General features: G+C 61.0%; 2 protein-coding genes across 5 annotated transcripts; one reads left to right on the forward strand and one right to left on the reverse strand.

The window, feature by feature from the left end:
• Positions 1-24290: 24290 nt before the first annotated feature.
• On the forward strand, positions 24291-55599 carry CSNK1D (casein kinase 1 delta). 3 transcript variants are annotated; one of them, XM_044247168.1, is made up of 10 exons: positions 24294-24590; positions 30950-31060; positions 41805-41953; positions 42445-42673; positions 43107-43277; positions 43636-43784; positions 45598-45769; positions 46336-46475; positions 49455-49517; positions 50657-52745. In XM_044247168.1, the coding sequence occupies exons 1-9, from the start codon at positions 24515-24517 to the stop codon at positions 49485-49487; spliced, it is 1230 nt and encodes a 409-aa protein (XP_044103103.1). In that variant the 5' UTR covers positions 24294-24514; the 3' UTR covers positions 49488-49517; positions 50657-52745. The 3 variants fall into 3 exon arrangements, with proteins under 3 accessions (XP_044103104.1, XP_044103102.1, XP_044103103.1); XM_044247169.1 differs by lacking the exons at positions 49455-49517; positions 50657-52745 and adding an exon at positions 55303-55599 and having other exon boundaries at positions 24291-24590; XM_044247167.1 differs by lacking the exon at positions 49455-49517 and having other exon boundaries at positions 24293-24590.
• Positions 55600-56201: 602 nt separating this feature from the next.
• Positions 56202-60139, reverse strand: SLC16A3 (solute carrier family 16 member 3). Of its 2 annotated transcripts, none has more exons than XM_044247166.1 (5): positions 60052-60139; positions 58841-59088; positions 58278-58421; positions 57234-57992; positions 56202-56598 (listed from the first exon to the last, which is right to left on the reverse strand). In XM_044247166.1, exons 2-5 carry the CDS (start codon positions 59061-59063, stop codon positions 56342-56344), a joined length of 1383 nt encoding a protein of 460 aa, XP_044103101.1. In that variant the 5' UTR covers positions 59064-59088; positions 60052-60139; the 3' UTR covers positions 56202-56341. The 2 variants fall into 2 exon arrangements, with proteins under 2 accessions (XP_044103101.1, XP_044103100.1); XM_044247165.1 differs by lacking the exon at positions 60052-60139 and adding an exon at positions 59180-59221.
• Positions 60140-67484: the final 7345 nt, after the last annotated feature.

Raw genomic sequence — 67484 nt, forward strand, 5'->3', positions numbered from 1 at the left:
TGGGTTAAGTCTCTGTCTTCGGCTCAGGTCATGGTCACAGGGTCCTGGGATCAAGCCCCACATGGGGCTCTCTGCTCAATGGGGAGCCTGCTTCCCTTCCTCTCTCTCTGCCTGCCTCTCTGCCTACTTGTGATCTCTCTCAAATAAATAAATAAAATCTTTAAAAAAAAAAAGATCCAACAATATATGATTGGTGAGAGATAACACTTTATTGTTTTCAAAGATTTTTATTTATTTATGTGACAGAGATCACAAGTAGGCAGAGAGGCAGGCAGAGAGAAGGGAGGAAGCAGGCTCCATGCTGAACAGAGAGCCCGATGCGGGGCTTGATCCCAGGACCCTGAGATCATGACCCAAGCTGAAGGCAGCGGCCTAACCCACTGAGCCACCGGGCGCCCCAAGAGATAACACTTTAAAAAAAAGGACACTAATAGGTTGGAAGTAAAAGGGTAGGACACATAAAAAGCAAGTATGAACCAAAAGAAATCTGGAATTATCAATCCCACTTCCCAACAACATAGAAATATTGGTAAAAACAATAGAACAGAAATATAGAACGAATGTAGGTACCTATGAACCTAAAAATAAATGGGAAAAATATGTAAACCCAGGAATGACAGAGGCACTGGGAAGAGTCAATAAATCGACCATTTCAACCTGAGGTTTTAGCACGACCCTTCGAATCTGGAGCCATTCATCCATACGGAATCCACACTCATCAAGCAGAAACCACAGGAGAACCTTTTTTTTTAATGATCATTTACCGTCATCAGCTTCTGAGCTAAAACAGAAACAGAGTGAGGTCTACAGGCCCAACGCAGTCTCCGTGAATTACAAACACGCACCCCAAAGTAGGAGTGCACAAGTTACTTTCACTGGAGGCGTGGGATGGCATAGACGATACTCGAGAGGCCACCAGTGGGACAGCCGGGAAGGGACGGGTGCGTGACGGGAGAGCGGGCCCCTTCACGTTGAGGAGGGGCAGAGAGGGTTGTGAGTCCCCTGGACGGTCCACAGGGGCCCCTACCAGGGCCCACCTGGGGGCCACGTGGCCCCGAGGCTGCACCACACCCGGGTCCTCACCCTGTCCCCTGCACCCGGGTGCGACTGGCGAGGCGGCCTCCAGATGGTCCTGCGTGGATGCGGAAAACACGGGGCAGTGCGGGTGCTCCCCGGGAAAGGCAGCAAGTCCAGCCTTGTCAAGTCTGAGCCGGTGCAGACCGAGAGGGTCCCCTCCAGAAACAAACACAAGATCACAGGTGGAAATCAGGAACAGAACTGCAAATTCGGGACGGGAAAAGAAATCACAAATTTCTAAAAGCATCCAAACTGTCCAGAAAATGATATTTTTTAAAAATAATGGACGCCACCCACCATTCTGCTTCTTGCTACATAATTTCGCTGCCTGCTCTTTGGCCTCCCCTCCAGACGACCAGGACTTTGTGATGCCGTTTTCTAGAGAGAGCACAGAGTTTAAATATCATTCCTTCTACGGCCCAGCCCCGGCCCAGCCGAGTGAACACAGGACGTGTGCCTTGTCTTCCTGCAAACACGAGGATTCTGGGAAATTCTACTTTTTAAGACTCTCATCCAAAAAGAATAAAAGGGGGATGGCACCGTTATCACTGGGCCGGGTCCTCACGGTGCGTCGTCCTGGAGATGAAATGTGTGTTCACCGGCCGGATGAGCACCCAGCTTTGGCCAGCCGTGTCTGCTCCACAGGCCGCACACCTCGCTCTGGCCAGCAGGGCGGCGCTCTGGAGACTCGGGCCCCTCTCAGCCCGGCCTCACCCACACCCTCCCGAGACCAGCCCGGAGGAGACCCACGTGCTTCCCTGCAGCCGCGGTAACACGTTACTACAGACATGGTGGCTTCAAATAATGGAAATTTGTTTTCTCACAGTTCTGGAGGCCAGAAATTCAAAAGATCGTCCTGGGGGATCTGAGGGAGGCTCGCCTCCCGGCTTCTCCCGCGGCTGGGCAGCTGCCTGTGATCCGCACGCCTTGGCCTGTGGCCCCTGTCCTCACGGGGACTTCTCTGTGGTGCCACCTGCGTCCACATTTCTCCCTTCTTGCAAGGATGCCGTCCTCCGGGCTTTGGCACCGTCTAAGACGGCCTCCTCCTAACTTGACGATGTCCACAGAGACCCTCATCTCCACCTAAGGTTCCCTTCTCGGGTTCTGTGTGGGCGTGACTTTCGGTGGGGACAGGGCAACGTTCACCCCATATACCATCCCCCCCACACAGACAGCAAGAACTTCTTCGCTCTAGGAGAGACCACACGCCCCTAAGTGGACCCCAGATCACGTATGCCCGGACTCTGAGGGATCCAGGCCAAGCCACGGCCGCCGGACGGCGCACAGGGAAGGAGACGGGGCTCGGTGCCGCTGTGGTGAGGATGCGCATTGGGCCCGTCGGCCCGGGCCGGGACGGAGGCCTGAACAGCGGGAGGTGCCCGCACCCCTGCCTGGGGCCCAGCAGCCGGCCGGCCTCCCTCCAGAGGCTGCCCCCCCACCCCCGAGGCATCGGAAAGCGGGGTGATCATTTCTGTTACAGGAGGCGAGGTGGGGTCCAGGGGGCTGAGGGGCCGCCCTGCTCCCGGGTCGCAAAGGTCCTCAGGCTTCCCTGAGGTGTACCGTGGGGTTACGGTTGACCCCCGCCACGGGGATTGGCAGCCCCGCCGCACAGCAGACTTGCTGGGGGTTCGCCTGGGCCCCGCAGGGCCAGGAACCCCCCGGGGAAGGGGCAGTGGGCGCCCAGCAGGACGAGCAGGCGGGGCCGTGCCTGACGGATGTCCGCGTGGCTGAGACCAGTGTGGGGGCGACGCGTGGAACCAGGAGCAGTTTGCTGTCCCTCCACATGTGTGAGGGACTTTTATGTCCATCCAACAGTCCTGACTGAGCAGCCACTGTACACAGGGCACAGGGGCAAACAAACACCGGCTCCCGGCGCCGAGGAGCCAGCATTCCCGGGGAGACAGGAGGGAGCTGCGGAAGGAACTGCCCCAGGGGCCAGAAAGCCAGGGTGCGGGAGGAGCCTCGTGGTGCGGGGAGAAGAGGGGCCCGCGGTGCCGAAAGGGTTGCTGTGGGGACACGTGGGGACAATGTCCAGGCAAGAGAGAGGGCAGAGGGGCTGGACGGGAGCTCCTGGTGTGTCGGGGAACCTGGTTGAGGTGAGAGGCAGGGATGCAGAAACCACGGACGGTGGGCCAGGTGTCGTGGGCGAGGGGAGTCAGGCCACATGTTCAGTCTGGCAGGGAAGGGAGTGTGTGACCTGACCGCGAGGGTAACAGGGTCTCTCTGGCTGGGGACAGGGGCGGCAGGGCCTGGAGCAGATGGAGGCTGAGGACCATGACCACGGTCTGGTCTGGACACTGCAGTGGACCAGCCAACGTTAAGCCAAGGCTGGGCTGGCTCAAGCTGAGAAGAGAAGGGGGCGAGGGTTATGGCTCTCGGGTGTGAGAGCCTAAGCAGACGTCCTGCAGAGGAGAAGGACCTTGGCAGGACACTGGGGTGGCCCTCAGCACCGGCCAAGAGCTCAAGGGCTCCGAGCAGCAGCAGAGTGGTCCGCCCCGTCCCCGCTGGCCCTGCAGGCACGGAGCCGAGCTCCACCCCCACCCAGGCTGAGGCTCTGGTGGGGGGTGGGGGCGCCACTGGGGGAGGCAGGAAGGAGCTGTGGGCCTGCAGGGCCTCCACCAGCCTCGCCCCTGCCCCCAGTGCTGGTGAGGCCTGCAGCCCCATCCTCTGAGTCCCCCGCAGCCCCCCAACACCCACAGAGGCAACAGCAAAAGTAGCACCCGCATCCGGGTGTCTGTGTCTTTCACACTCAGGGGCGAAGGCGGGTAAATACAGTGTATTCCCTCCACCGACATCACCACTGGCACACAAGTGCCCACAGCCACCTGGAAGCCCGGCCCCAGCCCTGCCGCAGTGAGAGCTCAGCCCCCACGTGGGCCGGGTCCCTGCATGCCTGGCCGCCGGAGCAGCGGGGTCCTGGCAGGCCCAGGCCCCCACCCTGCCTGCCGCACCCCCCTCAGGCCTCTGGAGCCCTTAGCCATCCCTCCCCATCTGCCACTTATCTTTTTTTTTCAACCACTTTCTTTCCCTCCTCCCCTTTCTTCCCCTTTTCCCTTCCAGATGGCTGAGGACGCTTTCCAGACTCTCTGCTCCCTGCTGCCGGGTGGGCCTCATCCGGGACCTCCCCAAGCCTTCCTGGTCTCCCAGCGGACGGACTGGCCATCAGCCAGCAGTCTGTCTGCTCGGGGGACACCCCTCAGCCCGGGGCTCCCACAACTCCTGAGACCCCCGCCCCCACCGCGGGCCCTGCAGCTGCCCCTCTGTCAGCCACAGAGCCCTGTTACCCCCTTTAACAAAGCCAGCCCTGCCATGGAGAGGCCAGCGAGGCGACTGGATGCATGGCCCAGAAGGAAGGACCCCAAACATCCAGGGACGGTCCTACGGCCCCAGCTGGACAAACATCTGGAACAAACCACAGCCCCCACCATTCAGACCAGAGCAGCCCCGGAGCTGGGGAGGGGACAGGGCTCTGCTTCCCCGAAAGACTTATGGGAGGGGTGGCATCTCCCCATTTGACAAAAGGGAAAGGGACGGGCCCTGGGGACAGCCGCTTGTCCTCTCTGTGCACACAGCTCAGTCTCAGGGCCTCCCGAGTCAAAGATAAGTCTTCCCTGGAGATCACAGAAGAAGATACCAGAAAACCTGGGGGTGGGGAAAAGAGTCCCCTTTGTGGGCTCCTAGGAGCCATCTTGTGCCCAAACCTGGCGCCCCGGGGGAAAGGGAATGTCTGCTACGGACAAGAGATCAACCGGCTGGACACTGGGGCCCCCAGGCCGTCTGGGTAAGGTGGGGCCACCTGGGGCCCACGGGTCTTTGAGGAACCTTGCAGGCCATAGCCCAGCCAAAGCCAGGAGGTAGCCCTTCCCCACACCATATGCCCCAGGCCTGCTGGCCACCACCTACAAGCCTGAGGCCTGCCGCACGGTCTGGGGACAGCTCCCAGAGGTGAAGGGAGAAGGCCTGCCTGCTCTGTGACCCTGCAGGGCTACCCGGGGCACTGGCCGCACAGAGCCAGCCTAGACCTCGACTACTCAAGGCCGGGTCCACCCTGCAAGCCCAACAGGTCGACGCCACTGGAGGCAGGGCTTCCTGTCTCTCAAAGATGGGCCGGAGACCACATCCTGTCTCTCCTGGGGTGCTCTTTCTTATGAAAACCCTCAGCTCTGGGACAGTGTTCTCACCACCCTCAAAACCATCTACCCATGGCCTGGGGCCTCCACCAGCTGCCCCTGGTGCTTGAGACAGCTCCCACTCCCTGCAGGACTCACCACCCTATAAGACCCCCACCCCATCATGGTGGGATGGAACTTTCTGGTCCTCCTAAAGACTCCACTACCCCACAGCTGCTGGGCAACTGCCAGCATGGGCCAAGAGAGCAAGGTCCAGCGGATGCCCCACCCGCTCAAGACCACCTTGACCCCCATCCGGTAGAAGGGCCCGGAAGGAAGACCCCTTTGGGAGTGACACCTCACAGAAGTGATTGCACCTGGTGAGGCAAAGCTGTTGAAAGCAGGCACACTGCTACAGTCCAAGTGACACGGGGCCTGTGGGATGCGGGTCACCGGAGTGACGCTCTGGTCTGGGGCAGGTGTGGGGGGAGTCAGGCGATCTCTTCAAAGGGGGCTCCTGGGGGAGGGGCAGAGGGCATCAGGGCAACCGCACATTCTCTGCTGGACACAGTAGATGGCAGAGGGTCTGGGCTGTGCTCAGCATGTTCAAAGAAAGACCACCTTGACCACAGGGCCCTCTGCCTGCCCTTATCTCTCCCCACATCCTCTGCCTGACAGGGTCTTTTCCCACCTGGGCCTCTAGGCTGGGCCTCTCAAGAGACCAGGATGACATTCATGATCCCATCTCTGTCGCCTTAACCACCTTGGCCAAGGGGCTGTCACTTGCCAGGTTTCGGGGCCTTGAGTGCAGTGGCCAGGCCCCAAAGCTGGCTGTGGTCCTGTGACCTTCTGGCCGTGGGGTCCCAGGGATGGGCTGACACCCCTCACCTGGTCCTCATCAGCATCGTCAGAGGAGAGCTGGTCCCGGGCAGTGAGCTCGGGCAGGGAGCCCTAACGGCAAGGTGGCCATGTCATCTCGCCCACAGCTGGACCCCTCAGAGGAGTGGTCGTCTTTCCTGTCCTTTCTCCAGGACATTATGCATCCCCCAGGTCGGGTCTCGAGATGCAGGACCCCTGCCCAGATTGGCTCTGGTGCCAGCGTCATGGCTAACGGCCTCCGCAGCTAGTGCATTTGTCTGTGGGATCTCCCGCGGCCTCCAACAGCCGGCTGAAAAGCTGGCCTCCTCGCCTCCCGCCTCACACTCGTGGGGGCACGCTGAGCTCAGATCGGCCCCCGGGGGCCACGCTGTCCGGGCTGAGCCCATCCCACCTGGTTTGTGTACTCACGCTGGGTGGTCAGGCCAGATGCCTCCTTGCACGTGATGCACTCCTGCCCACAGGCCCCAGCCCTGTCCTGGCCATCTCTACCCATCTCAGCCAGCCACCCTGCCAGGGCCTCTAGGATCTCCTGCCAGGCACAGCTGGTTTACTGGGGACTCCGCTTTCATCTGCTTCCAGGGAGCTGCAGGGCGGGGGGTGTCCAAGCTAAGGAAGGGCCCTGCGGGGCAGCTGCCTCCACATCTCTCTGCCCGGCCCCGCACCCGCTACAGCTCACTCTCCTTTCCGTCAGCCTGCCTCTGGGGCGACAAGCAGTCCCTGGACTGGCAGACAATGGCTAAGTGGGGTCCTCAACCCTCCGTGGACGCAGGGGAGGGCAAATCCACCTGACCTGCCCTCAGCCGGCAGCCTTGCTGCCGAGCCCCAGCCCAGGGCCGGCCGGGGCTCCGAGGAGGGCCGCGCGCCCTCTGGCGGCAGGACCCGGCAGCGGCGGGACTCGCCTCTCCTGGAAAGAGGACCACATTCACGGACTCTCCTTGGCAGCAGGAGAACTAAGGTCACCCGCGGCAGGGGGCTTTGACAGAAACGAAGCACCTCCAGCCTCAAGGCGTCCTCCCCAGTTTGTGGGGCTCACGGAGAGATGAGCACACCCGCAGCTGTCCCCAGCTTGGCTTCTGGGGTGTTTGGGCCTTTGATCTTCTCTCAGGGTACCCCTGCAGGTCCGAAGCCTCGCCAGACTTCCCAGCCCTGGAGACTTGGGTTTGGCCTCGAAACTCCTGCAATGGTCAAGTCCAGGGCTTTAAGCCTAGTCCCAAATGTCCATGTGGGGAGGCCATTCTCTCGGCCAGAACTCAATCCCATCTCCTAGGAGGGGTGACCCGAAGCCAGCAGGTCGGCGAGAACAGACCCACCAGGTCAGAGCAAAGGAAGCAGAAGTTTATGAACACACAGCCCGGGAGTGGGGGGAGGGGTGGGCGGGGGGGGGGTGCCAGGAAGTGGTGGTGGGAAGGTAGTTAGTTAGGGGGTGGAGAGGGGAGGGGGCACGGGAAGGTATGGGGGGAGGAGGGGGCACGGGAATGTAGGGGGGGTGAGAGGACAGGGGAACGCATGGGGGGCATAAGGGGATGTGGAATGAGGGGAGATGGGGGGACACGGGAATGTGGGTGGCGCTAGACCCCCCTTCCAGGGAGGGCTCCAGGACCCTCTGTCCCTTGCCTTTAACCGCCTGACCAACACTGGAAGATGGGGCTCTGTGGGGGGCAGGAGCCTAAGTCCCCCGCACCAGTCAGCGGCCTGTACCCTTCCCTGGGCTGCGGGCTTCCTCTCCCTGACTCTCCTGTGCCTCCTCTCCCCACCCTCCTCTCCCTTCAGACGTACCCACCTCTGCACGAATCCGGATCTGATCTCAGCACTGCCCTGCCACCCCCCACAAACCCTCGCTGAACAAGTCGGGTTTTCACTGCTGTGACTGGCGTCAGGTGGTGTTGACTTTTCGAGGCCCTGGGCCTCTGACGCACTCAAGGGACTCAGAGGGACTCTCTGTGGACTTCGGACCTGCCCGCAGACTGGCCTGCCTACTACTTCCCCTTCGGGGGCAGAGACCGCCCTAGACAACTGGGGGGTCACACTGGGCCAGGTCGCCCAAAGAAGCCGCCCCTATCTGGGCTGGGAAGGGGGTCCTGGGGACACTGCTCGGCTGCAAAGTCCCTGCCAGCCCTGGGGGTGGCCCCACACAGGGTGCGGAGGCTTGAGGCACGGTGCGAGGAGCGCAGTGACCAAGAACGGTGGCGCTGACATCGGCTGTGACTCTGGGTCAGTCAAGAGTCAGGGCTGCTGGGTTCGGATCCGTGTGTTGTTATCACGCCCATGCAGAGGGCTGAGTCTTCAATCGCTCGCCTTCCCCGAGCTGTGTCATCACTCCCAGCCCACGACTTCCTGGTCGCGGCCGGCCGCTGCCCACTGATGACGCCGGCGAGTCAGGGGAACCTCACGGGAGCGGCCTGGGATGATGGCTCGGCACAGGAAGGGAGCCCTCCTGGGGGCCGGAGGCCGCATCCCAGCAGAAGTTCCTGGAGGGTCTCAGACCCCGAAAAGCCTGCTCCATGGCGCACATGCAACACACAACACGCAAACACATGGCCTGCCCCGACACGCACACACGTTCCAACACGCAAACCAACAGCCTGTCCCCCAAGGCACACACACATGCAGACGCATACACACACCCAGACTGCCCCCCAACCCACAGACACAGCCTGTCCCCTACAGCCTACCTCACCAACATACACACATACAACCTGTCCCCAAACACACAGTGTGCTCCTACACAAGGCTGCTCCCCTCCCGTGGTGCCCCCTGGTCCTATGGGACTCTCCCCCAGCACCTCACCCCTTCAGCTGTTCCAGGCCAGCACCTCCCCACTGTCACCCCCACTGTGGGCTCAAAGGGAAGGGGCCTGGACGGTCAGGTACTTCCCAGCTCCATGCAGCCCGGGTCCCCAGGGCAGACCTCCCCCCTGCGCAGCAGGAAACGGAAAGGCCTCTTACTTATTCTACTTCAATTCTGATTACAAATAATTGGGGCGCCTGGGTGGCTCAGTGGGTTAAAGCCTCTACCTTCGGCTCAGGTCATGATCTCAGGGTCCTGGGATCGAGTCCCGCATCGGGCTCTCTGCTCAGCAGGGAGCCTGCTTCCTCCTCTGTCTCTGCCTGCCTCTGCCTACTTGTGATCTCTGTCTGTCAAATAAATGAATAAAATATTAAAAAAAAAACAGATTACAAATAATTTATAAAAGTAAAAATAAAAGGGTAATAAAAGTGTCTATTAGGGGCGCCTGGGTGGCTCAGTGGGTTAAGCCGCTGCCTTCGGCTCAGGTCACAATCCCAGGGTCCTGGGATCAAGCCCGGCATCGGGCTCTCTGCTCAGCAGGGAGCCTGCTTCCCTCTCTCTCTCTCTGCCTGCCTCTCTGCCTACTTGTAATCTCTGTCAAATAAATAAATAAAATCTTTAAAAAAAAAAAGTGTCTATTAGAAGCTTTAATAAGAATTTAAACAGAGAAAGCCTCTTTGTATTTGTACCAAGTACACTTTGAGGCACAGACATCATAAAAGATGAAGGGATCCTGTCCCGAGTCCTTGCGGGCACACGAGATGGTCGCGTGCGGGCCACGGACTCTGGTCACGGCCACCTGCTGAGGGACTGACTGGCCGGGAAACACACGGCTCGCTCCCGGCACCTCGAGCCTGGGAAGCTCGTCGTCTGAGGATAGCTGTTCTGCCACCAGCGGGGCCGTGAGGGCTCCGTCCCTTTTGTCGTCCGACTTGGCCTCCGTCAGGTTTCTCCTCTTTGCGCTCGTGGACGGCGCGTGGAAGACCCAAGCGCTCGGCGGCGCGAGGTGGGGGCCACAGCGGCCCGGGAGCCGGCGCCACCTGCCCCGCAGCCCCGCGCGTCGGCGTCGGCGTCGCGGTCGCCCTTCCCGGAACGGCCGCCCTTCCCGGTGACGCCCTCGTCCTTCGCGTTTACGGTCTTCGCCACTGTGGGCGCAGCCGGGAGGGCTCGATGAGTCGGGACCAAATGACTCCCAGGACGATGAAGTAGCCAAGGTCTCAAGACACGGGAAGTCGGACCACGGACTCGGCCTCGCGGGGCCGGCGGAGGGGCTCGGGGGCACCTGCAGGCGGAGACGCACTTTTTCTGTTTAAGCATGAAGGTGTCTGCGGGACCGCGGGAAGACGTGGAGAACTCAAGTCGTGAAACGCCAGCCCTTTGGTCCCGCGCGGGTGGTGGCCGAGGGTGGCCGAGGGTGGCCGAGGGCCATCGTGGATGGTGACCGAGGGTGTCTAAGGGTGACCGAAGATGGCTGAGGGTGGACGATGGTGGCCAAGGGCCAGAGCAGACGGTGACAGACGATGTCTAAGGTGACCGCGGAGGGCCACGTGATGGTGACTGAGGGTGACTGAGGGTGACTGAGGGTGGCCGAGGGTGGCCGCGGGTGGCCGCGGGTGGCGACGGTGGCCGAGGACCGCGAGTGCTCCCGGGGGTCCGCGTTTTCTGACTTGAGGGGTTTCCGCCGTAGCTCAGTCCGCACCCCGCCCCCCCGGGATGGCTGCCACCTGCGGCACCTGCATTCCGGGGCGCGACAGGGGGAGGCGCTGAGGGCCCGGAGCGCTGAGGCACCATCTGGGCGGCGCTCGCTGCGTGAAATGTCTCGTTCAACAGAAGCCTGAGGGGAAGACGGCCCGACTTCGGGCTCTCCGGGGTTGCTCACGCGGGAGGACCGTCCGCGGACCCGCGCGGCCTCCAGGAGCGCAGCGCCGAGCGGCTGCGACCGCCTGGCCGGACCTGGCCAATCACAACACAAGCCGCGGCCTCTCGGATTGGGCCACCGGTGGGCACATGACTCTGACTAACCAATCATAACTCAAGGATGCCTATTTAGGGCAGAGGCGGGGGTGAAGGGGCCCAGTAGTTCGTCGGGCGCGCTCGCGTCTGTTCCTGTCCCAGAAAGGCGACTTCAGCGGGTGTCCCGCGCCGGCACGCGCGGGTCGGAGACGGCCCCGTGTCTCGGGAGGGAGGCTGGGGAACACGAGTCCGGGGCTGGAGCGGGGTCGCGCCTGGTGGTCAGTCCCGGCGTTCGTTCCCCTGCCCGGGGCGGTAAGGTCAGCTGTGGTCGGGGGCCCTGACCCGCCGGTCAGGAAGCGCCCGGCCGCTGCGGCCCCGGAGTCGGGCGCTGGGGGCGCGTCTCCCGGACGGAGCACGGGGGCGGCGGGGTTGCGGACGGGTCTGGGGGAGAGCGGCGCGTTCCCCACAAGCTCCCTGTGCGGGTGCCGGCCGGTGCCGGCCCCCGGAGCGCTGCGGCCGCGCGGGTGGAGACCGCGAACCCCGCCGGAGGCCACCACCAAGTACGACAGATTGAAGCTCGGTGAAGGGAGCGAAGCTAGGCCGGGCCGGGGAGAGGGCGGCGGCGGGCGGCGGCCCCTGTCCTGCTCCTGGGACGTCCGCTCCTGGTTCTCGCGGAGATTCAGGGTTCCGGTCGCGGGTCCCGGGGCTCGCGTCCGCCCACAGCCTCAGCCTTCAGCGGCCCGTGCGGAAGCTGCCGCGTCGTCACCGTCGTCCTCGTCACCGTCGCCGTCGTCCTCATCCACCAAACGCCGCCGCTCGCCTCCACCAGCTGCCGTGCAGTGTCCCCCCGCTGCAGGACCCCGCATCCCATTCAGCCGCCGCGGCCCCCGGTGCGTCCTGGCTGAGACTTGCGGCGGACCGTCTGGGTTCGGGAGACCCGGCGGATCTGGGAAGGGCCGCGCAGAGACAGGCTGCGGACTGCCCGGCGGACGGCCTTGCGGGTTAGGGGAGGAGACCACAGAGGCAGAGCGGCCGCTCGGGGCGCTCCGTGGGACCCGCGGATGTGGCCGCAACCGCCTGGCTGAGGTGCGTGTGTCCTCGACCAAGCGCTGCGTGCGGAGGAGCCCCGTGGCGCAGGGCGGGCACGCGCCTTCGTGTACACCAGGGTCCTGCCGGCGTCCTTCCGTGGCGCTGCGGACTCGCAGGCGTCCCTCCGATGTGGCCCCCTTCGTGGGGCAGGTTTTGTTTGGAACGCTTCCAGCAGGGCACCGCACACCCGGGGCCTAAACAACCATCGCCGGGGCAATCCCTCAGAGTCCAAGATCCAGACGCCGGCAGGGCTGGTTTCTCCTGAGGCCTCTCCATGGCTGGCAGATGCCACCTTCTCCCCCACGTCTCACGTGGCCTTCCTCTGTGCACTCACCCCTGCTGTGTCTTCCTCTTCTCGCAAGGACACTGGTCCCCTTGAATCAGGGTGCACTCTTACGGCTTCGTTTAACCTTAATTACCTCCCAAAAGGCCCCGTCACCAAACACCGTCGCATGGAGGGTTAGGGTTTCACCTACGACATTTGCGAGGGAGGGGACACAATTCAGTCCATAGCACCCGTACTGGAGGATGCCCCAGTATCGTCTTGCACATGCAACATCCCAGTCCTCACGTCAGCCATCTCCCCAAGTGGCCCTGGTTCCTTGTCTCGCAGAAAGGGATGAGAAACCAAGATCTGAGTGCTGGGCATTCTTCTTGGTGTCATTGCTTCTCCACTGACAGAGCAAGGAGGTACGTGTGTGTGTGCTAACCCACATATACACACACATCTACAAGTACTTCCACGTTTCCCCACAAGTACCTATATTTAGCATGAGTCCCACACCACATGGATCGACCTACCCTGCCCCTTGCTTCTCTGTCAGCTCCCACTCCGGCAGTGAGAAACCCGACCCCAGCACCCACCACCCTCCGACACAATCTCTCTGTCCCAGCGCACGGGCTGTGCTTTCAGAATCGCTGACAGGTACCCCGTAGGAACAGCTTGACCAATGGCAGTGTGCGTCCCGTGACGTTCCTTCTGCCCTTCCAAGCGGCCTGGCTGAGCACCGTGTCCCCAGCCCCTGCATCTGGTGGCTTTACCACTTGTGATGCAGCCAGATTCCTCTCTCAAGCCACCCTGACGTCCTTCACTCCTGTATGATTCTCGAAATTGTGCATACGGTAAAGCCTGTTCCTTCTGCTGGACAGTCTATGGGCTTTAACAAACATGTGGTTTCACGTGTCCGGTGTTCCAGTATCACACAGAGTAGTCTCATTGCCCTAAAAACCCCGTGTGTCATCCCTCCTCCCTCCCACCCTGGCCACCACTGATTTTTACTGTCTCCATAGTTTGGTTTTTCTAGAATGTCAAATAAAGAGCCCGCAGCCACTGTAAACAGCTGCTTTCATCCAGCAATAGGCATTTACAGTCTACCTATGACTTCGTGTGTCTTGACAGCTCATTCCTTCTTACTGCTGAACAACATTCCACCACTCGAATATTCCAGCTTCTTGACCCATTCCTCTCCTAAAGAACATTTTGGTTTCTTTTAATTTGGGGCAACTATGAACAAACCTGCTAGAAACATTCACATGAAGGTTTTCCTGTGGACATAAATTTTTAACTCCTTTGGGTAAATACCTAGAAGCACATCTTAGTTCAACAAATATTTCTTTTTCATGGTTGTGGAATCTGGAAGTCCAAGGTCGAGGGGCTGGCAGGGCCCATGTCTGATGAGAGCCTGCTGCCTGACTCACAGACTGCTGTCTTCTTGCTGGGTCTTCCGGTGGTGTGGCGGACAGCAGGGAGGGCGAGGAAGCTGCCAGGCATCTTCTTAAGAGGGCACGAATCCCATCATGGGCACTGCCCTCATGCCTTCGTCAGCTCCCAAAGGCCCCATCTCCTCACACTATCAGCATAGGAACGGGGCGGGGACACTAACGTTTAGTCAACCGCAGAGCAGGACTGCTGGGTCACGTAGTATCTGGGAACGTGGGAACATCAGCCTCATGAGGCAGCTAGTCCTAGTCGCAATCTTGGCCACCAGTTTCTCCACTGTATACATGGTGCTGTAGGCTTGGGCATCTAACCTCCACCCTGCGAAGGAAATGTTCTATTTCTTTTGTACTAAGAGCTTTTTAATCAGTGAGAAAATACTGTATTCAATACAAGTGTCAAAGGCTTTTCTGTACCTACTAATCATAGGATCTTTCTTCTTCGGTCTATTAATGGGATGAATGGACTGAAACTGTTTTACATGAGACTAGAGACACCCAGATCATGAGGTCAATCTCTCACTTGTAATTGTCAGTAACCTAGTATTTTATTTCAGATTTTTTGAACCAAAGTTCCTGAGTGAAACAGACCTCCTGTGTTTTCTTTTTGTTTATCCTTGTCTGGTTAGGAGCCACACTCCGCCTTGCCTCTTTTCCACTTTCTGGATCATTCTGTCCAAGACAGGAGTTACTGGTCCCTGGGCTCAGGGTGGGACCCACTCACAGAACAGTCTGCAGCCCAGGCTGGGGAGGGAAGGGCTCCCACAACCACATTTCGGTCTATTCCTGTTCTTTTTGCACTTCTTTTGGTCATTTTATATTTTTTCCAGGAATTTGTCTACTACATCTAGGTGCTCTGTTTTATTAGTTTGTAGGTGTTCCTCTTACTTTTTAGGTCTACGTTGGGTCTGTTGCTATTTCCGCTCTCGTATATTTTGTTTGTGTTGTTCTGCTTTTTCCCTTCTTTCTTGCCAAGGTGATTTCACGTGATTGTTCCCACCCATGAGGTGGCTTTAGGTTGTGTTCCCGCTCCGTCCTCCGTCCCCTGTCCTCCACTGATCGCTGCTTGTACTTTTCTCCTTTTATTCTTGCCGGGTGGGGAGAAGGGAGGTGCTCTGAATTTAGGTGCGTTTCTGGAATCCATTCCCAGCTGCAGCAGAGCTGGTCTGGAGCCAGCTGCCTTTACCATCTCGCCCCTTTCTTGAAGTCACCGCAGTTCTTTTGACCACGACGATCATGATATGACAGCTGCCCTTTCCCAGTGCGCAAGCATTCCGCACGGTGCCAGAGCCCACACGGCCACCCCTTAGACACACGTCCTGTACTTCCACACGGGTCTTGTCAGCCCTGTCTCAGAGTGCTCCAAGTCTGGCCTTAACCTGACCCCAGTACCTCCACTCCTGCCTTAGCACCCAGGACTCCTCCCAGAGGCCTCCCGAGGAGGCATGTTTCCTGCTGGCCTGGGTCAGCCAACCCAGCCACCTTCTGCCAGCTGAGCTGCTGGGTTGTCCTGGCTGGAGGAGACTGCTGGGGGGAGGGTCCCTCTTTCTCCAGAGGCCCAGCTCCCACCCCTGCAGGACTTCTGGGAGTGTGGCAGGAGCCCCATGCCTGCCCGGTGGGCAGACCTGGGGAGCTTCAGGGGTCAGGGTCCTGGGGAAGTTCTTGGGGCTACCAGCTCATGGGGGGAGGGGCACCTGCAGAGGCCCTGCTCCCCTGGGGCAGGTGGGACACCCCAGCAGGCATTGGAGCCCAGAGAGGCCCGGCCTAGTGACTCATTGCCCAGTCACGCAGCACGGTTGGAGATGCAGAGATGCATGGGTGATTGGGGGGTTCAGCCAGGCACCAGAGCTGAACTCTGCAGGGTACGCCGCGGGCCATGAGAGAGAGGACACCATCCTGAGGCCAAGGACAATCATGACACCCCCCCAGCCTTGCCCTGGCAGGCTAAAAGCTTGGTTCATCAGGCAGGGACACTCAGGGGTCACCTTGGCTTCTTTCAGGCCAGGACCACAGATATTTCGGTGGCACGGGCCTCACCTCCCCCCACTGCAGGCCACCGCTCCTGGCACCTAGAACGGCATCGACAGCCCTGCCGTCTTCAAGGCCCCAAGATAGGGCTGTCTGGGGAGTGGTGTGGATAGGAGGGCAGGAGCAGGTCTGGACCCCAACCAGAGGATAGTCCCCACCCTGCCTGGCAGGAGATGACGGTGGAGAGACGATGGCAGGGCTTGGGGGACACGGGAGAGGTGATGTGGCCAGGAAAGGCTGCAGGAGGGGCTCGGCAGGGTCGCCAGCAGCCCACAGAACAGGGCTAGAAGGCCAAGGGGCTCTGCCCGTGGACTCCAGGAGAGCTGTGGGGGCCTGTTTCCCAGCCAGGAGCAAGGTGTGGGGCCACTTTGGGGCCTCCCGAGTCCGTGAGCAGCAGGTCACAGCAGGGCTAGTTCCAAGAACACCTCCTGTTTCCGGGCCCCCCTGAGCCAGCAGCTCGAGGTGGAAACCACCTCCCTGAGGCTGGGAAGTAAACAGGGACCCGGAAAAGGGGTGGGAGCTTTGGGTCAGAGGTCAGGGTTGGGTCTGGCCGGTCCCTCTCTGCCAGAGGAGAGGTGAGGAGCCAGTGGGCTGCCTCGAGTCCCTGCTGGTCCCTCTGTCGTTCACACTGTAAATGCTGAGGCCCTACTGTGTGCGGTGGGAGCAGGGCCTCCGCCCTCCTGGAGGCTGGGCATGGCCGTGAGGGTGCTCCTCCGCTCCACCAGAGACCCGAGGCCCACGCCGTGCCCAGCTCCCATGGCCGGTTGCCTCAGGGTTCCCAGCGGGGGTGTGTGGGGGAGGGCCAAGTGTGTGGTTCTATGAGGTAGGTGTTCCTCACCCCTGCGGCTCTAAAGCTCAGGACTCCAGATGTTAGACCTGAACCAGCTTCGTCCTGGAAGTCTGGCCCCTGGCCTGCAGAGTGAGAGGTGACACTTCCACTCATGGACTGGCACAGCAGAGACCTTCCCGGGATCCTCTGGGCTCACACCCTCCCCATCTAGGTGAAGGCCTGCTTAGGAGCCAGGCTCACTGAGGCCTCCATAGAGCGGTCAAGGAAGCTAGTCAGGTGCTGGCTCGGCCGAGGGCAGGGCATCTGCATCGTACCCCACTGACGCTTGGCGCTCACCGTTCTCTGTGGAAGGCCACCCTGTGCACTGTGGGGTGCTCCGCAGCACCCCTGACCTCCACCCACGAGGGGCCAGGAAGCCACCAACTGTGACAAGACATTGCCCAGTGCCCCCCACACCTCCAGCCCGGTTGGGCCCCCTGGTTTCCTGTAGGCCTGCCCAAGAGAGCTTTCCAGAATGATAGAAATGCTCTGTTCTGTGCTATCCAATCCAGGCATCACTGAGCACTTGGAACGTGGCCAGTGAGGCTGAGGAAGAGGATCCGTACTTTTGCTTTGTTTTAATTAGGAAACATATCGAAACAGAGAAATCAAGGTAAGTTAGAGATAAAGACTGCAAATGAAATATGGATATACGTAATAAAGATCAATATTACAAAATAAAAATCATGTTCTCCAAAAATTTTTTAAGATTATTTATTTATTTGATGGAGAGAGACAGAGAGAGAAAGCACAAGCAAGAGGAGCAGCATCCACAGGGAGAGGGAAAAGCAGGCTCCCCAAGGAGCAGGGAGTCTGATGCGGGACTCGATCCCACAGGACCCCAGGACCACAACCCAAGGCAAAGGCAGTTGCTGAACCAACTGAGCCACCCAGGCACCCCTCGTTCTAATTAGTTTAAACAGCTATGTGAGGTTGGTGGCAGCTTTCAAAGCAGATGCCCAAGCCTGGCCTCTGTCCCAGATCCCTGGAAGCTGCTTGGGGTCATGAACTGACTTCCTTTTCCCTGTTGCTGTGGGTTCAGGCTGCACGCTTCTGCTTGCCAGTGGCAAGGCTGGCATCGAGTGCCTGGGACCTGACTGCTCCTCCTGGCTCCTCCTGGTGCTTCTGGCCAGCCGGGGCCCAGGTGAGCCCAGCATTTCCCGGAGTTTTCCTCGGCCGGCAGTTGGACACCAGCTGCATGGGACACGTACGCACAAGCAGCCTCTCACCCTCGGGAGACCCGTCAGGCTCCACTACTGACCCTTCCTGCTGGCTCCCCTCCTCTGGGCTGAGGTCACTCCTTCAGGTCTTTGGGGGAGGTGTTAGAAGCTGCTGGAAGCTATAAACCACAGCCTGTACCTGCCTTATCCAGTTGGTAACTACTGTAACTGCTCCTTGTCCAGTTGGTAACTACTGTTCACCTTACAACAGTTGGCTTGTCCCTCCTCATGCCCTCAGGGAGGCAGCTGGCGAATTTTGTTAGTTAAATGAGGCTCATCATTAGTGCTGGGCCCAGCATCCTCAGTGCACAGGTGGGTACAGGTCCAAAGGTGAGGGGTGGGCGTGGGTCCTGACTCACTGTGGTGATCTGAGCAGGAGGTGACTGTCAGGCCCAGTCCCATCCACAGCTCTGCAGGCGCACGCCACCCTGCCACCTGCCTGACGATTAACTTCCCAAATAAACGGCAGTTATGTGAGCAGCTAATATTCACATGGCCACTGCTTGGCTCTGGGCCCTCTTCTAAACCCCATCAGCCCTCTCTACCACCACTGGACTTAGCACTGGGATTATCTCCATTTCACAGCTGAGAAAGGAGAGGCACAGGGAGGTGGAGTCGCCTGTCCAAGATTGCACAGCTGGTGCCAGAACAGGAACTGAAGCTTGGGCAAGCTGCAAGCTCAGCCTCCTAGCCACCGCCTTTAGGGTGGTGACTCCTCTGACCCTGTTTGGTCCTCTGCCACTTGTGTGTCCCATGGGCACTAGATCAGTATCATTCACTGGGGAGAGGGGAAACAGGGAACTTAGTTGAGGAAAGGTCAGAGACAAAAACATTACAGGTGGAAGAGATAGTGTGTGCCAAGGCCCTGGGGCAGGAGACACTGATGCTTTCAGGGAACTGCAAGTCATTCCTATGGGGGCATGAGAGGGGACACGGTGAGGACCATTTAAACCCCAGCAAGGAATCTGAGTTCTGTTCCCAGGGCTAATTTGTGTTATTTTAAGGTAAAATCCCCTTAACATACAATTCACCATTCTTGCCATTTTAAAGTATACAGTTAAGTGGCTTTTTACACATTCTTGATGTCGCATAATCATAACCTCTACCTAGTTCTGAGATGTTTTTGTCACCCCAAAGGAGGAGTAGACCCCTTGCCTGTCAGCAGTTTGCCCCCAGGCCCATTCCCAGCTCCCTCCCCAGCTCCCAATCCACTTTCTGTCCCTGCTCTGGACATTCCACATCTACAGAACCCCACAGGACGTGGCCCTCTGAGTCTGGCTTCTTTCACCAGTGCCCTGTTCTCAAGGCTCATCCGCCCTGTAGCGGGTGTCCGTGCTCCATTCCTTTTGACAGTCGAGCAGTAAACATTCCATTTTACAGACAGACGTTTTCTTTATCCATTCATCTGGTACGGACATTCGGGCTCTTTCTACTTTGGGCTAGAATACTGTAATCATACAGAATAGAACCTTGTTATGAACACTTGCCGGCATGTTGCTGCGTGGACAGACGTCTTCCGCTCTCCAGGGAACTGCTGGGTAACCCGGGAACTCTACCTTCACCTTTTCTTTTCTTTAAGATTTTATTTATTTATTTGACAGACAGAAATCACAAGTAGGCAGAGAGGCAGGCGGGGCGGGGCGGGGGAGCAGAGAGCACAATGCGGGGCTCGATCCCATGTCCCTGAGATCATGACCCGAGCTAAAGGCAGAGGCTTAACCCACTGAGCCACCCAGGTGTTCCGACCTTCACCTTTTCGAGGGAACACCAAACCATTTTCCAGTTTTCCAAAACGGCTGCTCGCTTGGCACTCCCACCAGGAGTGCACTGGTTTTAAGCAGGGCAGTTCCTGCATGGGACTTGAGCTTCTGAACAGTGCCCATGGCCATGTAGCTGTGGCCAACAAGATGAAATCTCTAGAAGACATTTATTCCCCTTTTCTCCCTTCCTCCCTGCCTATAATGAGACCTCTGGAACGTCTACTCCCCTCAGTCCCTGCCCACAGCTTCCGGTTTTTTTAGAACCCGCCCCCCCCCCCAGTGGCCCTTTCCACACAGAGTCTTTACTTAGCTCTTCCTTTCCCCAGTTCCAGAGCGATGGTCATTCCCCCCACACGCCAGCATGCAGGCAAGCATGTGTGCCCACATGCGTGGGTACATGGGCACGTGTGTACGTGCATGTGCACAGCATGAGCTCACAGGTGCACACACACGAGCCTGCGTCTCTGTGTGGCGCCTGCTTCCCTGGCGGTTCACACGTATGCACACACGCACAGTGTTCTCTGCACACAGACACACACCTGTGCATGCCGGCGTGCACACACGCACACATGCAGATACAGGAGGGGCTGGCAGAGGGCCCCTTATCCCTTTGCCTCCCTGTCCTGAGATCAGGTTCTATACCATCCTTGTGTGTCCTTCTCGCCTCTCTGGGCCCTTCTGGTTTACAGGCTTCAGGTGTCCCACACCGCCCTTCCCCTGCCCTGCCAGCAGGCGGTGCTCCCACTGCCTCCTCCGCAGCTCTTCCTCTGGGGAGGTGCAGGGCTCCTTGCTCAGCAGGAAATCAGCTGCTCCCTCTGCCGGCTGCTCCCTCTGCCCACCTGCTCATGCTCTCTGTCTCTCTCTGTCAAATGAATGGATAAAATCTTTTTTTTTTTTTTTTAAATCATACAGGATATTTTAAATTGCAGCCGCCCCGGAAAACCTAGAAATTTTAGCCGGACAGTCTCTGGGCCTCAGTTTCTCCGCCTCAGTTTCTGCATCTGGTGAAGATGGTGCTGAGGGGATAGCGCCCTCGCATCGCTGTGGTTTGTCACGCTGGAGGAGACGCGAGAAGCCTGCTCACCTCTGTGCTCCCATGGGACCCAGACGAAGAGGTGGCCGCTGGGATGACCTTCTCTCCAGGTGGGAGCCTCTTGTCAGTGACCGAGAGCTGCCCCAAGCTCTGGCCCAGGGGAGCCGCAGGTCCTCATGATTTGTGCAGATGATTCAGTCCGCGTTCATCAGCTCCAGGGTAAGATCCTTGGACCTGCCCTGTGACCCGCGGCAGAGAAAGAACTGGCGAATCAGGACCAGTGCGTCGCCTTCTTTCAGGTCAGAGGAGCTGAAACTACCGGAACCCGCCAGGGGGGAGGAGCTCTGAGCCCAGGGCCCGCGGCGCGTGTGGCCGAGAGACCCCGCACGGCAGGGACCCCAGTCCCGGGCCAGGTACCTTTCCAAGGACACGTGCGCCCACCGCCCTCCTCCTTCCCGAGACTGGAGAGTCTGACCGGAGCCCGGGCCCAGGCCGGCCGTGGGAGGGGGACTGCGCTCGCGGGGACGAGACACCGCAAACCTCGGCAGCCCGGTGCCAGCCCCGGCCACAGCTGCGAGCGAGAGCGAGGAGCCCGGATGGTTCCCGGGGTGCGGGGCCCGGGGACGGGCACAAGCTTCTTTTCGGGGTGGTGGAATGTAAAGCGGTCGCGCCCTCCGTGAACGCACGAACGCCCTGAACTGCGCCGCGCGACCGCGCGAGTTGAACAGCGAGTCCCGCCACGCGTGTCCGGCCCGGCGCAGACACACGCTCGACGGCGGGCGAGGGCGGCCCCCAAGGCGCGGCGCACGCGCTCCCGGTTCGCCTCCCGCGCTCTGCTTCCGCGGGAGGACGGCGGCGCGGCGGGACCCGCTGTCCTCCGAGGCCTCCGGGCTGCCCAAGAGGCCAGAGGCAGTTTCGGTGGAAGCGGAGGGGACAGTGGGTCCGGCAGAGTCCACTGAAACCGCAGGGCGGGGGGGAGCGGGAAAGGTCTGCGGACACGCGCGGCCCCGGCCGGCAAGGGGCGGAGCGTGTCTGGGGGGTGGGGCGCGGGGGGGGGAAAGCGGGCCTGCGGGGCGGGGTCTGGCGGGAGAGACCCCCCGGAGGGGCGAAGGAATCCCCCCCCGCCCCCGCCCAGTCCGGAGCACACACGGGGAGACCGGGGCTGGCGTTTCCGAGGGAGCAGACGGCAGGGGCCAGCGCCCTGGCCAGGAGGGGCCAGTGAGCCGTGAAGAGGGCAGGGAAACCCACCCAAGGCGAGGCGGCGGGGAGGCCGCCCCAGCGGCAAAGGCCTGGCTCGGGAGTGGGGCATCATCCGTGTGAGTCACCCGCGAAGCCGGGTTTGCTGAGGGCCACTACGTGCCAGTCGCGGTTGCAGGTGTTGCCTGAGGTCAGTGGGAGCTGCGACACGGGTCAGGCTGTTCCCAGCAAGACCACAGGCGCACCTGTGCCAGCCTTCTCGCTCCATTATTCCTGGTCCTCTCACCGACGACACTCCAAGGGTCTGGGGCATCGACTTCCACCCCGCACGACAAGTGAATGGCACTTGAGGAGCACGTGAGGACAGAGAGGACTCTAGAGAGTTCACCAGCCAGGTCGGCCCCACTCCGAGGCATCCTGGCCTCTGGAGGCTGCAAGCGGGGGAGCATCTGTCAGAGCGTGGCCTTGGCAAGCCCCCCCCCCCCAGGTGCTTCACAAATGGGAAACTAAGGAATGCAGGGGACAGCTGTAGCCTCTGGGGCAGGCCTCCTGCAGCATGGTGCGGGGGTAACAGGCCTTTGTGCCTGGCACAGGCCCTGGTGAATGGCTCCTTGAGGAAGGTGCCTCCGGTCCTGGGTCCTGTGCAGTCTCTTCCTTCTGGGTACTTCCCCCCACCATTAGGAGGAGTAAAACACAAACAAGGACTTTGGTCCTGCTGTCTATCCTGACCAAGTCCAAGCATAAATGCGTGACATGGGCAGAACCCTGGGGCCTGGGGGAGGCCCAAAGAGTTGCAGCTTCTTTTTGAGAGAGGACACTTAGTCCCCAGGATGGACTGCTGGCCAGTGATCAGCCCAGGGCAGCTAAGGGAGTGGCCATGGACTGTACTTCCAGGCCCCTTTCTGTTCCCAGTTTGTACTCATGGCTTTCTGGGAGGGGGAACAGGCCCCTTTTCATCTGGGAGTTCTGCCAACAACCTATTTTTACTGGTTTGACAAAATCCCCTACCCCCACCCTGTGAGACAGAGAAACCAGGCTGACACATGGCCGTGGGGCATTCCCAGCCTCTCCTGTCTCTAGGCATTGCTACACACCGCTCAGGACTTGATACCTGCCTCCCCAACCCTTTTGGGGCAGGGGCTGCACTCCTGAGACTGACTGCTGGAGAGGGGAGACCTGCCAGGGGAGAGCCCGCCTGCTTTGTGCAGGGGGGAGGGCACTGACTCCCCTGCTTTCTTCCTGGCCACCCCAGGGAAGGTCAGTTTGTGCTGTTGTCTTGCCCACACCTGCCGGGACCCTGTGCACAGAGCAGTGGGTATCCACTAGATGTTCAGACGTGTGTATTAGCATGATGCTTGGGGCGCCTGGGTGGCTCAGTTGGTTAAGCGACTGCCTTCGGCTCAGGTCATGATCCTGGAGTCCTGAGATTGAGTTCCTCATCGGGCTTCCTGCTCAGCAGGAAGCCTGCTTCTCCTGCTGACCTCTCTCCTCCCATGCGCACGCTCGCTCTCAAATAAATCAATAAAATCTTTTTAAAAAATTTTAAAAATAGTAAAAACAAAACAAAACATGATGCTTGACGGTTCTCCCTTTCCACATGGGGTGGGCCTAGGCCTCGAGAAGCAATGCCATGATGGTCAGTCCTTCTTGCTTTGGACACATCTCTGGAGGACTCCCTTCCCAGGGGTCAGAATCAGGACTCTGGGTCTTTGAAGCTTGTGGTCATTCTCAACTTTAGCACTCTTGTCTTCTTTCCCAAGGAAGAACACTCAGGCCCAATACAAACGAGACTAAAAGGTTGATTTGGTTTCCAGGAAGATAGGTTCCGAGATCAGACGAGATCGGGCGCGTTCAGGGTGGTATGGCCGTAGACTGGTTTCCAGGAAGATAGGACTGAGACCCGGTAGCTTCACCTTCTCCTTTCGGGCCGACAGCAGGCTCCAGGTTTGAGCGCGGAGGACCAGACGACCAGACAGATGTCGGACGTGGGAGGACAGCAGCCTGCCGCGCAGCAGGGAAGGTGACACAGGACTGGAGGGGAGCTGCTCGGTAGACCACGGGCAGCCCAAGAGGCCCCCCATACCTGTGTATCTGTGTCCCAGCTTGTGTCCTGCGGGTGCCAGGACCTGGACGGACAGACAAGCTCGGCTCCCTCTTTCCCTCTAGCAAAAATCACTGCCTGGGGGCCCGTCTCGAGTCAGTCGCGGGGAGCCGCCGGGTTCCCGGACACCTGCCAGGACAAACGAAGCCCCCGCGCCAGCACGTGGAGCCTGCATCTGGGAGCGGGCAGGGCGGGGGGTCTCCCGGGCCGGGGTGCAGCGGCGAAGCAAAGACAGAAAGGGGGATGGCCTGGGAGTCCCGGGGTCCAGAGGACACGGGTGCGCACTGGCCCCTCCCCGCCCCGGGCCCCGCCCCCGCCCCGCCCAGACCCCGCCCCGCCTCCTGAAGCCATGGCCCCGCCCCTCGGGCAGAGTGGCCCCGCCCCGCCGGGTTGCTAGGGGAAGTGACGTCACAGCGCGATGGCGGCGGCTCCTTCAGGCAGCTGAAGGGGGATTTAGGCCCGGAAGATCCGAGTCCATCCGCGGCGGGGAGAGGGCGAGCGGGGTCGGTGGGGGCCGGAGCAGGGGCGGCGGCGCTCGGACTGTCCCATCCGCCCCGTATTGAGGCGCTGGGAGCAGCGGGGCGGCCGGAAAGCGATGGTGAAAGCGGGGCCGTGAGGGGGGCGGAGCCGGCAGCCCGACCCGCCGTAGCGGCAGCAGCGGCGCCGCCTCCCCGAGCTCAGACCCAGGAAGCGGCCGGGAGGGCAGGAGCGAGCCGGACCCGCCGCCGCCGCCGCCATGGAGCTCAGAGTCGGGAACAGGTACCGGCTGGGCCGGAAGATCGGCAGCGGCTCCTTCGGAGACATCTATCTCGGTGAGGCGCCCCTCCCCCCGGCCGGGGCCGCCCCCCGGCGGCCGTGCGCCCAGCCCCCGCCCCCTGGGCCCCGGGTCGGGGACCCGGCTCCGAGGACCCCGCTCCGAGGACCCGGGGACCCAGGGACAGACCCCCTCGGCCCTCGTCCAGCCGCCGCCCCGGGGACCCCCTCCCCGGCCTGCGGCTGGGACCGGGCCCGCCCCCCCTCGCCCCGCCCGATCCGGGCTCCCGCAGCCCCCCGGGCGGGTGTGGGGAGGCCGAACTCTTCGGCCCTTCGGTGGGGCCCGGCCCGTGCCCCCGGGGACAGCTGCCCAGACGCGCGCCCAGGGCCGCCGGGAAGTGGCCCTGAGCCTCGGCCCGCGCCCCCGGCTGCCCGCCGGGGCCCGCCCGCCCGGTGTCCGCGCCTGGGTGTCCCCGCAGGCAGACAAAGGCCACCGGACGGTGTGCGGCCCCCTGCGTCCTGTGCACGTGGGGGTGGGCACGGGGACAGGTCTGGGCCCCGGGCCGCTGGAGCGCAGGACCGAGCGCGGGGTCGCCGGGGCGGGGCGGGTCCCCCGGAGGGGCGGGCCGTCCCGTCCCGGAGTGCAGGTTGCGCACGGGGCAGGAGCGGGTGCGGGCCGGAGTCGGCGTTGCCCTGCTGGCGAAACTGGAGGCGGGGGCAGTAGCCAAGCGCTGTGCTGGGAGGCTGTCCTCCAGCGGCGGGACGCTCGGGAGGGTCGGAAGCTCCGGGTCGCCGCGGGTCGGCGCGCGTCCGAGGCCGGGGGTGGAGGCGCGCCCAGCGGCGGGGCGCGCGGTGCGGGGTAGACCCGCTGTGCTGCCTTCTGCGGGGCCGCGTACCTGGCGGGGGCCCCGCCCCGGCCTGCCCTCCTGCCCTCGGCCGTCCCGCCGGCCCGTGCTCTGACCCCAGCTCGCTGCAGAGCCGGTTCTTTCCGGTCGTCCGGCTGCGGCCTCGCGGCGCTGGCTTCGGGAGAGCCGCCGGCGGAATGTCAGCGGTTTGCATTATTTATAGAACAGTGAATTTTGGCTGAAGTTTTTTGTTTTTGTGAGTCTGTTTGACAGAGACACACGAGAGGGGCGCAAGCAGGGGGAGTGGGAGAGGGAGCGGCAGGCCTCCCGCCGACGGACGCGGGGCTGGATCCCGGCACCAGGGATCATGACCTGAGCCAAAGGCAGAGGCTTCACGACGGAGCGCCCCGGGTACCCCTCGGCTGGAGTTTTAACCCAGAGGGCAGGAGCCGCCCTGAAAATGCGTCCACCAGCCTCCCCTACACGGGAGTCGGGGAGTGGCTGTGCTCAGGCTTTCTGTCCTCCGGGCCTGTCCGCTCTGTGCTTTCTGGCTGCGGCGACCTCCGGCCGCACCTCGCAGCTCTCCATCCACAGATCGGGCGGAGCTGCCCCAGAGGGGTCTGTCCTGTCCCCAGGACCGATGGGCTGTGCCTCTCATGCCCTGGCTCCCAGCAGCCCCACGGCCCATCCTTCGAGGCACACCTTAGACACAGCTGCCGTTTCCCGGCGGCGGCTCTTGGCCCACACAGTGGTCGTTCAGGCTAAGCGCTGCCCCACGGAGGAAAGGCGATCTGGTTTCGGGAAGGAGATGTGGCCGGAAAGCTCCCCAGCTCCTGTGGTTAAGGGTCAGAGATGGCTGCTCCGGAGACCATGGCAGCGAGGGGGGAGTCCACACCAGTGTTCTCCTGTGTCGGTAAAGGCCTAAGTTAAGGAATTGGGTCCTCACGTCTTGAAGATTGTTACGTGTCCCAGACTCTGGTGCCATCACAACTGAAGTGGCTTCCCCTGTCATTGCACGACTGATCAGAGCCAGCTCTACTCCTCTGGACGGGTTCACCACATTGTGGTCCTGGCGTGTGGGGTCTTGGATTTCCGCCTGGGACTTCCTGTGCCTTCACAGGTTGGAAACCGTGAGGAGGCCCGTCTTTCAACTTGCTGAGGGCCGTGTGGACCGAGAGGGGCCAGGGCTGCCCTGCCTTCCCAGCGGCCTGCGGCACCGACACAGTCAGGCAGCCCTGTGCCCTGCCAGTCCTTCCGGTCCTTCCCACAGCTGCCCTTTTAAAGGGGACAGTACGTTGGGACTATTTCTCCAATGCCTGGACTTCAGAAAGTTCATGTACTGGACTTGGGGACTGTGGACCCCAGAATGTGTGGTCCTGACCCTCAGTCTACCTCCAAGCCTACCAGATCCCAGAGGCTCTCGGGAAGGACGGGCTGGGAAGGCTTTGGAGCCTGTGTGTCCTGTACAGCACACTCTTAGGCGGAACGTTGCCTGGACTCGGTGTGGCCAGTGGGTGTAAGGCAAAGCTTTCCCTCAGCTTTAGCTTGCATGCGCTTCGGTCCCTCGCTGCCGGAGGCGATGTTTCGTGGGGCGCTGGACGCCAGGAGCCCTTTCCCTTGGGGTCAGTGTACCTCTTGTACGCCTCCATGTTCTCCACGTGGACCGCGCGTGCTCTGAGCGGTAGAGCGGAGGGCGGGAGGGGGTGTGCAGGCCGTGCTGCAGGCGGCACAGCCTCTGTTCTGTTCAGCCTGTGCGCCCGTGTCCGCGGTTCTGTCTGTGCTGTCCACGTCTGTCTGCTGGAGGCTGGCAGAAGGGTCCTCGGGGCCTCCCGTCCCCTGCCTCTGTCACTCGTGATTGGCAGAATGGCAGTTTCTTCCTGCCCATGCCCTGTCAGACCCAGTCACTCCATTTATCAGGGGACGGCCCACCTGTTCCCTGGGTGGACCGTGCGGTCTGACGTCCTGGCGCACGTGAACACCTTTAGAGACCTTCAGCTTAGTAACCTCTTCGTACTCGGTTTTCATGTTTTCCTCTCACGGACTTTCCCTCAGGAGCAGCGCGCGAGGAGTCTGGCACGCAGTAGGGGTTCCGAAGTGGCGGCTGCCGGGCCGCGGGGGAGAAGACCAGTTGCCTGAACTGGCTGAAGCTTTCCTAGGGTGGTGGCTTAAGCTCGGAGAGGCTCTATGAGAGGCCGTGCGCCTGCATCAGTTGCCTTGTCAGCGTGGCCCTGGGAGAGTGACCTTTGCCCGGCGACCCAGAGGCCGCTCCCTGGCTTCACTAAGACCGTCCTCAGCGGGTGCGGGTGGAAGGACAGCTTGTCCCGGGACGGAGTCAGGCCTGGGGCTGGGTGCGCGTAGTTCACCATCTGACTTGGCTCAACTGGAGAGACGTGATTCTGTTTTCTTAGGACGACCACTAACCCATGTCTACGTAGAGACTAGTACCTTCGCCTGGAGAGAAGGACTCGTACCCGACGGGGTGGGCCTCCTTACCTCGGAGTTGAGGTTGTTCGGGAGAGAAAAGTAGTTGGTAAACAGACACTGTGGATTAGCTTCTGACTCGGAAACCAAGTGCCCGGTGCGGTCTTTCCGATTCTTGTTCTCCGGCTAGAAGTGCTCGAAAGAGTCCGTTACGCTGAAGAACCAGGTTTTGTAATTTCCCGTTCTTCCCAGACCGTTTTTTTTTGTAGAAGATTAAAATGTCACAGCGGTGTCCCTCTGCTGTCAGAGCCCCTCACTGCTCTCTCGCTGCCCGGCATCGGTCCCCGCCGTGGGCCGGTGATGGTTTGAGCTCCAGACTGGGGGCAGCACTCCTGCTGAGGTGTGAGGTGTGAGGCCAGCCCCAGGAAGCAGGGCAGGGCTGCAGGGCCGTACGGATGCGTCGGCCTCGGTTTTGCCTGTGATGTTTGCTTTTCAAGGAGTGCCCAGGAATTAAAGCTGGGCTTCTTGGCCCATCTACCCACTGGGCAGACATCTTCCAAAGAAACAGCCCGGAGTGTCTGCTGTGCTCACCTTTTATCTGCAGAGCCCAAGCCGGCTCTCTTTGGATCATGTGACCTGGCAACTCTGACAGTACGATCCTAGGGGGAGGCTGGCCCTGATTTCAGGTGCGATCTGGGGGAGGCTGGCCTGTTGCTGCTGTGATCTGGGGGAGGCCGGCTGTATTACATTTGCAGTTCTGCAGGGAGCCTGGCACCCTGATAGGAGAATGGAATTGAGATTGTTCTCCACAGTCGCCCATGGTCATTTGTTTCTAAGACCATCAGGTCGGTGTTGCTGGATTGATGGCAAGATGTTTGCGTTATCAGGCACAATGGGGTGGAGCTAGAATGTTCTCTGCCCTTTTGAAGGTACTGGTCTGATAGGTAGTTTGTGTGGGTCCAGGCTGTCCTGTCATCGAAGACCTACTTTGTGGCTGGGGTGACAGTGCTGACGTAGTTGGCGGAGCAAGACTGCTCTCGCTGAAGGCCCCGCTGCTTCTGCTTTGGGGAACAGAGTTGCTGATGTAACCAGAAAGCTGAGTCATCCGTTTCTCTGTGTCTCCTGGGCTGGCGGGTTCAGCTCGGAGTCCAGGTCCTCACAGGAACTCCCAGTGCATTTTGCATTTGTACAGTACATTGATGATGAAGTCATTTCTTTTGTAATTGGATAGATCATCGCAAGTGCAGGCAGGAAGAGCAAAATATATTACCTGTCTTCTTTCTGAGTGCCCACAGGAGTCTGTGTGGAACGGTCAACGAAGTTCTTAAATCTAGGGTGGTCACTTGCCGCCATCAGATGGCGGTCCTCCCCACGGTTCTGGAGTCGGGCCCAGCAGAAGCCCTGCACTTCTCGCGGCCGTCTGAGCAGTCCGGAGGAGACTTTGGGGGTTCCTGGGCGTTGAGTGGCCACAGGAGCAGCCGCGCTCCCGCAGGCTGACTGTGGCTTTAGTGCTTGCCGGTCGTACTTGTCCTTTGCCTGGGAATCTCCGAGTGCCGTGTACCTGTGAGCCCACCTCTCTGTGCGCATCTCATGAGATGGGCTGCACTTCTCCCCTGAACCTGTGGACAGAGAAACCAGGCAGCTGAGGTGGCTTTCTCCAACACTAGGATCTCGTTGAGTAGGAAACGTCCTGGGTCTGTTGAGCTGCTGGAACCAGGACAGATAAACGTACTGCTGGGAAGGATGAAAGTGGTTTATACATCAGACCCCCTTATCCACAGGGGACACATTCCATGACCCCCAGGGGATGCCTGAAACCGCAGACGGGACCGAACGCTACGCGTCCACCTGTGTTCCCAGACGTACTGACCCATGGTCATGTTCATGAATGATGCGCCGTGAGGGGTTCCCAGCAGCGGCTAATGACAAAACCGCAGTTGCAGCGTGCACTGTACCGGAGGGTCTGTGACCGGGTCTCTCAGTAACCTTACTGCGCTTTACTCCCCTCTGTGGTGACGCCGTGAGATGGTGATGCGCGGACCTGACAGGAGGAGGGAGGGGAGGGGTGCGGGCCTGCGAGCCCGGGCCAGGCTGCTGCTGAGCTGCCGGTGGGGCCGGAGCTGCCGGTGGGGCCGGCGCACGAGCGTCTGTGCACAGACCCCCGCTGGCTGCAGGAAGGGGCACAGCAGTGCTGGAAGGAACTTAGAGGAGCTAGGTATGTACCATGCAGGACTCTGCCCTGTTGTCTCCAGCTGCAGCAGCTTGAGGGGTTCACAGGCACAGCTTCGGGGCACACGAGAGGTCAGGAGCATTTGTATGCGAAGTCTGGGGCAGGGTGTTGTCACATCAGCAATTCCTTAATTGGAGTAAAACAGAGATAGAACATTTTTAGATAATAACTCTGACTTTGCCTTCAAACCCATGGGCTGGTTATTGGGAGGTATTAGCAGCTATTTTGCCAGTTTTAACAAAAGGTATATGATAGGCGTGTGTTGACGGGTCTCATTTGGGCTCTGAGAAAGGATCTGTCCTTCTGGTCCAGTGTCAGTAATACATGCACAGCGACGTCCTGTTTTTCGGGAAGGGAGAGGTTTGCAGGAGTCTCCTTATGGGAACCAGTTCTGCTTGAGAAGCACCCTGACCGTTCCAGGATGCGTGTGGCTCAACACCCGGGGCGGGTGGACTGAAGCCAGGTGGGTGTTTCATAAAAAGAAAGGCCCAAACCCACCCACACAGGCCTGTCCAGGCAGCATGGAGAAACGGGGAACATACAGTCACCCTGGAACTCCCCCACTGCTTGGCCCTGGGTGGGTGAACACGGGGCCTGACCGGTAGGTGGACTGGAAGGTTCAGGGTAAAAAAGAGGGAAATCCTTGCAGAGAGGACACTGTCCTGTCTTGCGTCCCCTATTCACATGATCAGAGTAGGGACCTATGGAAGTGGGTGAGGGCATACGAAGTAAGACTTTTCTGTACATATCGAAGGCTTCCAGCTTAAAGAGCCCAAGTAATGGTGATTCTCCACGGGGTGTGTCAACTGCCGACGGCGTTGCGCAGTGGAGAGCAGAGTGCAGGGTGTGTAGTGGGTTGTAGCGTTGCATTAGGTGGTCAACACCAGGTTATTAACGTCTGCTGTTTTCTTTCTTTGCCAAGGTACGGACATTGCTGCCGGAGAAGAAGTTGCCATCAAGCTTGAATGCGTCAAAACCAAACACCCTCAGCTCCACATTGAGAGCAAAATCTACAAAATGATGCAGGGAGGAGGTATGCTCTTTACCTGTTAGCAAGAAAGCCCGGGTTGTATTTGATGAGGGAGAATGCGTCATGCGTCGCAGCCTCTGGGTTATTTGGGAAAGGGAGGAAAACGTCCCTACACTTGACTCAGTCACGCGGCTTCCTTCAGATCAGGAGGCCTCCCAAGGGCCTCGTTCAACAGAAAACATGATTTTCTGCTTTTCCCTAGCCCCACATTAGCTAGTAGTGGTTTTTTGTTTTTTTTTTTTTTTTTAAGATTTTATTTATTTATTTGACAGACAGAGATCACAAGTAGGCAGAGAGGCAGGCAGAGAGAGAGAGGAGGAAGCAGGCTCCCTGCGGAGCAGAGAGCCCGACGTGGGGCTCCATTCCAGGATCCTGAGATCATGACCTGAGCCGAAGGCAGAGGCTTTAACCCTCTGAGCCACCCAGGCGCCCGCTAGTAGTGTTTTTGAACTCAGGGTTCATGTGAATTTTGACTTTTTAGGCACGCTCCTGACTGCTGGGTGTGCCCCGTCAGTCACATGCTTTGCTCATAGCGTTCTGGAAAACCTCTCAGACCTACGGAGGGTCTGATGTTTGAGAGCACTCATCCTGACTCGGAGTCTAACTTTTATTAGAGTTCCCTGGACTTCCAAGTAGTCTGGCTAATGGAGCAAGTGGGGATTTTGCTGGGGTCTCAGAGTCCCAAGACACTGCAGCGTTAGGAAGGACATGTCCGTGCTTCACCCCAAGGAGCCGCCCTTGGGATCAAGGCTCCGTGCCGGAAGAACGGCTGCCCGCCTCCTGTTCGGAGACCCTTCGTGGTAGAAGCGGCAGAAGCCTCTGTGATGCTTTCGTAGTTTGGGGTGCTCTCAGCACTTTGCCAAGTGAAAATTTGTCTTCAGAGTCTGAATTCGCTTTTTTCAGGTGAGAAGGAAGCATTGGTGATTCCACTCTGCCATCTTTCCTCCACAAAAATGGTTTAATCTGTGCTGCTACTAGCAACCAGCATTACTTGCTTCACGCAGCGACAAATGTCCTTTAGTAACAGATACAAAGCAGAGCAACACGGACAGTCCTGCAGGACCCATCACAGAGGGCATCTGGGGCATCCTGTCCCAGCTTTCTTGGGACCAGGGGCGGCTTTGGGCTCTGGACTGGCACCCAGGGCTGAAAACACCTGTGGGCCCCAGGGCGTGGTCCATAGAGGGCCTGGCCAGTGCGTCTGCCCTCTGGGGACACTCAGCAGAGGGCTTCTCAGGCATCAGGAACAGTCTGCCCAGCTTGTCAGGTGGTGACTCTGGGTGTGGCCTTCATGGTTGGACAGGGCCTGATGGCCGGGGGTTGAGGAAAGCGTCCAGCTTGAAAGCCTGTTGAGTGTTAACAGGCCATGTTTCTGTTGAAAATCTGTAAGCCAGAGGGCCAGAGGGTGGAAGGGAAGAAAACTGTCCCCGATGCCCCAAATAGGAATTGGAGAAGTGGATGACACTGAGCAGAGAAGAACTTACTCCCTTCGGGGCGGGTCTTCCCCGTCCCCGGACCACAGCTGCGTGCTGTGGGGCCGAGGGCGCAGGCGGCCGCCTGGTGTCTCGCTTTAAATCCTTGCTGTAAGATTTGTGCCCCTCCTTTAGGGTCCTCGAAACCTAGGCTCTCCTGCCCGGCCATCCCCCACGTGCAGCTTGAGTTCTGCTTCTGTTTCAGACATGCACTTGGTGGATATTATCAAGGTGCTTTAAAAAAAAAAAAAAGTAAAGATCTCAATTTTTGAAACAGATGATGTCCATAAACGCAGCGTTCAAGATTCTGGTAGTGTTGCCTGAGCTCCTGACCACCATGAAGCTGGGGCTGCGGACGGGGCAGGGTCCACGTGCTGTCCGTCCCCCTCTCCATCACACACAGACCGCTTGGTCGTGGGAAAGGGACGGCCAGGGCCTCTGAATTTGGCTCTACTCAATGCTTTTAATGCTGCGTTCTGGGCTTCCTTGCACGTGGTACCCTAGGAGGAAGCTGGAAGCTGAGAGGCTGCCGCGCGCTCTCTGGCTTGCCACGCAGGGCCTTCTGGACGATGGTGGTGTTGCTGAGCGTGGCCGGAGAGAGCAGCGCTCAGGCGGGCCGGCCACTGCGGGAGGAGTCAGCCTCGCCTACAGACCCTGGCACGGCTGCTGCCACTACAGTCCTTCGCAGTGGGTGTCCGCCAGCCTCGTGTCCTGAGTGAGAACACGCACAAACCGATGCAGAACTTCCCAGAGGACAGAGATTTGAACCTGAGCATCGTGGCACCCAGGCCACCGTTGCACAGTGGCTCTGCTCCTGGGGAGGCGTGCCACTGCCCTCCCGGCGGTCAGGAGCGCACCCCAGATGCTTCCACCTGCCGCGAGTGTGCCGGCAGGACGGAACACATGGAGTAGCAGGGATGGGTCTTGCTTAGTGCGCTGGGGAGTGACTTGGGTAGACATCAGGTTCTTCTCAAAATGCGGTGGACTGCCAGACATTAGCTGCTCTCTCCCATCCTCGTGTCCCCACAGTGGTTTTGGACCAGCCCTTTTCTGGTGACCCCTCGGTAAAGAACATGAGCTTCTGGTCAAGGCTCAGGACAGGTGTGGCGTGTGCGAGGCGTGAGTGGGCCGCGTGTAAGGAGTCCGGGCTGGCAGTGAGGGTGGGCCGGCACCTGCCAGTGCAGTGGAAGCTGGCGGCGACCCCAAGTTCACTTCGCTCGTCCTACGTCCTGGTCAGTTCCCGTGCTGTATTTTGGACAGTCACACTTTTTTGTTAAGAAACATTTCATGGCAGCGAAGAACGTATGTAATCTGTGGGGACCCATACTAAATTGAATGCCTGCTGCTCCCCTCTGCTTGAGAGGCAGTAGGGGACCCCCCCAAGTGCCCTCACGTCAGTCCCAGTGCGCTCTGGGAGAGAAGCCACGGTCCAGAGTTTGCCCCCGACATCCCTGTCTAGTTTGTTCTAAGTTGTTTCTCTGTCACCCATAAGAGATCTGTTTTTAAAAATCCAGCGGCTTTGTCAGAAGGTGCGGTGGTTTACGGTTTCAGGTTTGAATTGCCAAAAACTGAAAATCTGTATTTGCAAGAATGTTGAATATTGAAACTTCTTGTAAGTAAAAATGAAAAGCACTTTTGCCTGGTTTCTCACTAGTTTTTCAGTCCCACGCGTAGGTTTTGGCGTCGCCGCACTCCCTCAGGCGTTGAGAGTGACGCATAGTTCCGTCTGCGTGGCACGCGGGTGGGGGCAGCGCGCGGGTCGCGGTTGTCTCGCCTCGTGGGCCTTGCTTGCCCCTGCATGGGCCCCGCGGCGGCGTGCACTCTCCGATTTCTGATCTTGCCATCCCCAGAGGAGCAGTCTGGACAGACGGCGGGAACATGCCCGTGGGTAGCTTAGCCGATTGCTTGCTGGGGCCTCACCCCTCGATTCTCTGGACAGTCCACTCAGGACAAAGCAGGCTGCACAGAGAGCTTAGCGTCTTTTGGCCGGAGAACTCTCACCGCAGGGCTCTCTGCTTTGACCGCATTTTGTCTGCTCCCTGGTGCTGGGGTGGTAAGGCATGCTGGTGTCGACCACTAGAGAAAGTAGGGGCCACCATCGGAGCACCCCATCAGTGTCAGCAGACATCGTGAGTCCTTGATGCACATCTGGCTGACGTACGCCACCCCGCACCTGTGCGTATGGTCTCCACGTAGCACACGGCTCTCCTCGACCCTGCATGCTCCCGGGTGCCCCTGCGCGTTCCCGGGCGCCCCTGCGCCAACGCGGCTGCGTTGAGTAACCTCACGTCTCCATGTGCAGTACTTCTCTCCTGCTCTGGCATCTTGCTCTTGGGGACAGTGCCTCGATGGCATCCAGACACCTTTTCTGGCGCACCGCCTGAGAGTGGAATTGTGTTTCATGGAGCAGACAAGTGCTTGGCCTGCAGGATGCCGTCGAGCACTGCACGTGCCTGCGGTGCCATTCTGTCCCCGCTGCTTGGCATCCAGGCTTCTGTTGGAGCCACCTCCTCTTGGTCTCGTCATCACCATCCCTCTGTAGTGTGGCATGGGGTGCCCTGGCTTGCACACAAGACAAGGGGCATGAAAAATTAAGGGCGTCTTTTTCTTCACTGTGTTTTCTGAGGGGAATGGAAGGGGTCGGTGCGTGTGTTACGCAGTGTTAGCAGATCTAGCTATCACATCCATATTGTCCAGGGACAGGGTCACTGAACCTGGGGGCTCAGCCTCCTGGAGCTTGGGAGAGGGCAGATAGGCACATGCTTCCCTCCTCTCCCTCCTTCCCCAGAAATTCAAGATTCCACACAGAGCTTTGGTTTCCTGCGTTAAACATGGAGTTCCATTCATGCACATCCCACTGAAGTCTTGTGGCCCCTTGACTTGTGTGTCTTGTACCTTCACAGATGCTCCTGAGTGGCTTGGAGGCCAGTCATCTTCCCCTCTTGGTCTCCCAGCCGCGCCGCCCCCCCCCCCCGGCCTAGCACATCTTCCCAGGATTAGAGACAAGTGAGGTGGGTTTGGTCCATCTAAATACAGCAGTGTGTTTGGCCTGGATCGTGTCAAAGAACAGCCTTGACTTGGGGCGTTGGGAACAAGACACGGAGTATTGCCGGCTTCTTCGGAATTTTACACAAACCATTTAAGAATTGTGGAGACCACCCCCAGAAATTAAATGTAAGGGTGTTTGAGCTTTTGGGGGGATTGGGAGTATAGAGGAAGGAAGAGGGTAGGAGGCAAGTTTTCAGGTCAGAAGATCTGGCCCATGATAGGAACTAGGTGAAGGGGGCACCAAGAAAGGATGGCTTAAGATTGTCCCTGCCCGCCCCGTGCATGCACATACTTCAAGAAGGGGTCCCTCAGGCTGGGTTTCAGATCCTCTGCCTGGTGCAAAGCCTTCTGTCAGCCTCTGGCTGTTTTTCTCTCAGTAGGAAAACAAGTTGGTAAATGATAAAACCCCAGAGGAACATGGAGGGAGTCGAGCTCGTGTCTGTACGAGCCAGGCTGCCTGTCGCTCGCCCAGCCGGCAGCTTGTGAGTGCTGTGGGTCCAGCAGACGCAGTGATCCAAGGGGGCAGCTCGAAACCAGGATGAGGCATGGCTGCTCCAGTGCCTTCCATTGCACTCAGTGACACCATGGCACTAAGCACTGCTGCGGCGGGGCAGGATGCGGGCCCGGACACCGTGGTCTCTGCAAGCCAAGGCAAGAAAACCCAGCGTGGTTCAAGGTTCAGGGTTAGGGTCTTTGGTTCATATGGTACCCGGGGACGCTCAGGCTCTCTTACGACTTGCCATGACCAGCTTGAATATTTTCAGACACACGCAGGAACCCTGTGGCGCTGGTAGGTGCTGCGGTGCAGGTGCTGGTCTGAGCCAGTGAGGGATCTGGTAGGTGAAGGAAGCCCATGTCCCGAGATTGGAGGTCCAGAGTAGGAGTCCTTCATCACTGGTCTAGACCAGCCTCCCCCAGCTGTGGCTTCCGCTCAGCACCTTCTGCTGGCACCTGCACGCCAGCTTTCCTGTTCAGACGAATTCTGAGTCTCCTAGGAGGGAGCGGTCAAGTCCTGGGTGCCCTCTTAAAAGTGGGGTGTTGCTGTGCACTCCAAATAGTAGTTCTGCACGCTGGGGAGATGGCAGAGCATCTTCTGCTACACAGCCCTGCGGCTGCTGCCTGCCCCTTCCCCAAAATGTCTCCTAGTCCCGAGAGCCCAGTGCACAAAGAGGGCATCATGCAGAGATACACGGGAACATACAGCAGAACGCTTGCGTCTAGAGCAGAGTTCAAATGTACAAGATCTGCCATCTGTGCGTGACCAGGGCAGTCGGAAGCCCGAGAACATGGGCGCCACGCCACAGTTCTTTGGGACAGTGAGAAGCAACAGCGATGCCTGTGACCGCAGCGCAGCGGCCGCAGCAGCCTTCGGCCCCTCCCCTCCGGCCAGCCCGAGGAAGCCGGCCTGGCCCCTGAGAAGTCGTCCTCGCGGTACCGTGCAGTGGCCCCTGGGTGCATCCAGCAGGTTCTCCGTCCATCCCCGAGTCGCAGGCGTTCAAACAAAGATGCTCTAAACGTTTGTGTGGGTATTCGCGTGGACACTTACTTTTGTCGTGGGTTAGTGTCTAGGAGTGGAACGGCAGCATCCGAAGTAGGTGAATATTTTTCCTTTTTGATAAACAGTCAACTGCTTTCCAGGTGGCTGTCCCTTACACCCTGGCCAGCAGTTAACGGCTTTCCAGCAGTTGATCGGCGTCGTCTGTGAGGGACGCGACTGCGGAGAGCTGTTCGCGGTGCTGCTGTGCTGGCCTTGGCGGCTGATCTCTGGCCGCGCCTTCTCTCTCCTTCCCGTTGGCCTGGTAGAGGGTTACCAGAAATCTTCTCAAAGAACATGCTTTGGTTTCTAGAATTTTTCTCTCTTTCTTTGTGTCTTGTTTCATTGATTACTGCTGTGATCATTTGTATTTCATCTGTTTGGGCTTAATTTCCTGTTTTCTGAGATCATCGATCTGTCTTCTCTAATACCGGCGTTTTGTTACTATAAATTTCCCGCAGGTGCTCCCGGAGCACGTCTCATAAACCCTGACATGTTGTGATTTCATTTTCATTTAGTTCAGAAAGCTTTCTGTTCCCCTCCCGAGGGCTCCCTGGTCCGTGGGTTCTTTTGAAGTGGGTTATGCTGCTTCTCTGTATTTGGGGGCTTCCCAGGGAGCTCCCTGTCACTTCCGATTGAATCCCATCGTCGTCTGAGGGCACAGGCCCGTTCTGTCCGCTGCGGGCCCTGTCCGCTGATGGCCCGCGGTGCCGCGGCCCGGGGGCTGCTGGGGGTACGGAGGGCGCTGTCGGCCAGTGCGCGTGTCCGTCCCCTCGCAGTTCCGCGGCGCATGTCCTGAGGCTGTGCCGGGGGCCGCGTGGAGCTGTGTTTCCAGACATGCTGGTGCTTTGTCCTGGTCACATGCACGTCCCTGGAAATGCTCTCCGCAGCCTACGCGTCCCATGCGGACCCAGCTCTCGGGTCCCCTTCCGTCTAAAGTTGGTGTCCCGCGCTGTCCTTCTGACAACCTGCCTGTGCGGAAAAGGCGCGCGTTTCTCTCTCATCTGCGAGAACACGCCTCGTGTGGTGCCTGATGCGGTTCCTGACCCGCCAGGGTTTGCTGGACCATCTCGCTGCTGGTTTTGTCTCTCCTCCTCCCTTGCCTTCTTTTTGATTAATCATTTTATCTACGTTTTTTTTTTTTTTTCCAAGATTTTATTTATTTGTCAGAGAGAGAAGGTGAGCACAAGCAGGGGGAGCAGCAGGCAGAGGCAGACGGAGAAGCAGACTCCCTGCAAAGCAGGGAGCCTGACTTGGGGCTCGAGCCCAGGACCCCGGGGTCATGACCTGAGCCAAAGGGAGTCTCCGATTGAGCCACGCAGGCGCCCCTTTATTTACATTTCTTAATGGTTTTTCTTATGATTTGCTCCTCTGCTGGCTCGCCAGCTCCTCTTTGTTCCCTCAGTGACTGAGTTAGGGTTCACCGCGTCGTCTTGAACAAACTGTGCCGTGTCCTTGCAGCGATCCGCGCTTGGTGTGGAGCAGACGGGCCTGTCGGCGCACATGGCTTCCCCGCTGCAGGCCCCTGTGACGCTGTCCTGCAGCACAGACGTTTGCGTGTTACAAACGTGCATTGCATTGTTATTTTTGTTTAAACAGTCATAGCTTTTAAAGGGATTGAAGTAATGTGAAAAGCTCTTATGAGTGAACTTAGTTGTTACTTCCAGTCCTTTCCGTCCCTTTGTGTGGGCCCACACTTCGGCTGGCATCGCTTGCCCTGTGCCCGAAGGGTGGCCTTTCCCGTACATAGCAGTGCAGGTCTGCTGAAGGATTCTTCCAGCTTTTTTATATCTGAAAATCTCATTTGTCTTGGCCTTTGGAGGTTGGTGTCCTCAGTGCTTGAAAGATGCCGTCGCCTGTGTTCTTTGCGCCTCCTTCTGCCGAGATGTCTGTAGCGATCCTGATGTTTGCCCTCTTCATGTGATACCGATGCCCCCGGCTGCTTTCCAGATGCTCTCCGCGTCCCTCATTGTGAGTGATGCGATCAGCTGGGCACGAACGTGGGTGTGAAGGTCTTTGTGGCTCTCGTGTGCGGTCTGTGGGTGTGTTGTCTTCATCCGGCTGCTTCCAGCGCCATCTCTGTCCCCCTCCATCTTTCCTGGGGGCTTTGGTGGTATAGATACTAGGTGGCTCGAAGCTGGCTCCTGTTGCTTTTCCAGTAGTTTCTATTGCTCTGCCTTCGAGTCACACATCTCTTCTTCTGCACCATCTAATCTCAGATACTGTAGTTCTTCCCTCTAAAAGTTGGATTTGAGTCTTTTATAAACCTCCCATGCCATACTCTCATGTAGCTTTTTAGACACAGAATATAAATAGAATTTGTAGTAATTTTTATTTAGATTTTTTAAAAAAATTTTATTAATTTGACAGCACAAGTAGGCATAGTGGTAGGCAGAGGGAGAGGGAGAAATAGACTCCTTGCTGAGCAGAGAGCCTGAGGCGGGGCTTGATCCCAGGACCCTGAGATCATGACCTGAGTCTAAGGCAGATGTTTAACTAACTAAGCTATCCAGGTGCCCCTGTCCATTTATTTTTAGAGAGAGAGGGCACACGGAGCGGAGAGGAACCGAGGGAGAAAGAGAGAATCTCAAGCAGGCTCCCCACCGAGTGCAGAGCCAGACACAGGCCAGACTCGGGGCTCGATCCCACAACCCTGAGATCATGACCTGAGCTGAAGTCAGACACTTAACTGATGAGCCACCCACTTGCCCCTGTAGGAACTCTTACTGTCCTTCTCTGCCCATTCTCACATCTGAACCCATTTCAGGGGATCAGCTGTTCCTCAGTATAGATGTTTTCTGCTCCGCATCCCTGGAAGTCTCTGGATGCCGGACGGCATGAGTTGTACTTGCTTGCGTACTTGTGTTCTGCTCTGTTGCTCAGGTTCTTTCTCCGCTTAGTTATGGGGTAAAGTCAAGTTACTTTATTCTGTTGAGTGTTTGCATTTCTGCCGATAGTCGAGGGAGGAGGGGGCAGTCTTAGGCCCACGCGGCTTGTGTCCTGTCCTTCAGCTCTGAGTGTTTTCGCTGCCTCTGTTTAATGTCTTAGAAACCATTTTTCCACATGTTCTGTGTTTCCAGCCTTCTGGTCTTTGCTGATGTGAGTGGGAATTGGGCTCCTGTCACTCCACCTTGTTTGATACAGAGTAGCTTTTAAACTCTTTAAAGATAATAATAGTATCTGTTTCTGACTCAGGGTTTCTTATACTAAAAACATTACTCATAATGGAAAAGAATGATAGGTTTGTCTTTGTTAAAATTTCTCATCAAAAGGCTCCAGAAGAAAAAAAATTGCCTCACATGAAATCAACAATGGTTTAGTACCCAGAATTTTTAAAGAATGGCTATAAATAGACAAAAGTCTCCCTGATAGGAAAATTGGCAAAAGACGAGGGTAGACATTTCAGAGAGGAACAGCATGTGGCCAATAAATACACGGATGAAAGATCCCAGTTGAGTTAGTGAGGCGCTGGCTCCCTCCCTCGGCTGACAACAAGCAGTCGGGTGGTCTCGCCCCAGCTCGCTGCTGCTGGGCCTGTGGGTGGGCCGTCCGTCTGGGAAACAAGGTGACATTACCTCATAGCCACACAGCTTATGCTCTTGTGTTTATAGGCTTGTGCCCGGGGAGACAGGATGTGAACAAGGATTTCGTGTGTAAGAATTCCCACCGTGAACATAATAAGGGGATACTTAGTAGCACCGTTTGTAATAGAAGCAAACCCAGACAGTCCAGATGAAAGAACAGATCAATTGTGACCTTTTCTCCAAAGGGAATACTATACAGCATGCATACTTTTTAAAAAAGATTTAATAAAAAAATAATAAAATTCAGGTGTCTGGGTGACTCAGTCGGTGAGGCGTCTGCCTTCGGCTCAGGTCATGATCCCAGGGTCCTGGGATCGAGCCCCGCGTCGGGCTCTCTGCTCACTGGGGAGCTTCCTTCTCCCACTCCGTCTGCCTGCTGCTCCCCTGCTTGTGGTCTCTCTCTCTGACAGATAAAATCTTTAAAAAATCAGGAAGTGAGTAAATGACGGGAAGAGACAAACCTGAGTACTGTGTGTGGGTGCTCTGCCCTCGGGAAGTAGAACGTGACCAGCCCCCCAATCTCCAGAGTGTGGGCTCCACGGAGTGACGTCCTTCCAGAGAGAACAGGACACACACTGGGGAGAATGAACACACCCCAGCCCGGGGTCAAGGCCCCGTCCTCGGTGATGGGTCCCACTAAGAACAGAGACCCCTGACGTGAGGCGAGGAGAAGGCCCTTCAGCTCTGCGGTCTTCCTCCCCAAACCCGTCGCCCGTTCTCACACGATCCCGATGGAGGGATGGCCCCAGAACCCCCCCCCCCGCCCCGCCAAGAATTGCCGGGCCCCCCAAAACCAGGGACGTGAGAGACGGCTCGGCCCCGAGGAGCCTGGGAAACATGAGAACTGGGGTGGAGAGAGGGTGTGACAAGAAAACCAAGGACGCCTGAGCAGAGTGGACTTTGGTTACCGACAGCGAGCCAGGCTCGTTCCTGCTTTGGGACGTGCAGCTCGCTCCTTGCCTGTAGGAAGCTTTCTTGGTGTGTGTTCACCCCCCGCCTGGGTCGCTTTCCCATTCTCTCCCAGTGTCGCTTCCAGCCACTGCCCGCCTGGCTCTCGTGTCCCTTGTGCCCCTATATGCGAGCACAGGCGTGTCGGGTTTCTCTTGCAGTGGGCATCCCCACCATCCGGTGGTGCGGGGCGGAGGGGGACTACAACGTCATGGTGATGGAGCTGTTGGGGCCAAGCCTGGAGGATCTGTTCAACTTCTGCTCGAGGAAATTCAGCCTCAAAACTGTCCTGCTGCTTGCTGACCAGATGGTAAGAATCGTGTCTCTGAGGTGACAGGGAGCCTGGGCCTTCAGGACCTGGCTTGGCGTGAGTCAGCAGTCTGATGGCACGCTCAGGTGCCGTTCTACTCCTGTGCCTCTTAGTGCCAGGGAGGGGGGCGGGTGCAGTCACCTTTGCCGCAGGATTGTGACTGGGGGCTGGGTTTGGAGACGTGCGGGTGGCTCCCGGCGGGTCCCTGTAGGAAGGATTGCTGGTGCGGACCCTCGTCAGGGAGGGGTGGTCCCGTCAGGCTGCTGTCGGTTGACCCCCACCCCAGGGGCCAACGAGGGGAACTTCCCCGGCCATGCAGGGGTGTGGAAGATGGTCTGTTGAGCAGCCTTCCCTGGTTGTGGAGTTGCTCGGGCTCTGACCAAGGGCTGCGGGACGTGCAGCTGAGGGCACAGCTGTCCCTCTGCCAAGCAGGGGCCTTTCCCGAGGCTGCTGCTGGAATTCAACCTCTGGTCACTACTTCCTGCCTGCAGATCAGCCGCATTGAGTACATTCACTCAAAGAACTTCATCCACCGAGACGTGAAGCCAGATAACTTTCTCATGGGGCTGGGGAAGAAGGGCAACCTCGTGTACATCATTGACTTCGGGCTGGCCAAGAAGTACCGGGACGCACGGACCCACCAGCACATCCCGTACCGTGAGAACAAGAACCTCACTGGGACGGCGCGGTACGCCTCCATCAACACGCACCTTGGAATCGGTGAGCCCGTAGGTGCTGGGGTCTCCCGTGCCCCTGGTCACTGGACTGCCTTGGGCATGGCCGTCTCTTAAGAGAAAGGCCAGCCTCTTGGGGGACCCTGGGGAAGTGGTCAGCACGTTTGGCATGGAGGCTGTCGTCAAACCTTTAGCAAAGTCTAGCTCTCCCGACTCTGGAAACCCGTCGGGAGGTTTGGTGGCGGCGGGTAAATGAGCGGTCGGACATCCTGACACTCCTTGTAACATTGGTGGCACTCATCCAGGGGTGTCACAGTTTCTTAGGGGCACATCGGGGGCAACTTCTGGTAAAACAGAATCCAGAACTAGTTTTCTTTGGTTTGACAAGTTCGCCTCTACAGTCAGAATGTGCCTGGGGTCTTAGCTTTGCGGCTGCAGGCGCATACATGCTGTCCTTGACCCGTTTCCATCTTTCCCAGAACAATCCCGGAGAGATGACCTGGAGTCACTGGGCTACGTGCTCATGTACTTCAATCTGGGCTCTCTGCCCTGGCAGGGGCTGAAGGCCGCCACCAAGAGGCAGAAGTACGAGCGGATCAGCGAGAAGAAGATGTCCACTCCCATCGAAGTGCTGTGTAAAAGCTACCCCTGTGCGTGTCCCCGAGGGCAGGTGCCGGGCTGGCCGCAGTCTCGGGGTGGCCGTGGCGGGGATGCGGGGAGGCTGGGTCCCAGACAGTGAAGAGTGTCCTTGAGCTGGTGGCAGCCTTCTGTCCTTGCTGCTCCTTTTACCTTCTGGGGCCATGACCTGGGGAGTTTCCCCGTTCGTGTGGAGAAAGGCCACGGGTGGCACCAGCTGTGCTCTTTGGTGCATTTCTTAAGCGTCCGTGCCCCATGACCAGTGTTTGAGACGCCGTGTCTCAGTGTCCCAAGCAGCAGTGGCTGGTGGCCGTCGCGTCGCCAGACATGCAGTCGGGAGTGCTGGCTAGCGCCTCGCCTCTTGTCTCACAGCTGAGTTCGCCACGTACCTGAACTTCTGCCGCTCCTTGCGCTTTGACGACAAGCCCGACTACTCCTACCTGCGGCAGCTCTTCAGGAATCTCTTCCACCGCCAGGGCTTCTCCTACGACTACGTGTTCGACTGGAACATGCTCAAGTTCGTAAGTGCGCCAGCTCGCCCACCCCCGGCGCGGAAGTGAGCCAGAGGCTCCGCCGGACGCGGGGCAGGCTTTAGGAGGCACGTCCGCCGCACTGGGGGGCCGAGTGGCCTGGGTGGGGTCCCCCCAGGGTGGGAGGTCCTGAGAAGCAAGAGCCCCATGAAGGGAGAGCAGAGGCAGCCACACGGGCGCTGGGCCTCAGGCGCCAGCAGAGAGGGTCTCCCAAGTGCAGGTCTGCGTAGAACTGCGGCTCGCCCTCGACTGATAAATCTGTGATTGGAAGGTATGTGTGTGACTGCTGTCAGTGTGGCTCCAGAGTGCATGTCGTGCAGGAGGGTATGGCCGAGGCCATGGTCTCCGGCCAGGTGGGGTGACCTCTTGCCCCTCGTCCCTCTGACGCAGCCGTGCAGGCAAGCAAGCAGGGTGGGCTTCTCTGCCGGCCTTGTTAAATGGGTGCAGGTGTTTGCATACATGCAGACCTCGAGCTTTGAGGTTTTCTTTTCTTTTTTTTTTTTTTTTTAAGATTTTATTTATTTATTTGTCAGAGAGCGAGCACAGGCAGACAGAGAGGCAGGCAGAAGCAGAGAGAGAAGCAGGCTCCCCACCGAGCAGGGAGCCCGATGCGGGGCTCGATCCCAGGACCCTGGGATCATGACCTGAGCCGAAGGCAGAGGCTTTAACCCACTGAGCCACCCAGGCGCCCCTGATGTTTTCCTCCTTTTAATCTGGCGTCCCATCCGAGTCTCTTGTATGAGTCTAATTAATTAATTTTCGGACACTGTTGCCAGGAAGTTTCAGGGGTTTTTTTGGTACTTCTACTTCATTTTCCTTTACAAATTTTTCCTGTTTAGTTAGCTTAAAACAGAAATTGGGACCTTTCCAGAGTGACAAGACCTGATGGAGGAGTCGAACCTCCTCTTCAGAGGGCGTAAGACAGAAAGGCTTGTCCTGTGGCCTTGCAGGTGCCAAGGTGTCTGTGCAGGGTCTGTGCCCTGCAGGGGAGAGCCAAGTGCCCCGCAGCAGGCTGGCTCGGGCTGTGCGACCACCAGTTGCCCAGTGCCGGGGCGACCTTCTGGTATCATCGCCCTCCCAGTGGGGCTGGCCACCCTCCTCCGGGCAGGGCTGGAGAATGAATCTCCCGGGCTTCACAGTGTGCATGTGCTGGGACAGGCGCTCGGCTCTGCACTCCGCTCTGCACTGCGGCTCGGAAGCCGCCACAGGCGGTGCGGGCCCCGGTGGGTGCGGCTGCAGCAGTAAAGGTTCACTGGCAGACACCGCCGGCGGCTGGATTTGGCTCGTGGGCTGCGGTTTGCAGACAGATGCGTCACAGCGCTGTTCCTTGCAGCGGCCCCAGAGTCGCGCCCCCACTCCTGGGTCATCATGCCCTCAAAAGAGAACTAGCCATGGTTGCCTGCGCTCTTGTCCTGTGGGCCCTGGCCCCACATCCGCCCAGGCTCTGGCCGGGCCCCTGCCAGCCAAATGCCACCGCTTCCGTGTGTCTCTAGGATCCCCTAGATGCCAGCACCTCAGGCCCACCGCTGACCCGACCTCATACGATTTCCCATCCCCGTGTGGATACCCAGGGGGAAGAGGCCACCCAGTTGCTGTCAGTGTTTGGGGTTCGGAAATGCTGGGAAGGCCTCATCCGCACACTCCCAGGGTCCAGGGCAGGCTTCTGTCCTCGAGGGAGGGAGGCTTTGTGCCAACCAGCTACATCACCTTGGATGGCTTCTCTGACAGCTGGGGACCGCCGGTGCTCTTGGGGTTGTCTTCCACCAAACCCCGTTCAGCGGGTCTTACACGGTTTCCTTTGCAGGGAGCCAGCCGGGCCGCTGATGATGCTGAGCGGGAGCGCCGGGACCGAGAGGAGCGGCTAAGGCACTCCCGAAACCCGGCCGCCCGCGGCCTCCCCTCCACGGCCTCGGGCCGCCTTCGGGGCACCCAGGAAGTGGCTCCGCCCACCCCCCTCACCCCTACCTCACACACTGGTGAGTGACTAGCTCCATGTCTCCCCAGCAGGCCCCGGAGGGTTCTGGTTGTGTGTCGGCCGCTCTGCTGTTGGAGTCACAGGGCCCCATGTGGGCTCATGGCGGACATTGCGGGCAGGGCTGAGTGCCTCTGATCCTGGGAGACTCTGGTTTCTGAGGATTGGGCGGCCAGGGGACGTCTCTTTCTTTTTCTCCATCATTTCTCTGTTTCATGACACGGATTGCTCCCTACGAGCCTCTCAGTACCCGCTCCTCCGTCGCTTCCGTGAGCGACCCTGGAAGCGTAGGGGCCTCAGGCTGCCCTCCTGCTGGACTCCTGTGCCTCGCTCCTGGGAGAGTCCCCCAGGGCCAGCACACCGCGGGCCCTGCCCACCACTGCCGACCTCGAACTCGGGGTGCAGGCCAGCTAGGGGTCAGCTGCCTGTTGCCGCCCTGGGAATCTGGTGGTGTGTGGCAGCGCCCACCCCCCTGTGGTGCTGGAAGCTGAGACTGCTGAGGAGAGGCCCGTCATGCTGGGTCGGGGGTCTGCTCGGAGCCCTCACCGCCCCTCCTGTCTCCCCCTCCAGCTAACACCTCTCCTCGGCCCGTGTCCGGTGTGGAAAGAGAGCGGAAAGTGAGTATGCGGCTGCACCGCGGTGCCCCTGTCAACATCTCGTCCTCTGATCTCACGGGCCGGCAAGACACCTCCCGCATGTCCACCTCTCAGGTACGCGCTCCGCACGGGAACCACTCCCGGCTCGCCGAGGTCAGGCGCCGCAGGCCGCAGGCCTCTCTGTCGGGGCTGCTCTGAGGCCACCAGGCAGACTGGGGAGCGGGTACTGCAGGGCTTCCTTCCTCCCTCCTTTCCTTCCTCCCCCAGTTCTGAGTTCTGCGTGGAGAGGGACACTCTGCCCCTCGCGGCCGTGCAGCTCTCCAGTTGGGCACCTGAGGCGGGCTGTGCGGGCGAAGGGCTTGACTCCCCAGCCGCGCTGCAGCGGGCGATGGGGCTTTTTCTCTTCTGCCGCCGTCCTTGTGGCCCCGGCCCCCTCCCCGAGCCAGCCCTGGAGGCCGGGCCGTCTTCCCGTGCAGACTGGCAGTGCCCTGGCTGCTCCTACCGCGTCCGTGGCGGGCACACACAGCCTGTGGGGGGGGCCGGCGGCCCCTGTAAGGTGGCATGGGCCAGCCCATTGGAGCCTGGCACCCGCGATGTGCCGCGGGTGAGGGTTCCCGTCTCTTGAAGTCCCTGCCCACTTGCCTTCTTTGTGACAGGGCAGGTGTCCTCAGGGAAATGGTGGGGCCACGCGGGTCCCCCCACTCGGTCCTCTTCCCTCTCTGGCTTCGGTGCCGCAGCTCTTCTCTGTTTGCGCACGTGCGCCCCACAGATGAGCTCTTCCCACACACACGGACTTTCTTCTTCACGTAGCCTTCAGGGCCCTGGCGGGTCACAGGGCATTTCTGCTGCTGCGGCGGGGATCTTCCGGGCTGCCTGTGCCCTGTAGTATCTGCTGGGCAGACAAGCACTGGTTTCAGGAAGGCTTTGGAAGCCCGCGTCCTGGGCTCTGCCCTCGGGCAGCACCCCTCTGGGTCACCGTGGCCGCTCTCGGGGGCGAGTTAGCACTGGGCTCTGCCATCGGCTAGTGCTTGGCGCCGGGTGGGCGGGCGGCTGGAGCACGTCTGTTAGGAGAGCGCAGGGTCTGTGTGAACCGCCCAGAACCGCAGTCCTTCAGCGTCGGCTTGGTCTCCGGCGACAGGCGGCGGGACCCCGGGCGGAGGAGACTCCTGGGCTTTTCGCTTCATGAAGAGAACGCACAGTTTCACTCTGCACACTTCTTGTGTGTCGGTGGTTCGGTCAGAAGTGGGGTAGGTTTGTACGGTAATTTTCTCCCAAAGAGACTAAGGGTGCAGGAGTTTGAGTTGTGGGGCTTAAGGAGTCTGGCCAGGGTCATGAGGTTGGGCCCGTTATGGCTCCCAGCCCCACAGCCCTCCCTCCCTGCAGGACACAAAGGGCTACGGGCTTCTTCCCATGGGCCCTGGAATCCATGAATCAGCAGCCGGGAACGTGTCCTGGGCAGTGTCTGCCCACGCATGGCCGAGAGCCCAGGCATCCGGCCTGCTCTGGGGCCCCGAACACCCCAGTCAGGGACAGTCGGAGTCTGTCTGTCGGGATCCAGATGTGGGGCCTCCACCAGCAGAGATGAAGGGAAGGGACAAACCTAGTTCTCTTTGAGAGAAAAGAAAGTATCTGGATGATTTGGGGCCACTGAGGAAAACGCTGGGTCTGAGCCCAGCTTCTCACGGCGGGGCCAGCCTCAGCCTGCGCACCCCAGAGCCTTCCTGTGCGGTCTTCCTCTGCTGAGGCGGGCTTGCCCCCCGGGGGTCCGGCATCTTTGCTCTTGATTCGGCTTTCCATGTGGACAAGCATACGGAGCTGGCCGGGAGGGAAGGGCCTCCAGAGATTTGATTTGGGGGCGTTTCCCCTCTGAAAGAAGCACTGGTCACTCGAGGCGGTTTTTAAGGATCTTCATGTTGAGGACACAGTCCCGGGGGGGGGGTGTACCGGATGCACTCCCGTCCCAGGGATGGCTCCCTTCTTTGGTTTTCCTGGTCACCCACCAGCACGCTTTCTCAGGAGACTCTGCAGGGCAGCAGGAGGCTCTGTCTGAGCCTCGCAGCAAGGGGCTGATCCCCACCCCGCCTGTCCCAGGGCTTTGGAAGTTCCAAAGTGAGCGGGGTTGCTCCAGCGTCTTTGAGTCTGTAGGTTCCAATGGCACTTCCCCCGCAGAAAGCGGGGTGCAGGCAGAGCCAGTGATGCTTCTGTTTGGTGCAGGTGGTCCTGCCCCACTGGGGCTGAGGCCACATTCCACCAGCTTCCCCCGTGGCTGCCGTTGCTCTGGGTTCTTTGTGCGGTTTGAGGAGGAGATACTGTATCCTGTGTAGATGTTCAAGACCAAGGGAGTAGTTCACCTTCAGCAAGAAGGTGCTCGAGCCACGGCCGGCTTATGGGAGGAGCCTGCTGACCCTCCCACCAGGCATCGGGGGAGCCGTGGACGCCAGTGTTCTTTGTTCCGACCCCTCAGCCATGGTGCGCTCAGACTATGCCGGAGGGTGGCTGCCCCTTGCCCTGACTTCCTTCTCAGGGCGGCTTATGCTAGACCAGTCCCCACGCTGCCGACCCGAGTGTGAGTCTGGCTTCTCAGCCGGAGCAGCACAGATCCCAAAGAGCATCTGGTCAGTGAACCTGCTGCGGGTTTTTCTCTTCGAGAAGAGAAGGCCTCCTGGCTCTTGGTGGAAGGGGACCCAGTCTCTGAGCCGGCCCGTCCTTTAGGTCGGTCTGCATTCGTGCTCCCGAAACAAGGCCTGCAGCCCCTCGGTCTTCTCCTGGCCCGTCCTCCCCAAGCCCCAGCAGACCACACTGAGCAGCAGGCAGAGCCTCGGGAGGGGCCCGTGTAGAGGCGCCGTCTGGATGTCGGTCCGCGCACTGCCTGAGGAGTGAGGCGGGGTCTGCTTGGCCCCGAGTCGGCCTCATCAGCGTCGGCCTAGAGGAGCAATAGCGGCTGCTCTCGTTTGGGGGCCACTCGCCAGGTCCCTGGGGTCCCCGTGAGGCGGCACAGCCAGTGGTGGACCTGGCGGAAGCGAGGTGAGGAAGGCCTCCGTGTCCGTTGGGAGCAGAGCCCTTACCAACAGCTCTCTTTTCCCCCCACCTCAGAATAGCATTCCTTTCGAACACCACGGCAAGTAGCTGCACGTCTCCCGTTGGAAGGCAGCACCGGTGAGTGTGCTCGCGTTGGGTCTTGTCAGAGCCGGCGCCGGGCGGGGCGGGCGCTGACCACCCCAGCGTCCACCACGGGGTGCGCAGGGGGGACTGGGCTTGCATGCCAGGTGTGCCGCAGGGAGAGTGCGGCCCCTCCGCCCAGTGCTTTTCCTCCTGTGGAGCCCAGAGCAGCCGCGCTCGGTCACCCAGTCCGGGGGCCCGCAGACCCCAGAGAGTCTCCGCATGGGGGTGGCCCCAGGACCCTGCCCACCCTTGCTGGCCGCTGGCCCTGTGGCCCTCTTGGGAGTCCGGGGCCTGTGGCGGGAGCAGGAGCCCAGGGCTCTGCGCTTGGGCTTGGCTCCAGGGGTCCCAGGACACGCGAGCCGCCCGGCCCGGGGTCCATGGTGCAGGGCGTGTGTCGTGTGGTGCTCCGCTGAGCGGCCGTGCTTGGTGGGGGCTCTTGCGCTCTCGCTGCGGAGTCTCCTGGTGGCTCTGCCGCCCTGGCTTTGTCACTCTCTTCCTTCGCATTGATTTCTGTCCTCATTTGTTTTCCTTTCGAGCTCGGTCTCTGCTCAGCGTCCCTTCCGTGCTGCCGTCTGTATTAACCCGTCAGCCACAGCCACCTGCTCCCCTGCCGTTGGCGCATGGCTGGGCGTCCGAGCCAGGCTCCCTCCGGCCGGGGCTTGCTGCCGCTGCGAGACGGCCACAGCTCCGGCACGGCTGCGTTCTCAGGGGCGCCTCGATAGGGGCCGCTTTTCATGCCTCCCCCCACGGGGACCCTCAGGGCCCACACAGCGCCTGGTCCTCGCTTTACAAAACACCGGTTACTTTCCAGGAAGGAGTGCGGGGAGCGAGTACTTCTTCCCGCTAGGACTCTGTCTGGGGCGATCATTCTTGGGCTTCGAGCTCCGTGGCCACCCGGCCTCCTTGCTTGCATGCCTCTTCCTCCTTCCCCATCTTCCTGTCACTCGTTCTGCTGAGCACATGCCCTGGCCGCAGAGGGGCCGTCCAGAGTGGCTAGGGTGTGGGCGTCTAGCGTAGGGCTGGGCAGCGTCTGTGTCCCCTCGCCGTCACTGGTGTTTCGTGTCCAAGCCTGACCGACCGGCCCCGTGCCTCTGGCCTCATGCTGACCTTCTCCTGTGCTTTGGCTCCGACAGATTCCCGGTCGGGTGGCTTCCAGTGGTCTTCAGTCTGTGGTGCACCGATGAGAACTCTCCTTTTTGCTGTGAAGGGCAGACAATGCATGGCTGATCTACTCTGTTACAATGGCTTTACTAGTGACGCGCCCCCCGGTCTAGAACCGAAACGTTAACACCGGGAGCTCTCCAGGCCGCCCACCCAGCGACGCCCGTGGGGGAAACAAAACACAAACTAAACCGGACAGACTCCAAAGCGCTGCCGTCGCAGGGGCTGCACCGAGGGCCCCCCACGTGGACTCGGTTGTCGCGGGCTGGGAAGAAAAGCGGAGTGTGAGAGACCCTTGCAGAGAGAACCAAACTCCCGCTCCAGAGCCTTTCGGTTCCCCTCCAGTGGCGGTGCGCCCTGCTCCCTGACGAGCCTACTGTAGCCACCGACCTTCTACTTGGTTAAGACAGTTTTGTATCATTTTGCTAAAAATTACTGGCTTAAATCTGTGTAAAGAAATCCGTCTTTTTATTGTTTCTTTCTCGTCTGTTTTTGCGGTCCTAAAACCGATGTTGACTTGAGCAAAGGCCGGGGCGGACTTTCTGTGCAGGCCTAGCGAGTCAGGGAGCAGAGCGCGCGCGGGCGCCCGTCCTCTGCTTTGTGGTCCCTTTGCCGCGTGGCCCGCTGTGGAGAGGGGTTTTCTCACCAGAAGTGCTGTCCGTGTAGACGTGTGTGTAAGTGCCGTGTGTGCGTCCATGTGTGTCGTGTGCCGTGTGTCCTGTGGCCTCATTACGCTGGTTTTGGCTGTCACCATCCCTTGCCCACCTACACCGGAACGCCTGCGCGATGTGGTCCTCTGAGTGTCCCGGACGCACGAGAACGAAGCCGAGCACGGAAGACCTCGGAGGCCAAGGCTTTTTGCATGGGCGTTGGTGGTCGCTCAGGAGAGGATTTCCAAACCGAGAGACATCGGCCCCTCCTCGGGGTCACGTGTGGTTATTTTGGTGGTGGCGGTGCCTCAGTGTCTTTGGATTTGGGACGTTCTCTAAACTGACTGTAAACGTGATCGGTGTAGATTGGCCCTCGATGTGCGTTAACATCTGTGTGCTCAGAACCCAGGGTGCGGCCGTCTGCGCTGGGCCAGGCATGACCATGGCAGCCTCGGCCCGAGGGGATCCACCCTGAAGTGCCAAGAAGCCGGCGACTCGACCTGGTCACCCAGGAGGGTGCAGTGTCGCACGCTTCCTTCCACGACCTTCATTGGGATGGAGCGGACCCCACAGGGGTCAAGCAGCAGGGCAGGGCTGAGTCTTGCGAGAAGGACACTGGGGCTGCTGGGCTCCTGGTGGTTTTCTTGGTCGCTCCCTCTTCCCGTAGCAGGCAGCAGCCCAGCGGTGGTGGCAGCCAGTGGCCGGGAGCCCCCGTTATGGGAAACCAGGGGCGATAAATGGTGTCTGTGGGTACACCCCCCTCCTCCTGCCACCCCGCTGCAGGGGCGCTCGCAGCAAGTGAGGGGCCTAGAGCATCCATGTCTGTGTTTTCCCGCTTTCGGCCCCCTTGGGCCCCTAGCATGGGAGCGTGGGTCCGAGGGACGCCCTGATGGGTGTGCGCTGGTGGCACAGAGCATGGCTCTCGGCTGCTGTGTGAGTACCGAGCGGGCCACTCCGTGTTGCAGGGTGCGGGGACTTGGCCAAGTGGGGCTGTGTTTCTGGGGGTGCGGCGCAAGCCGAGTTGGGTCTGGGCGAGGTGGGGGCGGTTGTGACCCAGTACCCTCTCTGGAGGTGGGACCCTGCCCCGGTGGGCAGTTGTTAGCAGCCGCAGCTGCCGCTAGAGTGCCGGAGACCGCCGGGGGCAGCCTGCCCTCGCTCCCCGTCGGGGCTTCGACCTGAGATGGCTGGATTGGGTTTGAGAGGTGGGCGCAGAGCCTGGGCCCTCAGCGGCGCGGCCGGCCGTCCGTCCATGCGCACTTGCTGCCCTCCCGCTGCAGGAAATGTAGTTGCAACGTCTTGTGTCAACCTGTGTACTGGCGGCCGGTCTCTGACTTGGCTCTTTTGTGTGATCACTGCATTTATGTGCTTAACCACCGTGTAAATAATAAACCCGTGATGACTTTTACCTTTCCCCCCCGCCCTGCGCTGCTCTTTATTTCATGTCCGGGAGGGGTCGGTGTGTGTAGGTTAACCCGGTGAAAACTCATCTGCGAAGGAACGTTCCTGTCTGTCCTCCTGTGGTCCGGCAGTGCTGTCCGGACAGGCCGGTCGGCTGCAGGCCACGGGGATGGGCTGCCCCTGCCCGAGCTCCCAGAGCGGACACCCGTGCAGTCCGTCCCCAAGCGCCAGTGCCTTCTCCCCTGGCTTAACCCATGGAGCAGGCGCCTGAGCTCCTTGGGCCTCAGTGCAGCCCAGAAGGAAGTCCCCCGCCTGCCTCGAGCCTTCTGGGAAGCGAGCAACGCTCTGCTGCCACGGAAGGCATGCATGGTTCCTGTGAGGCGGCTCCTGGGGCCCCTACCTGACCAAGGGGCTCAGGCCCGTCGGCCCCGATTCCCAAGGAGGCCGGTGCTCATGCTCTGTGCCTGGGGCTCCCTGGTGTTGCCCATCTTCACCCCCAGCCCAGCTCCGTGGCTTCTGGGTGGATCTGTCCCTTGTCCTTGGAGTTTGGCTTCCCTCTCCTGCTTGAGCTGTGGGAGCCCCGAGGAGCCCCAGCTGAACCACAGAGTGGGCCTGGCCTGTGTGCTCTGACCTCCCTGCCGCCCGGCCCCCAGGGCCTGGGGGTGTCCTGGAGGGTGTGGGCCCTGAGTCCTGCCCCTTGCTCAGGCCCTCCCCTTCCTGTCACTGGCTGAGCCCAGTGGGCTCTGAGGTTCTGGAATCGGGCTGGGCTCTTCCTTGGCCCTCAGCCCTTCTCACCTGGCTCCCAGCGTTGAGAAGGCAACACGCAGACTCCTTGCCGCTCACGCCAGCTGCCAATCGTTGCGCCCAGCCAAAGGGCCAGAGACACAAGCCCCAAGCTGCCCCCCCGTTCTGCCAGGAGGGGGACAGGGACCGCTGCACCGATTTCTGCCAGGGCCTGCCTGTCCTGTTCCTTGGTCCCTCGTGCTGGGAGATGCATCCTGGCTTGCCCCCCATTTTCCTGACCCAGGGCCCAACCCCGGGGCCGGATGGCAGGCTCTGCGCTCAGCAGTATGTGCTGTCCGGGTGCCTCCAGCTCCGCCCCACCCCGCCCCGAGGGCTGTTGGGAAGCCCTTCTGGAAACGCCTACACCCCTTTTCTTGTCCTGCTCCCACCTTTGTCTGGCGGGGCCTGTGGAAGCAGCGCTTTCCGTGCTGCTGCGCCTGCAAGCTGTGTTTGAGGTCCAAGGGGAGTGCCCACCGGGCTCTGCGTCCTCAAGGCCATGGTTTGGATACTGGCAAGGGCTGCACAGCCCTTCACAACCCCCACTCATGGGCCCCTGCAGGTCCTGGGCAGCTGCTCCCCAAAATATCACTAGCAGATCCCCCAGGCACCCCCCGGTTTGGAGCCCACATGCGTGTGCCAGGGTCTTTGCACAGGTCCCTCCAAGTGTGTGTGTGTGTGTGTGTGTGTGTGGCAGGTGCCCCCAGGTCGACCAGGCTACGGCCAGCAGCCCAGGGTGGCTTGGGGTGATGTGTGTCCTGCAAGGAGGGCCCAAGGCGGGCAGACCCGCGGAGCAGGGCGCAGCATAGGCATCTGCATCGGTCCACGGGAGGACGGGCTTTACGGGTGCTGGCCGTAAGCCTCCTCTGGCAATGACAGAGGGTGAGGGGTAGCGCCATCCATGGCCCCCCGCGCAGTGACTGGTCTAGACTCCTGTGAAGGGGGAGGCCTCAGCCTTCGGTGGCCACAGCTTTCTGAGGACAGCAAGCTTCCTTTCTCCTAAGTAGGCCTAGCTGGAAACCTCTGGAACCAAAACCTAGGCAGACAAGACCGCCTGCTCACCTGGGCCTCGAACCCCAGCCTCCCGTCTGGGGCGGAGGCATTGTTGATACTGTGGTGGGCAGGGGCCCTTGGGTCCACCTAGCGTGTCCACCGAGGTGCCAGCTGAGGGACAAGACGGGTCCGTGTTCCTGAGGCCAAGGGAGGGTGGCAGAACTCCCACCCTGGAGCACACACCGGCTTACGTGGACCCCAGCCCCCAGCCCGCTGTGCGTCCCGCCTCAGTGGGAGCAACGCTGACCCGCTGACCATCTCAGGACTGCTTGATATTAAGTTTCCCCAGACTGGGCCAGGCCTTTGCCCACAGGCACAGAGACAGGCGAGGACGCACGCTTTTGTCACTCCTGGCCAGCAGCAGGGCAGCGAGGAGGGTGAGGGTCAGGGACACTGCAGCGTGAGGTCCAGGAAGCCTGGAGCAGCTCCGTGTCACCAGCAGCAGCCGCGTGGAGCACAGATGGCAGCGAAGGGCCCCTGCGTGGCTCTGCCTCGACCCCCGCAACGGCTGGCACCCCCACAGCCCAGGCCCCAGCACAGGGTCCAGGCAGACCAGACAGGGCTTGGTGGGGAGGGGGGCGGGCCCAGGGCCCCGGGGCTGCGGGCCAGGGCCGCTGGCAGGTGCCTGGTCCTCAGCACAGCTGGATGGGCAGGCGCAGGTGGGGGGGCAGCAGGCCCCTCGGGGGTGACCTCTCAGGTGGGACAAGACGTGAGCTTTCGCTTGCTTTTCATTGCAGAGGAGCAGGGACGTGGCATCTCTCCGGTTGCATGCGGCCCGCCAGGGTGCCCGCTGCCGTCCCCAGCGCCCGCGACGCACCACCTACTGAGGCGGCCCCAGCGGCCTCTGACCGGGCTCCCAGCCACACAGGCCACCACTGGCCACGAGGGCAGGTGGGTGTGAGGTACCCGGGGCAAGGCCGAGCAGGGCTGGACAAGGACGGGAGCAGATGCCCGCACTGGGCGCTGTAGGGCCACGACCCGCCAGCCGAGGGGTGAATAAACAGAAGGGAGGAAGATCATTTTCTTTAAACACATGCACAGTGAACAAGAACCACACATATGTCTCAGCTTAAGTGCACACGCCTTGTACGGGCTCCAGGCACAGCCGCACGCATGCGGCACGGCCCCCCTCCCTGCCAGCCACCGGGGCCCTGCGTGGACGCTCTGAGCTGTCTGGGCTCCAGCAGGGCAGGGTTCAGAACCAGCAGCGCTTAGAAACATGACCCGCCTGGCCGGGGCCAGAGCCACTCTGTAAAAACCAGCAGATGGTTGAGAACATGAATACGGAGTGCACAGTCAGACCCCTACCCCACGAAGAACAACATCCCACTCTGTGAAGAGCCTTCCAAAGTGGCTCCTCCCACACGCGGGTTTATTTCAGACCTTCAGAGGTGCGGGAAGGCAGTTTTGTCCCACCCTGCGAGGGACAGGCTGGGCGCAGCCAGGAACGTGGGGAAGCCCCTCCCGAGATGGTGTCACTGCGCGGGCTCTCCCCAGCCCCGCCCTCTGATGCCTGCCATGTTGTCTCTGAAGCGTGGGTTTCTAGGTCCCTGAGCTCAGTGGTGGGCACCGGGCAGCTCCGGGGTCAGCAGACTTGGGTCCCCAGTGCAGATGGCTCGTGACCTCGCACTTCAGCTTCACCACAGTGTGGAATGACGCGGTTCCCCGCCCACCACCTCCCCGGAGACACACGGGCGGCCAAGCTAGTCCTGACTGTGAAATAAACATGAGCGTTGAAGTCTGTCCGGCTCCGTCACCCCCGCTGGCCTCCCGGGCTCAGACGCTCGTTTCCGGCGTGTGAACGACCTCCCCGTTTTTCTCGGGCTCTGCTTTCAGGAAGTGCTCCACCTCCCGGGAGTCTACCCTCACGTCCGCGGGGGGCTTGCGGCGCTCCTCCTCCTCCACGGCCGCCTCGGGCCTCTTCCTAATGCAGAAGAAGTTGCCCAGCACCAGCACGAGGGAGGAGGCCAGCACCTCGGCCCCCGCCAGGACAAACACGTACTGGTAGACGTGCGTCGCGTCCAGGAGCTTGCCTGCAAAGGGGTGACAGCGTCAGCCCGGGCTGAAGGTCACCCCCACAGTCACTGGCTACCTGTATACCACTGTGCTGTTGGGGACAGCTCCGGGGCACCCTGTCCCAGCCTCTCCGGCCCCCAAGGTAGCACAGACCAGGGGGCTTAAGGGAGGCTTTGGATCCGAGCGGGTGCAAGAGGCAGAGTCTCCGGGTGAGTGACCAGGCCACACTGCCTCTCGCTGGAGGCCCTGTCACCCGTGGCCCTCATAGGAACCGTCTAGGGCCCCAGAAGAGCGCCAGGACAATGGCGCTCGCGGGGTCCCATGGGTGGTGGCCTACAGAGTCGGCTGGAGAGACCCAGGCCAGGATGCCTGCCTAGCCTACACCCCAGGATTTTCTCAGCCTTCACAAAGAAGAGCAAAAGCCCAACGTAACCAAAGCCGACCCCCACCTCGGCTCTGGGCTGGCCCAGGTGCAGGGGCACCGCCCTCGGGATTCCCCTACATGGCAGCCTTTGGCCTGGGAGGCGGGCACGGCCAGGGTTTGCTCCTGACACTTGCTGTTCACCTGCTGGGTCCCTGCAGCAAAGAGCCCTCCAGTGGTGGGCCCCCCCGCCCCCGGCAGGCTCACTCACGCCCGCGTCCCAGCACCCACCTCCCGACGGGGGCCCGATGAGCACGGCGACGGCCTCCAGCAGCAGCACGAGGCCAATGGCACTGGAGAACTTCTGGGTGCCCACGATAGCCATGAGCACCTCGAACTGCAGGGCTCCCACCATGCCGTAGGAGATGCCAAAGAAGATGCAGAAGACAACCAGGCCTCCGTAGTCGCTGGCTGTGGACCCCGTGAGGTCCGTGAAGCCGTTGAAGAACATGGAGAAGCTGAAGAGGTAGACAGAGTAGGGCCGCACCTTCTCCAGGCCAGTGATGAAGCCGGCAGTGGGCCGGGCAAAGATGTCGATGAAGCCCAGCACGGTGAGCAGAAAGGCGGCCTGGCCGTCGGGCACACCCAGGTCCTTGGCATAGCTCACCACGAACACGGGGGGCACAAAGAGCCCCAGCACCATGATGGAGGCGGCCACGGCATAGATGACGAAGCCGCGGTCCCGGAAGACGCTCAGGTCCAGCAGCCGGCGTGGCGGCCGCTGCGGCGCGGGTCCCGGAACTGGCCCGGGCGCCCGCAGGGGCCTCATGAGCGCGGCACACACGCAGCAGTTGAGTAGGAGGCCGCCCAGGATGAGGAAGCCGCCCCGCCAGCCGTAGCGGTCCTGCAGCAGCTGGCCCAGCGGGGATAGGGCGCACAGGAACACGGGGCTGCCTGCAGCCGCCAGCCCATTGGCCATGGGGCGCCGCTTGTTGAAGTAGCGGTTGAGCATGATGAGCGACGGCTGGAAGTTGAGCGCCAAACCCAGGCCTGCGGGAGGGACAGGCGGCAGAGGCGTCATACCAGCCCATCCGGGCCCTCGTCCCCGCGGCTTTGGGTGGGCATCTCCGCGCGCCCACTGACACGCCAACGGAGACCACTGGGGAACGGGGGACAGACCGGCACCAGGCCTGGGGGGCCGTCCACAGCTGCCCGTTCCTGAGGCCCTGTTCTGGGCACACCACCCCAGCACCCTCGCTGCCCAAGCCGATGCCCCCTGCCTCAGAGGGCCCAGCGGGCCACAGCCTGCCCCACTCCCAGACGGGCTCCACTCACCAGTAATCACCCCAGTGGTGAGGTAGAGCTGGATGACGCTTCTGCAGAAGGACGCGGCCACCATGCCCAGGGATGCCAGGAGGCCCCCCGTGAGCATGACGGGCCGGCAGCCAAAGCGGTTCACGCACACGCTGCACAGTGGGCCTGTGAGGGGTGGGGACACGGGGCTGGGCCCAGGCTCTCCACGCTCACCGAGACACCTGGCCTGGTGCTGCGGCCGGGAACGGCCCCTCCCCTCGCTCCCCCGACACCCCCCGCCCAAGCTTGGTGGGCACCCCAGGTGCCCGGGATATGAGTCACACTCACACGCCTTCCTGAGCAAAACGCAGCTCGCAGCAAAATGTCCTGGACAGACTTGACGTGTGCCCAGTGTGGCCGTGTGGGGAGCCACGGCTTTCAGGCAGAAGCCTCTCCGGGGTTCCCCTGCAGTCGCCCCAGAACCTGGGCCGCAGACACCAGGTGCCCCTGCCGGTCCCCCACGCTTCCTGCTGGTGTGTGAGGTTCTTAACCAGAGCGGCCTTGGTGAACCCCAGAGGTGACCTCTGGGCATCGCAGCCCCTTACCTGTCCCGTACAACATGGCCAGCAGGATGGAAGAGATCCAGGCCGTGTCGCTGTAGCCAATCCCAAACTCACGCATGAGCTCCTTGAAGAAGACACTGACCGCCTTGGGGAAGGCGTAGGAGAAGCCCGTGATGACAAAGCAGCCGAAAAGAACGGCCCAGCCCCAGCCTCCGTCCGGGGCCTTGATGCCCGTGGGGCCCTCGTCAACCACGGCGCCACCCATGGCCAGAAGGGCAGGTTGTGCGTCCCTGAGGAAGTGAAGCAGACTCAGTCGTCCAGCCTCAGCCACAGCAGGGTCCCGAGGCCCAAGCCACCTGACAGCCCACCAATGGCCCTCACCTGCGTCTGGCCTGTCTGGGCGGCCTGGCAGCGCTTCCGCCCTCCTCCACCCAGGCCTGGCCTGCTCCCACCCAGCTGGCTCTAAAGGGCAGCGGCTTTTTTGGGCTCAGCACAGTCTCAGGTTACCTCCTGAGGAAGACAGACCCCAGCAGGGACATGAGACCAGCCGTGTGGGGGAACAGGCTGCACTTTCCGCCGCCTGTGGGCGGGTCCTGTGAGAAGGGGGCCTGGGGCCCCACCTGGGGTGGTGTCCCTTGAGTCCTAAGCTAGCTGTGGTCAGCTGTGCTCCCCCACCCCCAGGGGAGCAGGACTCCCGATTCTGTCCTCTGTCGCACCTCTCCTCCGCGGGTGAGAGCCTGAGAAAAGGGCGAAGACTCACACGGGCTTGACTGTGCGGGCAGGAGTTGGGGGCAGCCGGCAGGGGCCCGCAGACGGTCCTTACACAGAGGATCCCCTCCACACCATGCCCTCTGACCAGCAAAGGAGGGCCCCTTGCTGAGCCGGAGCTGACTCCTCCCACCCAGCTGCCCACAGACTGAGGAAGGGGAGATCCCAGGGTGGGCGGCAGGACTGAATGAAGGGGTAGGCTTCCATGCAGCCCACTGGAGCAAACCATTCCGGCCCCCAGACTACTAAGGCGGGGAGAGGGCTGCCTGTACCGTGTCGGCCCGAAACCCCACAGCAGCCCTGGGCCCACTTCCCTCTCCAAGCCACACCTTAGCCCCGCTGAGGTGCAATAATTTAGAATGTTGGGACCAGACGTCCAGCTGGAGACCCTAGCCTCCCGTCTCCGTCCCTCACCTCCATCTGATCCTAGCGCCAGAAATCCCCTAATCCCAGAGAGGAGGCTGATGGCTGGTCCCCCACCTCACCTGACAGAGCCTGTTCCCAGAAGAGTGCCTCCCCAGTGCAGGTGCGGGGACGGGAGGGCAGCTTCCAGGGCCTGAGCCTATGGGGTCCAGCCCCTCAGCCCAGCGGCCCCCACCAGCGGTGTGCAGACCAGCTCTGGGGGAAGGAGGCCCCGATGGGGAGCACTTGCCAGTGCTGTGGTGTGAACACTCCGCCTCCACTGATGTCCAGGAACGTCCCAACCAGGAGACTGAACAGCCCCCTGGCTCCACCCCCTGTCCCCTTTCCAGCAATATCCTTGACCTTGCAAAGCCCCCTGGGTGGCCCATTTTCTGTATGCAAGCCAGAGACGGAACGTGGGGCAGGACTTTGGAGTGAGTGCAGGGTGAGTGAACGGGGAGAAGTGATGTGGAAAGTAACCCCCCTCCAGCCTCCACCCTGCCCCTGCCCCCAGCACCATGGCCACAGGAGCCTGGGTGGGGGGAGGTCTGGACTCCCGATTCCGGGGTGTGTCATGTGTTAGGGGGTGTTTGCCGAAGACCTTCTGGGTGATTCCAAGCAGTTGTTGACGAGATGACTGTTGGATGATGGACTTCCAGGAGCCAGCTGGCCGTCCGGCTGATGACCAGGCTGACACGGCCCACTGGAGCGGAACATGGCCCAGGCCCCCACCCTAGGCTGGGCCAGGCTTCAGGGCCATGGGCAGCGCTCCTGGGAAACCCAAGAGAACAACCTCTCCTCTCGCTGGGCTCCCAGACCCCGTACCCTTTGGCACCGCCCCCCCGAGTGCTCAGAAGGCTTGTGGACCAGAGGGCAAGGTGCAGGGTGTTCCTGAGGCCAAAGGCTCCCCAGCCCCGGGCGGGGGGGGGCAACCAGGCCGAGGAAACCCCCGGTCCTCCTGCAGATGTGCCCACAGCCCTGTGACCTGGCCCCCAGGTGGCCCATTTCCGCATCCTAGGCATACCTGGGACCTGGTATGCAAACTCACCCCTGGGTTCTGTCCTCCAGATCCGTGCCTGACACCGGGATGGGACATGGGCAAACGCTGCCCCGCAGCCAGAACACTCCGGTGGGGACACCAAGCTGCGGTATCCCTTCCCTTTGTTAGCGTCAAGCTTAAAAGGTCCCCGAAATACAGGCAGCAGGGAAACTTAATAAAACCCCAAAACCCGTCTCAGGACTGCGTCAGGGTGCGGTGACACTGTTTAGGACAGAAAGCACAAACACCCCAGACCCAGGGCAGAGGATGGGGCTGGTGGCTGTGGGGGCCCCGAAGGGCTAGGTGTCCCCACAATCCTGGCTTTTCTCGGGTTGTGGGTTTTCAGACGTTCACTGATTTTTAAAAATAAATTAAATGGGCATGCAGAGGCCAAAGAGGAGAGTGCGTCTGAAGCCAAAAGTCAGCAGCAGCTCTTAACCATACCCCTGGGTCTCAGGAGAAGCGGGGCCCCTCGGAGAGCCCCGTGGCTGCACCAGCCACACCCGGCACTCACCAGCAGAACACGACCCCCAGCCTTTGCTGCCCCGTTCTCTGCTCATCTGCCCACCAAGCTGGACCCACCCACCCACCCTCAAGGCTCCCTTGGTCTTCAGGAGACAGATGCTGACCACCCACGGGACCCAGGGCATCCCCTGAGCTAGGACCCAGGAGGGCAAGAGGCAGGTGCTACGGCACGGCTCAGGACCTATGTGGGCCACAGGAGACCCACGTGGGGAGCATGGTCGTCCCTCCCGGCCAGTCCTAGAGGCCCCAGAGGCTCTTCCCTTTCCACCCAGCTAACCCCCAGCCTGGGGTACCAGCCAGGCTAAAACACCTCCCTCCCCGTTCCCCACACAGGCTAGTCCTCCAAGTGAGGCTTCTCAGCAAGGAAAGGGAATGGGTGGGACATCGAGGTTTGGAGGGACTGTAGGGGGGGCAGGGGAGGGGGGAGTAGAGAAGGGGCTGGGATTTCAAAGAGGAAATGGCCTTCTCAGCCCAGCTTGCCTTGGGGGAGGAAGACCGGCAGAGACCCAGACTGGCCACATTCCCAGGACAACCCAAGATGGGAGGAGTGGTCCCCTCTGGGGGCTGGCTGGGACCTGGAGAAGGTGGCACCGGCAGATCTGTGGGTACACACCAGCCAGCTGGCCTTGTGATGACATTTAGCCTCCCAGGGAAGCATGCAAACCACGTCCCCGGCCCAGAAATAACCCTCCCTCCAGGCCTCAGAAAGCTGATCTCCCTGGTGGGGCGCGTGTACCCGCTTCCGGGTCAGGTGAGGCTCTGGGAGCTGCACCCCCCCCCACTTCCCGAAAAGGTCCCACCACGGCCCCAGGCAGCTGTAAGCTGAGCAGGGGAGGGTCCCTTGGAATGCCCACACGCAGCAGACCACAGTTGACGGGGCCGGGGCCTTGTGCTCTCCAAATCAAGGGCACTGCCAGCTTCCCCCTCAGCAGACCACTGGCTGGCTGAGTCCCAGCTGGGGTCAGGACTCCAGGCCCCAGCCCCTGAGCCAACCTGGCCTCCTGCCAGCTTCACCCCAGGCTGTAGGCCCACTGCCGTCCCCAGTGCACCCTGGCATGCCCCCAGGAGACCCCCGTGCCTGACGTGCACCCACCTTGGGTCTGTCAGGTGCCAGGGCACACCATGTCCCCTGGGTTCAGTGAGGTGGCCTCCGACTCTAGAGCCTGTGGCCTATCCCAGGCACCCGGTAGGTTCACCTTCTGAGGAGACAGGTCAGTTATCTAAGCAGACTTCCAGTCCTTGGAGACCAGCCCCAGGCGGACGGGGCACGAAGGGGCAATTGCGTTCCTTCCTGGACTCCCCCTAGTGCTTGGCTCCATTTGAGCCTCGAGGGTCTCTGGAGCAGGGGCTGGTTGATGGACATAGGAGTGCCACGCCTCCAGGGGAGGGAGGGCCTCCCAGGCCCCCTTGCTTCCTTTCCCCACTGCCTCTGTTGTGCAAACAGGTTAACAGCATATCCAGATGCCTTTGCCTGCCCAGGACTCAGAAAGCACCACTGGTCAGCATGCTTGTCCCCTTCCCAGGGCCTGCTCAGGACCCCAGATGCTGCTCCCTCGACCCATTGACTGCGCAGCTGGGGCTGGAGGGAGGTGGGCCTTGGGCACTGCCCCAGGCATGATCTAACCCAGCCTGGGCCCTCCATCCCTCTTCCACTGACCACGAAGCCCCCCAGGGCATGCCTGGTGCCCTCAGGTCTCGGGTGGGCTCACAAGAGGCCAGTGGGGCAAAAATGCTGGCTTCATGCGTCAAATTGGACACTGCGCTAAGGCCAAGCCCTCTCCAACCCTGTGCCACCTGTGACAAGGAGGGGGCCATGAGCCCTGTGGGTGGCCCTGTGGACAACTGTGGGCTCACCCATCAGGGCACCCTCCTCTAGAAGGCTCAAAGGGGCCAGGCAGCAGTAGAGGCTGGAGCAGGCCCAAAGCAGCCCCCTCCAGCCCTGGACCCTGCCCAGCCTGGCACTACCTGGCCTGCCCATCACATGGCCACCTTGTCCTGCTGCTGGACTGGCTGCAGCCGCCCCCCACCCTAAAGCCAGGGGGCCAGGGCAGGGTCCCTGCATCAGCTAGCTCCACTGGAAGGGCTCTTCCCACCACCAGCCCGTTGGGCCTGGTGGGGCTGGGGCGGTAGAGACAGGGAGGGGTGTGGGAAGGGAGCAAGCTCCACCCACCGGCCCGTTCGCCGGGGCGAGGGACGTGGGGGACGTGACCGCGCCAAGGGAGGAGCCGCCACCGTATTGCCTGGAATAGGCGCTCTCCCCGTCTGTCACCGTACAGGGCGGCACGCGGGCCGCTGGGGTCAGGGAGCGCCCTGGGCGCCGCCGAGCGCTGCCCGCCCAAAGAGATCCTGCGGCCCCGCCCAGGCCCGGACCGACCTCATTTTCCCTCCGCAGGGGCCCGGCCGTGTGGGAGCAGCTCGGACCGAGCTGGCCCGTCTGCAGGACGGCTGCCCCGCCCCGCCCATTTCACGGATGGCGCCTGGAGCCCGAAGGTCTGTACTTGCCCGGCGGCCCTGTGAGGAGCCCCCGGCCTCCTTGCTCGCGGACCCCCGAGGCCTGATCCAGGTGCCTCGGATGGACTGGCCGCTCTGTGAGGCAGTCGTCACCCTACTGGACTCGCAACCTCGGAGTGGCACTGGCCCTTCTCCTTCACGCTGGCCGGGCCGCCGCGGGGACCCACCCTGGAGCAAGTAGGGCCCGGCCCCGGGGACAGCACAGCCCCCCTTGCCACACACTGCCCGGCCACTCTCCTGGAGAGCACGAGCCCCTTCTGCGGCCGCGCCTCCACACCCGGGAGCCAGGTGGTCTCCCGGGTATCATGCCCTGCCCAAGGTCACACCAAGTCATTCCCGAGTCTGCCCTGGGACTAGGCCTCCCACTGCCCATCCCAGGCCCCGCCCACACCACAGGCCCCGGGGCAGGAAGGCTCTGCGCCTGCGGCAGCTCCACCACCTGTGCCCTAAGCCTCCTGGCTTGAGAGCAACTCCTCAGCCCCACCGCCCACCCACAGAGGCCGGTGGCACACTCGTCTCTGTCTGTCCCTCACACCCAGAGTGCACTTCTGGACGTGCAGCTCAGTGCCTCTGGGATAGAAAAGCACTCTGGCCTCTGGGCTACCTCTTTGTCCCTCACCTAGATGCCAGGCACCCCCAGTGGCCATGACCTGACAGCTAACCTTACCCACAGCCCACCGGCCACTGGCCTGGGCCAGCATCCCAGAAGGTGTGTTGTGCACCCACTTTTCAGACAAGTAAACTGAGGCTCCGCCAGGTTTCCCACAGGCTAGGGGCCTGGCAGGAGAGGAGGGGTTGACTCGAACCAGGGCGTCCAGCCTGATTCAGAGGGAGCCCCCTCCCTCTCTGCCCCGGGCCTGCGCTGGGAACCGTCGCCCGAGGGCGGGTGTGGGACGGCGAGTGTTTGGGCGCGGCAAGAAGCGAGAGGAGGTGAGGGAGACCGAGGCCCGCAGGCCAAGGCGCCAGGAGCGCCACGCCGGGAGCGCACGTGCACCCCGCGCCCTCGGGAGGGCCCGGGCCGGCGGCAGCCCCACCAAACACCGCCCGCCGCGGAGACCGCGCTCTTCTCTCCGCGACGCCCTGGGCGGCCCCGCGCATCCGCCTCCCGGCCGGGGCCCAGCCCGAGGACCGGCGGGCGCAGGGGCGCACGGGGGCCGAGGGCGCGGCGGGGACGCGGCTGGCTCCCCGGAACCCCTGGGGGGGTGGGGCCGCCGCGGGGTGGGGGGGGCGCCGAAGCCGGGATGGGGAAGGGGCTGCGCGCGGGAGCGCGGGCTCCGCGGAGGGTCCCGGGCCCGCCCCGCCCCGCCCCGCCCCGCCGAGCATCCGCGCCGCGCCTGCCCCGCCGCTCGGCCGCCGCGCGCTTCTGTCCGCCTGCTGCCGGCCGCCGCGGGGGGACTCGGAGCTCCGGCCGCTCGCGCCGCACGTCCCCCGCGCGTCACCGCCGCCTGGCGCCGCCCCTGCCCGCCCCGCCCGGACCCCGCGCCGCGCGGGAGGGGCGCCCGGAGCTCCCGACGGCTCCAGAGCTCGGGCCGCGCGGAGGGACCCCCGCCCTCGCCCCCGCCGCGCCGGGCCGGGCAGTGGAGGGAGGTGCGCCTTCTCGTCCCGCCGCGCCCCGGGCCGGCCCCCGGGTCTCGCCCCCAACACCACTACCCCGGGCTGCACCCCCGACGCTGTGGCGCTCCCAGCTCCCGGCTCAGCTCGGGGGCGCTCAGGCCTCCCTCCCCAGGACCCTCTGGAATCCCCGCCCCATCCAAGCCTCGGCTTCCTCCCAGGCGGGGCCGCGGGCCAGGGCCCCTCGCGCCCGAAGGGTTCGCGGGCCAGGCAGGCGACCTCCCCGAACTTCCGTTTCCCCCTGTGGCTCCGCGCCCCGCGAAGCCAGATAGAGCCGGTGCCCCTCCTCGCAGGCGCCCGGCACCGGACCACCGCCGTGGGGTGGACGCCAGTCCCGGGGCGCCCCCCATCCCACACCGGCCTCCCCTGGCCCACGGGGTGGGCGGATCCCAGCTGGTCCCTAGTAAGGGCTTCGAGCCCCATTTTCGCATCTGTCGCACGGAAAGAGCTAGCTCAAGTTTGAGGCTGTGCCAGGGAGTGTGGCTGTTGGTGGTGGCCACCCAGCGGGGACCACAGAACACTTTCCACCCAGGAGACTTTGAAATGACGCTCCTAGTCTCCTGGGGTACAGGAGGCTGACACATTAGGGACCTTGGGCCCATGGGGATGGAGAGCAGAGTGAGGGTCACCGGCTCCCAGGTAACAGGCAGTTCAGGGCAGCATGGGCCTCCCAGCTGGGTCCACCACCCGACTACCCCTTCTGAGATGCCACATCCACCAGGACCTTCCGCATTCCCTTTGGGGTGCTGAGAAACCACACCCCACGTGTCCCCTGTGAAATAGCCCTGGCACTCAGAGGCTGGGCGGGTCCCTACCCCAGCTCGCAGCTCGACCACCTCACTCCAAACTGCTGAAGAAATGAGAAGGTGAGCAGAGCCCAGGCCTCCAGGGCGGGTCCTTGGGTGCAGGCCTGGATCCTGAGTGTCTGGAGGAGCACGTGGGGGAAGCCAGTGCCTTCAGGATCCCACAGTCCAGCCCAGCCTCAGAGACAACCCCTGTTTGCCTACACCAGCAGATGTGCAACCCACAGGCTGGAGGCAGGGGTACCCTCATGTGGGAGGGTGTCCGAGGGGATGGCAAGGCCTCGTGGGGCAGGGTGCAGCTGCAGAAAGGAGCCCCCCAACCTGGGACGGTACTTCCAGCCCCTGGAGTGTGGGCCGCCGTGCTCCCCTGCCTCAGATTACTGAGACACACACCCTGCCCAGCTCAGAGTCCCTCTTGCCACCACCCAGATGCCTCCCCGTCTTCTTGGAACTTGGGGGCTAGTGCACCCCTCTCTGAAGACTGCAGATTCCTCTTGGGCAGAAGCTGTGCAGCCTTCAGCCCCTGACCCCATCCCTGCCCCCACCCAAGACTGAAGAGCACAGAGGGGCCAACAGGGAAAGTCAGGTGGGGATGGCTGGGGTCTTCCTGCTCTGTCCCAGCTTCCTCAGCCCATGGCTCAGCCTTCTCTGAGCTCCAAGACCTGGGAAGACGCCCACCTCCCCCAGTGATCAGAGTAAGGACCTGGGATACAGCACTTGCGCTCCGAGGAGGGAAGGGGCCTTGGGCGTCCAGCTAGGAGAGTTGGAGGCGGTCAGCCAGGGATGCCTGCTTCTGCAGGAGCCCTGAGAACAGAGGAGACAGTCCCCCAGGCTCAGAGCCCCTCAGGCATGGTCTTCCTTGGGTGTGTGTCCTGGGGCCAGACTGCCTGTCCTCCGGACCCTCGGAGCTGGGGCACAGAGGGCAGCTGATCAGACACCGACTTTCCTGTCCCCTGACCCCAGCAGAGCATTCCAGGGCAGGGGGCTTCAACGGGGTGGGGGGGTGCTGGCGGAATGATGATGTGTG

This window comes from Neovison vison, chromosome 5 (genome assembly GCF_020171115.1).
Source record: "Neovison vison isolate M4711 chromosome 5, ASM_NN_V1, whole genome shotgun sequence".
Lineage (NCBI taxonomy): Eukaryota > Metazoa > Chordata > Mammalia > Carnivora > Mustelidae > Neogale > Neogale vison.

Bases quoted from the DNA above. Each gene is read 5' to 3' on its own strand.
- CSNK1D (XM_044247169.1), top strand. From the start codon at position 24,515: ATGGAGCTCAGAGTCGGGAACAGGTACCGGCTGGGCCGGAAGATCGGC. The intron at 43,278-43,635 runs GTGCGTGTCCCC...CTTGTCTCACAG, and splicing joins GCTGTGTAAAAGCTACCCCT to CTGAGTTCGCCACGTACCTG. The intron at 46,476-55,302 runs GTACGCGCTCCG...TTTTCATTGCAG, and splicing joins CCCGCATGTCCACCTCTCAG to AGGAGCAGGGACGTGGCATC.
- SLC16A3 (XM_044247166.1), bottom strand. From the start codon at position 59,063: ATGGGTGGCGCCGTGGTTGACGAGGGCCCCACGGGCATCAAGGCCCCG. The intron at 58,422-58,840 runs GTAAGGGGCTGC...CACCCCTCACAG, and splicing joins GGCCATGTTGTACGGGACAG to GCCCACTGTGCAGCGTGTGC. The intron at 57,993-58,277 runs GTGAGTGGAGCC...TCCCTCCCGCAG, and splicing joins CACCACTGGGGTGATTACTG to GCCTGGGTTTGGCGCTCAAC.